This window comes from Lotus japonicus, chromosome 1 (assembly GCF_012489685.1).
Source record: "Lotus japonicus ecotype B-129 chromosome 1, LjGifu_v1.2".
NCBI lineage: Eukaryota > Viridiplantae > Streptophyta > Magnoliopsida > Fabales > Fabaceae > Lotus > Lotus japonicus.
In genome coordinates this window covers 14,975,421-15,046,081 of record NC_080041.1, presented here as the reverse complement: position 1 = coordinate 15,046,081, position 70,661 = coordinate 14,975,421, and the positions used below count along the sequence as shown (strand labels likewise).

Genomic DNA, 70,661 nt, shown 5'->3' with positions numbered 1-70,661 from the left:
GATTGTAACGACGCACTTAACGACTTATTTAATGAGTTTTACCAGTTGTTGACTCATGGTCAATGGCCGGTACGTTTTTAACGCACTCTCAAAGTGCGTCAACAACGCACTCTCAGTGTGCGTTAGTGTCACACTCGAAAAATGAGGTTCAAACTGCGACCATCACGCAATTTAAAGGTGCATTCGAAAAGGGTAATTTCGGGTTTCAGAAAATTCTTTCGGTCTGAATAGCTGTGGAGGATCTTAATAGCAATTCCCTACATTTAAATCAAATGTATTACATAAACTATATATGTGTGAAACATGAACTGGGAAATGTGCTCTCGACCAATTCAAGTATTCAACCTTCAATATATATATATATAGTGTAGTATTACCCGATTCACTCACTCAAAATGTAAGAAAGCCAACCTTTATACTTTGAAAAAAAGAAAGCCAAACGCTTTTGAATCGAAGGGAATCATTACAATACTTTTTTTTTTTTTTTGAACGGACAATACTCATACTTTCTTTAGACAGAAGCTATTAGATAATGACTCAGTTGATAAATTTACAAACCTTTATCATGAAAGGAAATACTAATAATTACTTTTTTATATATTCTTTTATGTTTGACTAGGTAAAAATAAATGATTCCTACTAAAATGAGTCATAAAATTGAGTTAAAATTTTTATATAGGACCTATATTAGTTTTATTTAATAAAGAATATATTTAAAATATGTTATTTAATTTGCGACCAAATAAAAAGTTCTCCGATTAAATCTAGATTGAGACATGGTCGAGTTGATTCGACAAACTGGCCTGATAACAAATGTATGAATTTATTGGACAAATGAGTCTAATCAGATGAATTTCCTTCCAATCCAACCATGTTCAGTTCAAGTATCAAATTCGAGAATAAATCCATCCGAACCAACCCGATAACCGGATTTATAATATTTAAAAATAATTAAATATTTTTTCACAATAAATACTAAATGTAAAGTTGAAAAACATACTAACCCTTTACTTTTCTCCCTTTTACTTTTAGTCATTTCCTATTTGACTATTTGTCATTTGATATTATTATATGGTGCTATTTCATGCGATTTGATATAATTTTTCGCGCCATTTTCATGTTATTTGGAACTATAACAGATATATCAAATTTTTGTGGGTTTTTTTCTTCTAATTTAGTACTATTTTAATAGCGATCTAATGAAACTGCCCGGTCCAACCCAACTTTGGGTCCGAAGGTGAAAGCTCGTGAAATCTTCAACCCAATCCGAGCAGTTTTTAGGTTAAAAATTTTCCAAATTCAATCCATGTACACCCTTATTCAGAGTCATACAATCAAGTAAAACTCATAAGTTTTAGCTAATAATGAAAAGATACAGGTTAGTAGGTTTTGTCTCTCTTTTGAGACATGTACTTTCCACTGGAGATGTCTTTTTTTAGCCGGAAACATGTTCTTTGACACCCTCTTTAACACATTTTAGATCATTAGTCTATTTTAAAAATAAAATAAAAATCAATGCATTTTTTAAAAGTGATCAATCTATGAGGCAAACATTGATTTTGGCTTGTCTCACATTTTCTATCTCTTCATATGCAACTCCAGAAGCATCCCACACTTCTTTTGTTGTTGTTAGACCATCAACTTTATCAAGTTGAGCTTTACTCAATGCGCACAGAAGAAATAGCTTTGCTTGGCATTGAGTTGATAGTCTTTGCGCTGTGCTTCCGCCGGGTGCTCCTTTTTTATTGGTTCTCCAGCATCATTCTTGTGAACGATGTCACCAATTTCAACGATGTCCCAAATTTTGTAGTTTGAGGACTCGATGAATAGTTGCATGTGATTCTTCCATTATGGATAGTCGGTTCCATCAAATAAAGGAGGTTTGTTGGCGATGGTTTGATCTTCTGCAATGAATCTTTACTCTACACCTGTTAAGATGTTAGTTCTATAGACAAAGCTCTAATGCCAATTGTGATGCAAGAAAATAACACAAGAAAAGGAGGTTTGAATTTTGTTCTTATAAACCACTTGTAAAAACTTAGGTTTTTGAAAAGAATATTAGTTCTCGAAAACTTTTTGTAAAACTTTTCGTAAACCGTTTAGTGCAGTGGAAATTTAAACAGAGTTAAGCAGACGATCAGCACACACAGATTTATACTGGTTCACCATAAACGATTGGGCTACGTCCAGTACTTGGCCACCACCAAGATTTTCACTAGCAAGTTTCAAGGACTTCTCCAATACAAGTATTCTCAACTTTTGACACGTTAAAAAACTAGTTTGGACAATGATTCACCAAATCAATTATTTTTAGAAAATTATTTACAAGATATAACAAATAAATATTAAAATGAAAACATTCAACAAATATTTACTATGTCTACTTAATTTAAAACTCAATCAAATCAATAATGAACAAGATAATAATAAACATGATAAATATCAAATAAAAATTGAAATAAGTGATGGCTAATTAACAAACACACAATAAACATTCAAAAAAAAAGAACAAACACACAATAATAAAATGCACACATATTGGGCTTTTCAGCCCAACACACACTAACACAAATTAACCTAATTCTAATTTGAAACAACTTTTATTGATCAAAAAAAAAATCTCACCACACACACACACACAACACGTCACACACGTACACAAACACAGGGAAGAAGGGGAAGGGGACAACATAGAACAAGAAGAAAAAAAGAAGAAACGAAGGAGTGAGACAAGAGAGAAAGAGATCGAGGCAGAGAGAGGAAGAGGGATGAAAGGTGAGGTAATCAATTGAAAAGTTCAACGTTCATATGCAATTTTTTTTTACATCGGAAGATACGTTGATATGCAATTGAACAAGTTGAAGGTGATAAGATGACAAAAAATAATAATAAAAAAAAACAATCGTACAAGACAGAAGCAATTCAACACGTCCAAGATGCTTGTGTCTATAATTCGTCTTTGAATTCAACACGTCAATAATCCAATATGTTAAGGAATTTTATGAGACATATTACAAAATATGTAAAAGAACATGTTGTAGGATAATACGCCCTTATAACAAGAGGGGAAATTCCCTACTATAACAGGTTTGTATGAAAAAAATAATAAAAAAGCATTTTACAAAAACACCCTTTAATATTCTCAATTCTCTCTACCCTCCGAAGCCCGGCCTCCAGCCTCCTCCATGCAGGAATCCTTCTGCCGCCGTAGCTCCCCTTGCCCACCTCCATCTTCAAATCATCATCACCTTTTTCTCCCTTGTCTGAAACCAAATGTTTTGCCACCCTCAAAAGTGAAAACAATAGGTCTGAAATATCAAATGTTCCAACAGGTCTGAAATACCAAAGATAAAGTTTTAATTTTTGGCAAACACAAAGAGGTTGATCGATGGAGCTAGATCACCTTGCCACCCTAAAAAATGTTCCATCTCTCCCTCTTCCCTCACAGGTTTTCCGGAGATGGCGGCAGTTGACCACAGAGGTAGTGACGCATGAGGTGTTGGCCTGAGAAGGTTTAGGGACAAAAACAATAAAAGGACTTTATTGTAAAAGAAAAATTAAAGTTATAATAAATTATAATTAAATATAAAATTATAACAAATACAACATCTTTAACGGAATATTCCATTTTTGTGGCTTTGGAGGCATCATGCACCAGTTCAAGACTTAAGAGGTATTGCATACAAGTCAACACCAATAGCCAACAACCAAACCAAGTTGTCATAAATATGGAATTCTATGTGGACTGAAAATAATTGGCACTAGGATTTAAAGTGGTCTGAAGAAATCATGGGTAATCTCTTATCTCAAAGAAATAAGTTACTGAGGATGATCACCATTGTTCCATTGGTGAGAGGGAAATCAGACTCATGGCGCTGGAAATATGAAGGCAATGGGATCTATTCAGTAAGCTCTGCTTATGAAAAACTTATGGACTTTGATTTATCAGACATGGATACAAATTTCACTACTCTGTGGTCGACCTTGGCCCCTTCAAATGCATTAGCGATGTGCTGGTGGGTTTTCATTGATCGTATACAGTCTAAGGTAAATCTTATTGCTCGCAATATTCCTTTGGCTAGCTCACTGTGCTCTTTGTGTTTGATACAGGAGGAAAATACAAATCATCTTTTCATATTTTGTCCATTTGCTTGGCATGTTTGGGCCCTCACCTTAAGGTGGTTGGGCTGGCTATTTGTTCCCCCTGCACTTGCTAGAGATCATTTCCAGCAGTTTATTGGTGTTTGCTCAGGCTCAATGAAGAAAGGCCTCGCAGTAATTTGGGTGGCAGTTATTTGGCAGATTTGGATTTCTAGGAATGGGTTGATTTTTCGTTAGGAGCATTCGACGCCAGAACAGGTTTTTGATCAAGCTAGAAACAAAGCTTGGCTTTGGTTAAAAGCTAAGCATAGAAGGTTCCATCATACAATTTCTGATTGGTTGGGTGAGCCAATTGCATGTTGTGCAGTCCTATAATTTCATGATTTTTTACTGTCATTGAAATGTTGCTGTGAGTTGCTTACGGTTGGGTCATGTGCAATTTATGTGAAAAGCATTGCTGGTCTTATTGTTTATGATTATTCCATGTTGGTGGGACTTGCATAATTCTCATTGTTGCTTCGAGGAAGGATGTTGGATTGCTACTCATTTATTTGTGAAGGAATTTCATGGAATGCTGGCTGTGTTGTGCATACTTAAAAGGGATCATGGCATGTTGCTAGGCCTTGACTATTGCAAATCTGATGGGATTGGTGCGTGCAGTGGAATTGCACTAATTTTAGATTTTGTATTTCTTGTGTATTGTACTCCTTGGAGATTACCTCTTGGTTATAGATTTCTAGTACTCTTTTTCCTTCACTAGGTTTTCCCAATGGGGTTTTTCCTGGTAAGGTTTTAATGAGGCCTGATCTCTATAACCTGTCTCCTAGGAGGGGGTGGGTGGTGGGTTCATCTATTAGTGGGGATCATTACTTTACTTTGTTGATGTAATTTGCTACATTGTACTATTCTTTCCCTTCTTTCCTCTTGTATTGGGTTGAAGTACCCCTTGTACTTCTCTTCAATATATTTCACTTGCTTATAAAAAAAAAATGGAATTCTATGTATTAACTGCTTAGAAACTTCATAATACTTTTTTGGCAGACTTTTACATGATGGTATGGTTTTTGAGGGGGGTAGGAATGTTGTTTGTGTATTAGCTAATGAGAGAAAGCCATGGGGTAAGTGGATGCCACATCATCTCAACTTAACAAAAATCAGAGTTTGGTCCCCCTACTATATTAAATATTAAGTATACCATATTCCATTAAATCAAATTATTCATTAAATCAATTAATCATTTTGAGATAATTTGGGAAATTCCTTTTTGTTCAAAAAATATATCTCAACCCCAAATCCTCGAGCCCTGGATTTGGCACCCCTGGGCTTAGAAATGCCACCCCAGATTTTTTAAAAAATGCCAGAACTACCCTTTCGGACACAAGGTATTCGTAACGCTTCGGAATCCAAAGTTTCGAATAATACCTTGTTGAATCTGACACTTAAATGACAGACATAATTCGGAACCTTACTATCCGAAGTAATTCGGATTCTTTGAGTCCGAAAACCTGTCGCACACTGCCACCTTTTGAGCACCATTACTCCTCCACCACCAACTCCATCACCATTACTCCTCCACCACCAACCCCATCACCATACCCACCCCCATTACAATCAGATTCAAAAAACTCCACCACCACCACTCTTCCTCTTCTTCCTCCACGTTTGTTTTCCTCCCCCTCACCACCATCTCCTTCCAAGTTCCACTTGCTCCACCCTCAACCACCATCTCCTTCCAAGTTCCACCTTGCTACCAAGTTCCTTCTGGTAAGTTTCATTTCTCTCCCCCTTCATATCATGCTTTACTTATCATTGTAGTTGCATTTCATTGTTGTTTGTTGGAAGTTCGTTTTGCACCACCATTGTTTGCTTGTATTCTGATGCTGTCGAGCTTGTTACGGATTGTCTGTATCCGAACGAGTTCGGATGGTCTCTATCCGAATCTGTTCGGAATCACAATGTCCGAAATAGTTAACCAGTTGCAGTTTGTTACAAGCAGGATGAATGAATGAACCGTAAATATATGAAGAAGATTTACTTGTTGATGCCGCATGCGGTTCTGGGAATGTTGAGCCTAGCAATATCATTCTGTGGGTTCCCCCTCGTATAAGCGTGGACGCCACACATTTATTTACAACTGATCAGGTATTCATTGGATAATTATTGTTGGAACATACTACTATGTATTTGGAAAATGATGTGATGATCATTGAATAATTAGTGATGGTTGGTAGGATGTTTTATTTCTAAAGCAATATGTTATCATTGAACAGATATTTGATACTCGTGATGAGCTTGAACAATGGGCTAAGAATGTTGGAAAGGCGAATGGTTATGTGCTGGTGATCGCAAGGTCTGACTATGCTATAAGTGGAGGAAAGGTATTTGTTACTATTAAGTGTGCGAAGCATGGTATTTACAGGCCATACAAGGACCCGAATACATTCAAGTACAAAAAGACCGCATCACAAAAGACTGATTGTAAGTTTAATCTCAAAGGACAACCTGCGAAGGGTGATAGAATGTGGCGGCTGAAAGTGATGGATGGTAAACACAACCATGAACCAGCTAAATCACTAGTTGGCCACCCCTACGTTGGTCGACTAACAGAGGAAGAGAAGGGGCTTGTGGGCACCATGACTAGTACTTGGACTCCACCGAGACAAATACTAGCGGCATTGAAGGAAAACAATCCAGGTAACTTGACTACAATCACTCAAGTTTACAGTTGCAACAAAAGGTTTAAAAAAGAGGAGAGGGGACCATTGACAGAAATGCAACATTTGATGAAGAAGTTGGTAGAAGCCAAGTATGTTCACTTTGAAAGGCAACAAGCTGATTCAAGTGAGATTAGGGATCTCTTCTGGGCTCATCCTGATGCGGTCAGACTCTTCAACACATTCCCTCATGTGGTCATCATGGATTGCACGTACAAGACAAACAGATATCAGATCCCCTTGCTTGAAATGGTTGGTCTCACTTCTACGGGGTTGACTTTCTCCATAGCATTTTGCTACATAGTTAGGGAGCACACAATTGACTATGTTTGGGCCTTGGAGTGCATGAAGTCTCTTATTGCCGATGATGCCAGATTACCTCAAGTGATTGTGACTGACAGAGATTTGGCTTTACTGAGTGCTGTTAAGCAATGTCTTCCCAATTGTACCAATTTATTATGCCGGTTCCACATAAACAAGAATGTGGAGGCAAAGTGCAAAGTGTTGATTGGCACGGATGATTTTGCCCTTTCAGTGATGGAGAACTGGAAATACCTGATATATGCTGAAACAGTGGAACAATTTGATGAGGAATGGAAGGAAATGTGTGCCATGTGTAAGGACTACCCAGATTTCATATCCTACATTTCTACTACATGGTTAAAGCACAAGGAGAAATTTGTGAGTGCGTGGACCAATTCTGTGTTGCATTTTGGAACAACAACGAGTAACAGGTACAATGCACACTTTATTGCTTGTGATATTTTTTTCATTTCATTGTCTTGCTTTATTACCAGAAATTGATAGAGTATGATCTTTTGTATGCAGGGCTGAAAGTGCACACTCAACCTTGAAGAGGATGCTGAAAGACGACAGAGGTGACTTGTGCGCCTCGTGGGATGCAGTGGATAGGTTGACCACTGTACGACACAATGAAATCAAGGCATCATTTGAGCGCAATATCAACCTTGTAGAACATCGTTTCAAGTCGCCCATGTATACAAATATCAGAGGATTTGTGTCCAGAAAGGCCATGCAACTCATGGAAGATGAACAGAACAGAGTGATGCGTGATGGTTGTGGATGCGCGTTCCAAGTTACCCATGGGCTTCCTTGTGCGTGTGCACTTCATAGTTATGATAGAATTCCGTATGAGGCAGTCCATACTTTCTGGAAGATGCTTGGTTGGGACCATGTACCCATTGGGAGTCAAGCCTCAAACCAAGGAGACCTCCAGTCAGAGATTGATGGCTTGACCGCTTATTTCAACAATTTGGATGTCGCGGACCAAAGTATGCTAAGGAGGAAGGTAAAGGAGCTCTATTGTCCTTCTAGTAGTTCACTGTGTCCTCCTCAAGTGAAGATAAAGCCCAAGCGCTCGTCCAAGGCTATGGAGAGTAAACCACCTAGTCAACAAAAACCATCCTTACAGCGTGATCCTTGTTATTGGGAACATGTTAACAATAGCCTCAAGCCAACACCTAACAAAGTCTCTTGTCCTCGAAACCGAACTCCTACACCACAAGCTCTGAAGTCAAAGAAGAAGTCTAAGAAGAGCAACTTGTCCACCACCAGCATATACTTGGATGATTTGCCATCTTTCTTCCATCAATATATAGAAAAAGTCATAGATGTTATTCCAGATGGTAATTGTGGTTATAGATCAGTTGCTGCATTGTTCAGACCCGACATAGGTCAAGACGGTTGGCCTTTGATTAGGGAAGAGTTGCTTGTAGAACTCTCAGAGAATACCGCTTACTATAGCAACATATTTGGTTACGAGAGGGTTCAGTCCCTACAAAATCGTCTCATCCTTCCGATTGGTACAATTGCAACTGAAGACAAGTGGATGTCTCTACCGGAGATGGGGTACCTCATTGCTACGAGGTTTCAAGTTGTCTTCATCTCCATTGCACTAGACGGTTGTTACACTTATCTGCCATTGAGAGGAGGCGCCCCACCGGAAGTACATCCCGTTATAGCAGTTGGTCATGTCACCAACCACTTTGTTCAGGTATATCTTTTGTTAAGTACCTTACACTCGCTTGTCACGTTAAATTAGTATACTTTGTACTCAGCCACTTTGTTCTTATCTAACTTTATTGCTATACTCTCAAATGTAGCTCAAGTTAAAGCCGGGACATCCTATGCCAACACTCGCTCCCCAATGGCCGTTTTTGGCCAAAGAACCCACCAACCAATGGATCATCCCATATGCGACGCGTTTGGCTACATTTACGGCAGAATTCAATGCTTGGATTGATGCTGGTCCTCAAGAGAATGTCTTTATAGACCTTGGAGAAGATTGAGACTAGGATTGATGTTTGTTAATTTGTATCTATGACATATGTACCACTAATTAGAAGTTCAAAGTATTATGATTCAGTATTAAACTGTTTGAATATGTGCATTTTATCTGTTTCTGCCCTGCAATGTAGCTGGTTATGAGAATTTGTGGTTTTTGCCTGCATTATTTCTGGTACTGTCATTTTAACTGGTTAACATGATTTCGGAACTTTGGTTTCCAAAGTACTTCGGAATGATAATAACCGTACTATTACAGTCAGGTAACTTGCCACCCCATTTCTTTTTCACCATTCGGAAGGCTCTAGTCCGAAACCTAGAGTTCGGAACTACGGAGTCCGAAATGTTTCGGAAGTCTCCTTTCCATTTCCATGCGTGTACTTAAATTTGGCACCCCAAGTTTAAACAATCTTCGACATTACGGTTTCCGAGACACTTCGGAATTACAGGATTCGAGTAACTTCGGAATATGAGGATCCGAACTTGAATTTTTTTTCCCTCTCTCATTTTAGTTTTAAATCTCTCCATCACTATCCACAACCAACCACAACCAACCTCATTACTCTCAACCAACCTGTTGGTAAATCCGCAAGTGTACGGAATCCACCCGGTTTTAATTATCGAACCACAGGGATTGTGAGTGAGAATTGTTATTTAAGCCTAAAGTTTGCAAGTTCTTAAAACAGGAAAATTCAGAAGTTGGTTTTGGTTGATTGTGAGTAAAGTTTTGCAAAAGAGCAATGTTGAAAATGATGTAAAATAACAATTGATGGAAAATTGCCTTGGGTGTTTGATCATCTAATCCATTTTAGTCCACCTATCCTATGCATGTGAATCCTTGATTCCACTCTTGTTGTTATAGCCTATGTACTTACTAGTTGACTCCTCATAAAAGTATGTCTCTCAAATTGAAAGTTAAGCTCAATTCCTTGCGTACTTAATCATTCATAAGAGGTATGATAACATGGTTATTCAGGCCAACAAAACCCTACCCTCACTCTATTCCTAGAAGCAAGTATAGAAGGATCTATTCCAATTCATGTCCCTAAATCATAACAAATTTCCATTCTATTATAATCTAGTCTATAGCAAAGGTGCACCAAAGCTAAACATGCAATAAGGAATTGAAATACAAGATTGAATCAAGACTCATGCATAGAGATAGGATTTAACAACTAAAATTTCATAGAATCTCTTAACCCAAAGCAAAAAGTAAACTAGCCACTCATGGCTAGTGAATTCATGAAGAAAATGTAAATAAAACCTGAGAAAAAGTACAAGTTGGAAGCCTCCCTTGGCCCCAAAGTTCTCCTCAGCTCTCCAAACTTGATCAAAAATGAGTGAAAATGGCAGAATGTATCAAAGAAATTGGCCTAAGCCTTATTTATAGGCAAAACACACGAAACTGGGCGCTCAGGCGCCAATTCAGAGCACCTGAGCGCCAATTGCATGTTGAAAAACATGCTCTCTGACCCTATTGGCGCCTAGGCGCCCACTCCAAGCCCCTAGGCGCTCCAGCTCGCCTGAAAATAACTTTTTGGCTTCTGAAACTCCTCTTTTCAATTCTCTTTATGTTCTTCATCAATTCCATGCTTCTTGGCCTTCCTTCTCCTTCAGTTTCTGCACTCCAAACCTAACCAACAAGACAAGGAAGATTCTAGAAGCTCCAAGAGCTCATTAGCACAAGAAGTCCTTCATAAAACACAACAAAACCATGCAAGTCCTAAACTTTACTCAAAATGCAAGAAAACTACCTATAAAACTACTAAATTACCAAAACGAAATAAAAACTAAAGAAAAGAATAAAAATGCATGAGAATGCATGAAACACTACATGAGACTCAACAAAAAGACTCAAAACAACCAAAGAAATGACCCTAAAAACACTACTAAAACAGGGTCATCGCACCACTATACTCAACGACAGCTCGTCCTCGAGCGTAAATAACACTCGCTTGCACTCAAGCGCAAGAAATGCTCCCACATAAGTGCTCTCAACAAGGAATACTTCACAAAAACAGGGGGACAAAGTAATCACAGCTAGTTCCAAGAGAAAGACCCAACAACCTACTTCATGCATCTTTTGAAAAGAGAAGAGTGTAGAGTCCATTCATGAGAAGCATATAGAACTAAAAATCCTAGGATGAGATGTTTATTTAGTGCACTGAGCACACAAGCAAGTTCATAGGTTCTGAATGTCATTCACTCAATAGCAACAAAGATCAAGCATGCAAATATTCAAAGAGACTTCCATAAGGGTTGAAACATTGGCTAGGTAAAACATGATGGTGGTTGGTCCCTAAAGGAAAACTAGGCTTTCAAGCACATTGAGTGTGGTCCTCTTCTAATAACCCCGGAGCTTACAACACCCTTTTTTTTTTTTGCACAAGTCTCTTGCACCCACCTTTTTAAACCTTTTTTTTTCTTTTTCCAACTCCAACTTTTGGTTAGGAGTTCTTTTTCTTTCTATTTTTCTTCTTTTCAATATTTTTCACTTGGGGCAAGAGACACTTTCAACTTTACTTAGCTCCAAAACAATGCAAGGACCAACACTCCCCAAAATCCAACCAAACATCCGTCCCAATCATTTGGCTACAACAAATTCTTCAATAAGGCTCAAATGGGACAACTAAGGACAATGTTCAAAACAACAACTCTGAAGCTCAAAAACCTACAAGTCTCAAGAATTGTGCAAGTATCACAAAGCATGCAAAGAGTGAAATCAATACAGAACCAAGAAGTACAAGTGAGTCAGGATCCTCCAGAGAAAATTTATGGTGAAGGGTCAAAGATAGACCCTTAATGGACTCACCTCGACTCCTTTCTCAAGAGACACTCGGAAGACCGAAGTCTCCTCCTCTCTTCCCCAACATGCAATCACTCATCCCCAAAAACAGCAACAAGTATTCACAAAAGCATTTTCAAAAACAGCACTAGTAGGGAAGCAAAACCATAGCTAAAAGCATGTGAGTATAGGGAAGTAAAGACCCAAAAACACAACCAGCTAAAACAATGCATGATCAAAAGAAAACAAAATCTATAAATTGAAAATATGCTAAAAATGCATGACCTAAACTAAGAGTAGAGTTACCTCAGCAAAACCACTCCATGGGGTCATGGTCACCCCTTCCATCGCCATAATCCGGATGAACACCGGCATCATGCATCAAACTCAAGTCTATCATCCCCTGCTCCAAGGTATTAAAATCCAAGGGCCCATTGTACCTGGGGTCTGATGTGCTACCTCCCCTCTAATGGAGGTCAAGATCCCTGTGTAGGCGATTTTGCCTCAAAAACATCCGTCCGAAAGCGGCCTCCATCCAAGCAGAAGAAGGGTCAGCACGTGGTGGAGTAACCACCTCATTCACCACCTCAACATTTTCTTCTTCCTCCTCTTCTTCTTCCTCTTCTTCCTCTTCTTCTTCCGCTTCCGCTGGCTCCTCAGGATCCTCTTCCTCTTCCTCCTCTTGAGGCATCCTTGTCGTCCATTCTTTATAAAGTTGAGCGATCCTCTCCTTACTGAGCAGAGGTGCCACAGGCAACCTCTTCTCAATAACATGGACTGGCCTCCTAGCTCTGTCCCTCACCGCATGAATCAAAGAGCAAATCAAGTGAGGAAAGATGGGTCGATGCTTGTCTTTACTCCTGTTGTAAAGGGAATAAATCCGACCAGCAATGATGGTGGCCACATCCATAGGATGACCTCTCAAGATGCAGTAGATGGCAACCAATGTAACCTTGTAAGATCAAGATTTGGTCATGTGGTACAACTCTATGTTTTGATGATAACAAGTATTTATTTGTGGATGAACAACTATGATACTCTAATGTTTGTCTTGAGTGTTTTGACAAACAGGTTCTGATTCTGACACCAGAAGATATATTCGTCAGAAGATCTGAAGATCAGAGGATATGAAGATCAGAGGATCTGAGGATCAGAGGATCTGAAGATCAGAGGATCTGAAGATCAGAGGATCTGAGGATCAGAGGATCAGAGGATCAGAAGATCAGAGGATCTGAAGATCAGAGGATCTGAAGATCAGAGTATCTGAGGATCAGAGGATCTGAGGATCAGAGGATCAGAAGATCAGAGGATCAGAAGATCTGAGGATCAGAAGATCTGAAGACCAGAAGCTCTGAGGGACCAGAGGCTCTGAAGGTTCAGAAGCTCTGAAGGTCCAGAAGCAGAAGTTACGAAGGTCAGAGGATCCAAGCATCCCTCTGACTCTGATCACCAAGCTTCACAAGTTCCAACACGAAGCATAACTCTGATCAGAAGTCATTGGTTAAAGGCAAATGTCTCTATCAAGAAGTACAAGAGCAGTGTACTATTCTGACAAGCCTACCTACCAAGGTTCAGCCACAGCAGGTTCTGGAAGTTCCAGAAATGCCCTCCAACGGTCATATTCTCTCAACAGAAATATCCTTTGCACCTTGGACTATAAAGGCTGAAGAAAAGAAGAAAGCTAAAAGTGAGAGAAAACAAAGAGCTGCAATACAAGAAAAGATTCAAGCCTCTACTTTCTTCATCTGTTCTTATTTAGTTTACACTCAGCTTATTTAGAAGCAAACCTTTGTAAACACCAACCTCAAACAGTTGTTTGATTTTCCTTAAGGGACCGGGTAGGTCAGTATCCTTAAGAAGACTAAGAGAGTGAATCTTAGTGGTGATTCCTTTAGGAGATCAAGGTTGATCGGATCCTAGAGAAGACTAAGAGAGTGAATCTTAGTGTGAGCTAAGTCAGTGTATTGTTAGTCACTTGTAGGTTTCAAGTGCAGTTGTAACAATTATCTGATTAGTGGATTGCCTTCATTCTAAGAAGGAAGAAATCACCTTAACGGGTGGACTGGATTAGCTTGAGGGATTTATCAAGTGAACCAGGATAAAATACTTGTGTGCTTTTCTCTTCTCTCTATCTTTATCCGCTGCACCATCTATCTCAGAGAAACCGAAAAGATTTACTTTAAATCTTAAAGGGAAAGTTTTTGTATTCAAAACTCTATTCAACCCCCCCTTCTAGTCGTTTTTCACACCTTCAATTGGTATCAGAGCGCAAGTTCTGATTACCACACTTAACAGTGTTCAGTAGATCCGGGCCAGTGTGAAAACTCATGGATTCCACCACTACTACAAGCAAATATCAATACAGTGCAAGACCACCTATCTTTGATGGTCAGAGATTTGATTTCTGGAAAGACAGAATCAAAAGCTTCTTTCTTGGCTTTGATCCTGATCTTTGGGATTTTGTTGTTGATGGCTACACCCCTCCTGTTGATGTACATGGTGTAAAGATCCCAAGGGAGAAGATGAGTGAAGATCAAAAGAAGGAGTTCAGAGATCATCACCGATCAAGAGCTATTCTGCAAAGTGCCATTTCATATGAAGAATATGAGAAAATTACTGATCGTGATTCCGCCAAGGGCATCTTTGAATCCTTGAAGATGTCTCATGAAGGAAACAAGAAAGTGAGAGAATCAAAGGCACTGTCTTTGATCCAGAAATATGAATCCTTCCAAATGGAACCTGACGAATCCATTGAGGATATGTTTTCCAGATTCCAGTTGATTATTGCTGGAATAAGACCCCTCAGCAATAGCTACACCACTGCGGATCATGTCATGAGGATCCTTAGAGGTCTTCCTGAAAGTTGGATGCCTTTGATAACTTCCTTGGAGCTAACTAGAGATGTTGAGCAGGTGAGTTTGGAAGAACTCATAAGCATACTGAAGTGTCATGAACTGAAGCGCTCAGAAATGCAGGATCTGAAGAAGAAGTCTATAGCTTTGAAATCCAAATCTGAGAAGTCAAAAGCTCTCCAAGCTGAAGCAGAAGACTCTGAAGATTCTGATGAAGATGAGCTGACTCTGATATCCAGAAAGCTCAACTGCATCTGGAAGCACAGGCAGAGCAAATTCAAAGGCTCATCAAAGGACAAAAAGTCAAAGAAGCATTTCAAGACCAAGAAGAGTCTGATGGTGACTTTTGATGAATCAGAGTCAGAGGATGTTGACTCTGATGGTGAAGTTCAAGGACTCATGGCTATTGTCAAAGACAAAGGAGCAGAGTCAAAGGATGCTGTTGACTCTGACTCAGCATCAGAAGGAGATCCTACCTCAGACGATGAAAATGAGGTATTCGCTTCCTTCTCAACCTCTGAACTGAAACATGCTTTGTCTGATATCATGGATAAGTATAACTCTTTATTGTCTAAGCATAAAAAGTTGAAAAAGGACTTATCTGTTGTTTCTAAGACTCCTTCTGAACATGAGAAAATTATTTCCGATTTGAAAAATGATAATCATGCTTTGGTAAATTCTAACTCTGTGCTTAAGAACCAGATTGCTAAGTTAGAAGAAATAGTTGCTTGTGATGCCTCTGATTGTAGAAATGAGTCTAAGTATGAAAAGTCTTTTCAAAGATTCCTAGCTAAAAGCGTAGACAGAAGCTTAATGGCTTCAATGATCTATGGCGTAAGCAGAAATGGAATATATGACATTGGTCATTCTAAACCTTCTGAAGTTGCTCCATCATCTCTTAAGAAAGGAACTTTCTCAATGTCAAAATATCATGCTCAAATTCCTTTACATTATCCTGTTGAAAGACCCAAAGTTGTCAGAACTTCTGGGCTAACTAACAAGAAAGGACCCAGAAAGTGGGTACCTAGGGATAAGATTATATATGTTGCAGATATCTTCAATAGGTCCATCGAAACTCCAACCATGGAACCTGGACAGTGGATGCAGGCAACACATGACGGGAGAAAGGCATATGTCCCAAGATCCAAAACTTGAACCTGAAGGTGAAGTTAATCTTGGAGGCATCAGTAGAGTAAGATTTGGTCAAGTCAAAGCTAGCTGAAAAAGCTTGTAGAGATGAGCATGACTGTTTCAGATAGAAACAAAGACTCAGAACTTGTCAAACCAGAAGCAACAACATCAGAAGATGCTAATACAACTTCTGACTTGCGTCATCAGAAGAAGAGTAGGTTCATAGCTTCTCATTCTGAAGCATCTGAAGATGGAATTTTTTCCAGAATGGAGATGTCACCAGAACCTCTGGACTTTGACACTTCTGCTCTCATAAGAAGATATACTAATCAGCAGCCAAGTATCCCTTGGTATTCCTTCTGAGGGGGAGTATTTCGTCTTATGCTCTTACTATTTTTTTTCCACCTTCATTCTTTTTGCTTATGACAAAAAGGGGGAGAACTTATAGTATCTTGACAACTCCTATATTATTTAGCTCAGAATCTAGATATTACTAACGTTGATATTAAGTATTAGATTCAGGGGGAGCTTAGCTCAGAATCAAGCACGAGTCTTGGATTCAGAAGGAGCAAGATAAACTATACACATCAGGATAAGTTTTAACTCTGATACCTTATACTCTGAGTGTATTCAGTTTATTTGTTTAGAGTTGTTCATCAAAATACATGGTTTTGTCATCATCAAAAAGGGGGAGATTGTAAGATCAAGATTTGGTCATGTGGTACAACTCTATTTTTTGATGATAACAAGTATTTATTTGTGGATGAACAACTATGATACTCTAATGTTTGTCTTGAGTGTTTTGACAAACAGGTTCTGATTCTGACACCAGAAGATATATTCGTCAGAGGATCTGAGGATCAGAGGATCTGAAGATCAGAGAATCTGAAGATCAGAGGATCTGAGGATCAGAGGATCTGAGGATCAGAGGATCAGAAGATCAGAGGATCTGAAGATCAGAGGATCTGAAGATCAGAGGATCTGAGGATCAGAGGATCTGAGGATCAGAGGATCAGAAGATCAGAGGATCAGAAGATCTGAGGATCAGAAGATCTGAAGACCAGAAGCTCTGAGGGACCAGAGGCTCTGAAGGTTCAGAAGCTCTGAAGGTCCAGAAGCAGAAGTTACGAAGGTCAGAGGATCCAAGCATCCCTCTGACTCTGATCACCAAGCTTCACAAGTTCCAACACGAAGCATAACTCTGATCAGAAGTCATTGGTTAAAGGCAAATGTCTCTATCAAGAAGTACAAGAGCAGTGTACTATTCTGACAAGCCTACCTACCAAGGTTCAGCCACAGCAGGTTCTGGAAGTTCCAGAAATGCCCTCCAACGGTCATATTCTCTCAACAGAAATATCCTTTGCACCTTGGACTATAAAGGCTGAAGAAAAGAAGAAAGCTAAAAGTGAGAGAAAACAAAGAGCAGCAATACAAGAAAAGATTCAAGCCTCTACTTTCTTCATCTGTTCTTATTTAGTTTACACTCAGCTTATTTAGAAGCAAACCTTTGTAAACACCAACCTCAAACAGTTGTTTGATTTTCCTTAAGGGACCGGGTAGGTCAGTATCCTTAAGAAGACTAAGAGAGTGAATCTTAGTGGTGATTCCTTTAGGAGATCAAGGTTGATCGGATCCTAGAGAAGACTAAGAGAGTGAATCTTAGTGTGAGCTAAGTCAGTGTATTGTTAGTCACTTGTAGGTTTCAAGTGCAGTTGTAACAATTATCTGATTAGTGGATTGCCTTCATTCTAAGAAGGAAGAAATCACCTTAACGGGTGGACTGGATTAGCTTGAGGGATTTATCAAGTGAACCAGGATAAAATACTTGTGTGCTTTTCTCTTCTCTCTATCTTTATCCGCTGCACCATCTATCTCAGAGAAACCGAAAAGATTTACTTTAAATCTTAAAGGGAAAGTTTTTGTATTCAAAACTCTATTCAACCCCCCCCCCCCCTTCTAGTCGTTTTTCACACCTTCAAACCTCTCTAACTTCAGATTTGTTAGAGCTTGGAATGAGGGAATCCTGCAAAAATTCAGCCCAAACTCTAGCCAGCGGTGTCATGTCCTTTCTTTTCACAAAAATAATCTCATCATCAACTGCTTCCCAATCCCGCCCAGGCCTAACAATCACTGCCTTCATGTCTTCCAAGATCTCCGGTGACTTCTCCTTTAAGAGCTCATGATAAGTGGCCTTCTCGGGGAAAAGCTCCTTCTCTTGGTCCTCCGTGAGGAGACCAAGATGTCTGCGAATGACTGCTGGATTGTAGTCAATTACATCTCCCCTGAACCAAGATGAATTCACCGGTGGCCTGGACCTGTCCTCTTGATTGTCACAGTAGGTGTTCGCGTAGAACTCCCTAACCATGACTTCACAAGCAAACGGAATGGGGTTGACCCAATTCTTCCACCTCCTAATCTCCATGGCTTCTTGCATGCCCAAGAGGTCTCTTCTTCCCTCCCGATACAAAACTCCCCGCTCCTTCACACACTCCTTGTGTGCTAGGTGAGCTCGGTAAAACTCCTCCTTAACTGCTGATCGAAAGCGGGAGCGATCAAAACTCCGGGAGGTGGAGGAAGAAGCTGCAGCTCTTGTGTTGGTTCTTGCTCTTTTCACAGGCATCTGCAAAGTTGTTAGCCCATACACAAGCCACAAATGTTAGAAATGTTAGTTCAAAAATAAAAAGAAAAGAAGAAAAAACTTTGTACAAAAGCAAAAATAGAGAACAACCTAAGAGCACCCAACAAGTTTCTTAGTGATTTTCAGCAGCCAAGTATCCCTTGGTATTCCTTCTGAGGGGGAGTATTTCGTCTTATGCTCTTACTATTTTTTTTCCACCTTCATTCTTTTTGCTTATGACAAAAAGGGGGAGAACTTATAGTATCTTGACAACTCCTATATTATTTAGCTCAGAATCTAGATATTACTAACGTTGATATTAAGTATTAGATTCAGGGGGAGCTTAGCTCAGAATCAAGCACGAGTCTTGGATTCAGAAGGAGCAAGATAAACTATACACATCAGGATAAGTTTTAACTCTGATACCTTATACTCTGAGTGTATTCAGTTTATTTGTTTAGAGTTGTTCATCAAAATACATGGTTTTGTCATCATCAAAAAGGGGGAGATTGTAAGATCAAGATTTGGTCATGTGGTACAACTCTATTTTTTGATGATAACAAGTATTTATTTGTGGATGAACAACTATGATACTCTAATGTTTGTCTTGAGTGTTTTGACAAACAGGTTCTGATTCTGACACCAGAAGATATATTCGTCAGAGGATCTGAGGATCAGAGGATCTGAAGATCAGAGGATCTGAAGATCAGAGGATCTGAGGATCAGAGGATCTGAGGATCAGAGGATCAGAAGATCAGAGGATCTGAAGATCAGAGGATCTGAAGATCAGAGGATCTGAGGATCAGAGGATCTGAGGATCAGAGGATCAGAAGATCAGAGGATCAGAAGATCTGAGGATCAGAAGATCTGAAGACCAGAAGCTCTGAGGGACCAGAGGCTCTGAAGGTTCAGAAGCTCTGAAGGTCCAGAAGCAGAAGTTACGAAGGTCAGAGGATCCAAGCATCCCTCTGACTCTGATCACCAAGCTTCACAAGTTCCAACACGAAGCATAACTCTGATCAGAAGTCATTGGTTAAAGGCAAATGTCTCTATCAAGAAGTACAAGAGCAGTGTACTATTCTGACAAGCCTACCTACCAAGGTTCAGCCACAGCAGGTTCTGGAAGTTCCAGAAATGCCCTCCAACGGTCATATTCTCTCAACAGAAATATCCTTTGCACCTTGGACTATAAAGGCTGAAGAAAAGAAGAAAGCTAAAAGTGAGAGAAAACAAAGAGCAGCAATACAAGAAAAGATTCAAGCCTCTACTTTCTTCATCTGTTCTTATTTAGTTTACACTCAGCTTATTTAGAAGCAAACCTTTGTAAACACCAACCTCAAACAGTTGTTTGATTTTCCTTAAGGGACCGGGTAGGTCAGTATCCTTAAGAAGACTAAGAGAGTGAATCTTAGTGGTGATTCCTTTAGGAGATCAAGGTTGATCGGATCCTAGAGAAGACTAAGAGAGTGAATCTTAGTGTGAGCTAAGTCAGTGTATTGTTAGTCACTTGTAGGTTTCAAGTGCAGTTGTAACAATTATCTGATTAGTGGATTGCCTTCATTCTAAGAAGGAAGAAATCACCTTAACGGGTGGACTGGATTAGCTTGAGGGATTTATCAAGTGAACCAGGATAAAATACTTGTGTGCTTTTCTCTTCTCTCTATCTTTATCCGCTGCACCATCTATCTCAGAGAAACCGAAAAGATTTACTTTAAATCTTAAAGGGAAAGTTTTTGTATTCAAAACTCTATTCAACCCCCCCCCCCTTCTAGTCGTTTTTCACACCTTCAAACCTCTCTAACTTCAGATTTGTTAGAGCTTGGAATGAGGGAATCCTGCAAAAATTCAGCCCAAACTCTAGCCAGCGGTGTCATGTCCTTTCTTTTCACAAAAATAATCTCATCATCAACTGCTTCCCAATCCCGCCCAGGCCTAACAATCACTGCCTTCATGTCTTCCAAGATCTCCGGTGACTTCTCCTTTAAGAGCTCATGATAAGTGGCCTTCTCGGGGAAAAGCTCCTTCTCTTGGTCCTCCGTGAGGAGACCAAGATGTCTGCGAATGACTGCTGGATTGTAGTCAATTACATCTCCCCTGAACCAAGATGAATTCACCGGTGGCCTGGACCTGTCCTCTTGATTGTCACAGTAGGTGTTCGCGTAGAACTCCCTAACCATGACTTCACAAGCAAACGGAATGGGGTTGACCCAATTCTTCCACCTCCTAATCTCCATGGCTTCTTGCATGCCCAAGAGGTCTCTTCTTCCCTCCCGATACAAAACTCCCCGCTCCTTCACACACTCCTTGTGTGCTAGGTGAGCTCGGTAAAACTCCTCCTTAACTGCTGATCGAAAGCGGGAGCGATCAAAACTCCGGGAGGTGGAGGAAGAAGCTGCAGCTCTTGTGTTGGTTCTTGCTCTTTTCACAGGCATCTGCAAAGTTGTTAGCCCATACACAAGCCACAAATGTTAGAAATGTTAGTTCAAAAATAAAAAGAAAAGAAGAAAAAACTTTGTACAAAAGCAAAAATAGAGAACAACCTAAGAGCACCCAACAAGTTTCTTAGTGATTTTGGCAAAGAAAGAAAAACTACCACAAGCACTTGCCAAAAATCGACTAAGAGAACCCATTGAGGCATTCTATCAAACACCTTGTAAGCAAAAGCTAAACTAAACTAATCCACAAAATCCTAACTACCCATTCCTCACAAATTTACAACCCCTTTCTAATTAAACACAAAATCAACCACCAATGAGTATAAACAACCCAAACCCAACTTGCATTAACACAAATCACTCACCCAAACCCCCTTGTAATCATGCATTGCAAAACCCATGAACAAAAATGAAGGAGAGTGAAAGTTGGAACTTACCTTGACTTGAGAGTGAGTGGGTGCAAGTGAAAGGAACTTGAAACAATGCTGAACTTGGAAGCAAATGGGAGAGCCAAAGTGTGTGCAAGTGAGAAATGAGAAGTGGAAATGGGGTTTGGAGAGAGTGGGGTGCGTTTTTTATGAAGGATAGGGAGTAAAGAGTGGGAAAATGAAAAGTTGGGGTTTTAAAACCCAAAATGTAAGCAAAAACACGTACAGGAGCGCTCGAGCGCTCGAGGGGAACGCTCAGGCGCTCACACCAGTGCCAGAGGCAGTGCCTCTGCCACTAATTGGCGCCTAGGCGCCCATGAATTGGCGCCTAGGCGCTCAACCCAGTTTTTTTCCAAATATTTTTACTTTTTTTCCTTTTTTTTTTTTGAAATTAAACACCTAAAATACTACAAAATTAAAAGATAGACAATAATAAAATAAAAAGAATGGGTCGTCTCCCATTTAGCCCTAAGTTATAGTCCTAGGTGGACTCTCCTTCCGATGGTGTTAGGAAGGAAATTCCTTTCCATTGATTAACTTACCACAAGTGCAAGGAAGAAACCTTGCACAAAACCTCTGGAGTAAATCGTCCCATGAGGCTATGTCCTCTTGCTCATCAAACCAAGCTCTAGCCTCCCTTGTCAAAGAATGATGGAAGAGTTTAATCTTCACTTCATCACTTGAAACGCCCTCAATCTTAGCAAGGGTGCTAGCTTGGGTAAACTTCACCATATGAGCATGTAAGTTCTCGTACTTGGACCCCCCATACTTGTTACCATTAACAAGCTTGATGAGAGCCGGATGGAACTCATCAATTTGGGTATTAACTTTGGGGATCCCTTCCGAAACCTTTGGCCTGCTTCTAATCACATCACAAACAAAATCATTGTCATGGTTAGTCTCAATCATAGGATTAAAAACAGAAAACCGTACCTTTTCCTTACCAACACGGAGAATGAGGTGACCCTTGTCAACATCAATCTTAGCTCTACCAGTAGCTAAGAAAGGTCGACCAAGAATGAGAGGAATCTTCTCATCCTCCTCCATATCAAGCACAACAAAATCCACGGGGAACACATACTTGTCCACCCGCACCATTACATCCTCCACAATCCCATATGGAATCTTAAGGGATCGATCCGCCATTTGCAAGGAGAGCATGGTTGGGGTAACCTCTCCTAGGTTAAGCCTCTCAAACATGGTGAGCGGCATCAAATTGATGCTCGCTCCAAGATCACACAAGGCTTCCACATCCGCCATGCCTTCAATTTCCACCGGAATAGTGAAACTTCCGGGGTCCCTTCTTTTCTTCGGCATCTTCCGCTGCAAAATGGCACTACATTCCTCCGTCATCAACACCGTCTCATTTACTCCCTTCAACCTTCTTCGCTTATGCAGAATATCCTTCATAAACTTAGCATATATAGGCATTTGTTCCAAAGCATCGGCGAAAGGAATACTAATGTGGAGCTTTTTGAAAACTTCAACAAATTTTGAAAACTTTTTATCTAAGCTCTTCTTAGCCAATGCTCTAGGGAACGGAACCTTGCTAGTTTCAGGAGTAAGCTCAACTTCCTCTCTAACCTTAATAGGTACAACTACTTCTCCTCCCACTATCTCCTCTCTCTTTTCTCCCTCTGTTTTTTTCTTCAATTCATTCATCACTCTCCCACTTCTAGTGGCTACAACAGAGGCATTCTCTTGCTTAGGATTAGGGATAGTGTCGGAAGGAAATTTACCTTGAGGTCTCTCGGCTATTTGCTTGGCCAGCTGGCCAAATTGATTCTCAAGATTTTTGATAGCCGCCTCTTGATTCTTGTAATTGTTCTCCGTCCGGTTGATGAAAGTTTCCACCAACTCTTCTAAGCTCTTCTTGGAACCACCACCTTCACCTTCTCCTCTCTCTTGAGGTTGTCTTGAGCTTTGGCCTTGGAATCCTTGGCTGGGAAATTGTCTTTGAAAACCATTTCCTTGCCCATTATTACCTTGCCTCCAAGAAAAATTAGGGTGATTCCTCCATCCTGGATTATAAGTATTTGAAAATGGGTCATTCCGAGCTTGACCCATAGCTTTCACTTCCTCCTCCGGTCTTGTCTCCGTGCATTCTTCGCTGTCATGTGGCCCTCCACAAGTCACGCACTCCACCTTGGCAACTCGACCACCAATCTTGGTAGTCTTCATTTGATTCTGAATCTCATTCATTTGCTTGGAGAGTTGCTTGTTGGAGGCCATAAGTTGATCATAAGCTTCAACCTCAAGGACTCCTCTTCGGGCTTGGCGATCATTACTAGAGTTCATGGCTCTTATAGCCATCTTTTCAATCAACTCATACCCCACTTGTGGAAGTAAGGCATCGAACTCTTCACTTGAAGCCGCATCCAAACCAAACCTCGAAGAATATTGGAGACCATCATAGAACTTTGCTACTTGCTCAGCTTGAGTAAGGTTATGTTGAGGACACCTCCTCAAGAGCTTCTTGAACCTCTCCCAAGCTTCATAGAGATTCTCATCGGTGGATTGAGTAAAAGTCATGATGTCATTCTTGAGTTTCCTCAAGAGGGCTCTTGGAACAAACCTTGTGGTGAACTTCTCAGCCAAGTCTTCCCAAGATGTAATGCTACCATGGGGCTGTGAATTCAACCACTCTTCAGCAGTATCCCTCAATGAAAAAGGGAACAAACTCAAGCGGATGGTGTCCGCTGAAACATTCTGAACTCTGTAGGTGTTGCAATTGCGGATAAACCGCTCCATGTGTGCATGAGGATCTTCAAGAGCACCTCCACCATACTGATTTTGGCTCACCAAGTTGATAAACGCCGGCCTCAGCTCAAAATTTCCCGTGCCATCGGGGGAAACTATGCTGCCCGGATAATCGTAGCTCATGGCAGCCGAGGTGAGGTCTCTAAGAGAACGATTGGCATTCTCTAATTCTTGCTCTTGAAGTCTTTGAGCAAGAGCCTCATTCACCCTTTCTTCAATGTGGGCTTGCATCTCCTCTTCCGTCATTTGAGAAGCCATGGCTTCAAGCCTTTGTTGGGCTCTACGACGGCGAAGAGTACGTTCAGGCTCCGGATCAAACATCAATGGATCCGTGCCAAACCTACTGTGCATAAACTGAAATCACAAAAACAGAGAAAAGGTTAGTAACACCTATTCAATGCAATGCTTAGTAAAACAAACAAACAAACTCTTTAGCTTAAATTGAAAACCACAAACAATCCCCGGCAACGGCGCCAAAAACTTGTTGGTAAATCCGCAAGTGTACGGAATCCACCCGGTTTTAATTATCGAACCACAGGGATTGTGAGTGAGAATTGTTATTTAAGCCTAAAGTTTGCAAGTTCTTAAAACAGGAAAATTCAGAAGTTGGTTTTGGTTGATTGTGAGTAAAGTTTTGCAAAAGAGCAATGTTGAAAATGATGGAAAATAACAATTGATGGAAAATTGCCTTGGGTGTTTGATCATCTAATCCATTTTAGTCCACCTATCCTATGCATGTGAATCCTTGATTCCACTCTTGTTGTTATAGCCTATGTACTTACTAGTTGACTCCTCATAAAAGTATGTCTCTCAAATTGAAAGTTAAGCCCAATTCCTTGCGTACTTAATCATTCATAAGAGGTATGAAAGCATGGTTATTCAGGCCAACAAAACCCTACCCTCACTCTATTCCTAGAAGCAAGTATAGAAGGATCTATTCCAATTCATGTCCCTAAATCATAACAAATTTCCATTCTATTATAATCTAGTCTATAGCAAAGGTGCACCAAAGCTAAACATGCAATAAGGAATTGAAATACAAGATTGAATCAAGACTCATGCATAGAGATAGGATTTAACAACTAAAATTTCATAGAATCTCTTAACCCAAAGCAAAAAGTAAACTAGCCACTCATGGCTAGTGAATTCATGAAGAAAATGTAAATAAAACCTGAGAAAAAGTACAAGTTGGAAGCCTCCCTTGGCCCCAAAGTTCTCCTCAGCTCTCCAAACTTGATCAAAAATGAGTGAAAATGGCAGAATGTATCAAAGAAATTGGCCTAAGCCTTATTTATAGGCAAAACACACGAAACTGGGCGCTCAGGCGCCAGTTGCAAAACACACCAATTCAGAGCGCCTGAGCGCCAATTGCATGTTGAAAAACATGCTCTCTGACCCTATTGGCGCCTAGGCGCCCACTCCAAGCGCCTAGGCGCTCCAGCTCGCCTGAAAATGACTTTTTGGCTTCTGAAACTCCTCTTTTCAATTCTCTTTATGTTCTTCATCAATTCCATGCTTCTTGGCCTTCCTTCTCCTTCAGTTTCTGCACTCCAAACCTAACCAACAAGACAAGGAAGATTCTAGAAGCTCCAAGAGCTCATTAGCACAAGAAGTCCTTCATAAAACACAACAAAACCATGCAAGTCCTAAACTTTACTCAAAATGCAAGAAAACTACCTATAAAACTACTAAATTACCAAAACGAAATAAAAACTAAAGAAAAGAATAAAAATGCATGAGAATGCATGAAACACTACATGAGACTCAACAAAAAGACTCAAAACAACCAAATAAATGACCCTAAAAACACTACTAAAACAGGGTCATCACAACCTCATTACTATCCACCACCAACCACAACCAACCCCATTACTCCTTCATCTATAAATTTGCTTGATTTACGCTTTCTGGTATTCATCCTCTCCTTTCATTCTTTCAACGAAACCTTCAAAATCAAAATGGAACAAGATTTGCCCACCTTCATCCGCCCTTGCGAACTCCGAGGCAACTCTTCTGCAAGTTCTCGTCCTCTCATTCCCGGCCCTGCTGGTGTAGTCCAGGCCGCCATGATTCAACGCAGCTCCACCACCGACGGACACCTCATTCCAACCCAACAATTTGTTAGGCGCGTCGTCGAAGACGGTCACGACACTGATCCGGATTTTCACTCCAATGCTTGGCTGTCAGCCCTGCAATTAGGCGGATCTGTAACTCCTCTGGGTTCCATCACTCACCATCTAGAAAGGGTCAATCTCATCGTCGCAGTTATCAAATCATGCACACCAAACGGATTCGGCGATGTGTCAGTTACACTGAAGGTATTTCCATCTTCCGCTTTCTTTTTCATCAATGCCATGGTATTTAAATGTCCTCTGTCATGCCATATGAGTTTGAGTTTCAGGATCCTACGGGCACTGTCGGTGCTAGTGTACATCACAAGGTTTTCACTGAGAGCGAATTTGCGAATGACATAAATGTTGGATCTGTTATGCTTATCCAGAAGGTTTATTATTTCTAACCGACTTGACTATTGTTTCTACTTCTTTAGACAAGTTGAACATAACATTTCTTCCTTTTTTTGCTTGCAGGTAGCTGTGTTTTCTCCTAGAAAATCTAATTGTTATCTGAACATAACATTGCCCAACATAGTTAAGGTATGAATTTTTTTTTTACACATATATAATTAAAATAAAAGTGACTGTGGATTTTTACACATCTCAATTTTCATTTATGTGAATATTCACAGGTATTCTCCAGTGACTGTGGACCTCCATCAGGAACATTCACCGACATTACAGAAGATTATTAGGCTAATTTTGAATTATGTGTAACTTTAAAAAATCCTTGAGCTGGATTATGTAGGTTATGTTGCTTCCCTTGAATTATGTACGTTATTTTGCTTCAATTGGATTATGTGCGTTATTTTACTTCCCATTGGATTTTGTTTGTTATTTTACTTGATTAAAAAAAAGAAAAAAATGTAATCAAATCAAGTAAAGCGTGATAATGTGAAATCCAAACTAATAATGCGATAAAAGTACAGACCGATAGTAAAGCGTGTACAAACTAATAGTGAGATAAAACTACATATACTAATAATGTCACTGTTCCCTGCCCCTACGACCCACCCAACCCCTACGACCTCTGCCTCCGCCACCTCCTCTATCTCCACCTCCACCTCCGCGTCCTCCTCTGCCTCGACCTCTGCCTCGATCTCTGCCTCCTCGTACACCAACGAAAGCGACCCCCTGGGTCCTGCTCAAGTCTCTGATGACAGTGAGGCACTTCTCTAATAAAGTGCGGGAGCGTGTATCTCTACGGGGACCATCGTCCACCTCAAGTCCCTGCTCTAGCAAATCAACGGCCCGACGCAAAGAAGCCTGAAAATAAATCAATATACATGTTAGTAAATCGCATACACAAAACCACAAATGCATAAAGAAAATTAAGTTTGCACTTACCACAGCACTGAGATCAGCCCTACACTCATCCGGGATGATGAACCGGTGAGATACACTGGTGTACCAGTCCAGGTAGTCATCTACTGCCACTCCATCCACTATACTAGGGACCCCCTCTGGAATCAAGTGTGGCTCGTAATCCAGGTATGCTGCATCAACGACCTCCGCAGCAGAACTCATGCCCATCACGACAGATGGGTGTCGCGGGATAGGCTGCACGTACCCAAACTGCCGCAGCACACGCTCAGGAAGATGAGGTCGCACGGCCGCCCGGATGGGAGTCCGGATGTAGCCTAAGTATAAAGCTCGGACGTCCAGCTCTCTATGACTCCTGTGCTCCTCATACGGTGTCCATGTGACGTCCTCTACCGTCATCTCATCGAAGAGAACTAACTCGCCTCTCCATCAGTCTTGCATGCCCAGCCCGTGACTCCATCCACTTGCACGCTCTGGGCTGGTCCTCCGTGTACTCGGGGACCTCAATCCGCTGAATAATGGTGGGTGGGAAGTGCTCAAACACCCAAGCTACCAGGAGGGAAGAGCAACCGCTCATCTGCTTGGTCTTCCTCCGTGAGACATGACCAAGTGCATCATACATTGTAGCTAGTGCAATGGCGCCCCACGCATACTCTGACACCCGATCAAGGTGCTGCAGCATGCCGATCCAATGGACAGAAGTGTAGTGTCCTCCACTCTTGTTCGCAAACAAGGTCGAGCCGAGGAGGTGAAGTAGCCACATCCGTGCTGCATGGTCATGCCGATGCTCTAAAGTACAACAAAGAAACCATTAATCATTTAATTCACATATAATAGTTGCAAATAAATTAAATATACAGTATAACTAACCAACAAGAGCCCTAGTGTATAGAGTCTGCAAGAACCCGAACCGCAAGAAAATGGTCTTCACCGCCTTAAACTCCATGATGTAGTATGTGGCTACCCCTCCTAAGAGCAGAACACAGGTCTCCGCTGCCTGTTCTCTGCTGGCCTGTCCAGGAGTATAAAACCTATCACCCATCGGGAGATGAAGGATAGATGACACGTCATCCAGGGTGATAGTCATCTCCCCGAACGGCATGTGGAAGCTGCTGGTATCCTCATGTCATCTCTCGACGAGGGCAGATAGAAGGGGTGTGTCTATCTCCGGATAGGTGCACCTGAAGAGCGGATAGAGTCCGGTCCCCTCCACACGCTGACGAACAGCGCTCATATCGTCTCCCTCGCCCTCACATGTCAGCTTTGCCAACTTCATCCCAACGCTGGCAAACTTCAACACACCTCGATCGGGGTAACGCGGGTCGGTGCCTATAATATGATGCCACAGACACGACGCAACGTGATGTGGGTAACGGACCAAAAGTGACAGATCATCAGGCCCCCTGGAAACGGTGCCTCTGTCTGGACTGACACCTCATCTCGTCGTGCTCCAGCATCACCCTCAAGCTCCACACCAACCTCAGGCTCCACATCAACCTGAAGCTCCACATCAGCCTCATGCTCCACATCAACCTCATGCTCACTCTCTGCCGAACTCTGAGGAGTCATCTGACGAGAAGGCGGAGAAGGCGGAGAAGGCTCGGGAGTCGTCTGACGTGAAGGCGGAGAAGGCGGAGAAGCCTCGGGAGTCGTCTGACGAGAAGGCTCAGGAGGCATCTCACAAGGGTCTCGACGCTCCTCATATGATATCCCACCAACATCCTGGTCCTCACCAAATCTGCCTCTGACTCTACGAAAAGAAGCATCCAACCGTCTGTGGCGATCCTCAACATCCTCCGGGGCTATGTGGCGATCCTCAACATCCTCCGTGGCATCATGGGAGCTCCCAGCAACATGTGATTTCCTGCGCCCTTGGCTCTTCCTCTTAGCCATCTATTAAAAAATAATACTCATCAAATAATTGTAAAAATACCAATTGATGAGCTTTATAACTGAATATTCATGCAATCAGCAAGAGATATGTACCAAGACAGATTATAAACTTAATATTCATGCAATCAGCTGAAAGCTAGAAGAAACTAAGATTATCAACCTAATATTCATGCAATCAACTGAAAGCTAGCAGAAACTAAGATTATCAACTTAATATTCATGCAATCAGCTGAAAGCTAGAAGAAACTTAATATTCAAGAGGCTACAAATATCAACCAAGACAGGTTATTTACCTCTGATAAACTGAACAGTGATTTCTGTTTGTTCTTTGATTGCAACTCTAATCTTTTCAACAGTTTCCTGATCAATAAACCAATATATGTAAATAAAAAGAATGTCTAACATACTTGATCAATAAGCATGTCTAGCATATTTATGTACTGAAAAGAATAAACCAGTATATGTAAATGCTACTCACATAATTCAACAGAATTTTCTATATGCATATGACATGATAAATTACAAAGTGGAGTAACTCGGCAAGAGTTACTCCTAAAGTACCATTAACAACAACTGAAGCCTTTTTCTTCCTATAAGGTGAGGTCAATTACTATGCCTTAATACACAAAAAAGGGAAACCGATGAATTCATATATCAAAACTCAAAAGAAGCTGGCTTAAGAAAACAATGCCAGCAACACCCTCAAATATTAGTTTCTCTGTGTAAATAACCAAAATGGGAATCTCAATAGTTTGTCATTGTTCAGCAAATTTAGATCATGTGTATAACTGTATATACAACTATAACTATAATATGACACAGACCAGCATGTTCTTTAGGAACATCCCCTTGAAATTGCTCTTTCTAGTTTCTTCATTGAGGATCCCTTCAAATTAGTGCAACCATGCCATGGGTGCACTAAAGAAATGTAAGCTAATGTTAGAAGAACATTAACAATAGAGCATGCAGGAAATGCAGCAGTGGCATCTTATCTAACTGCCTCGGGCGCAGAATTGCAGTATGGTGTATGCAAGCAAACCAACCTAGTGAATGTTAGACATAAAGTAGCAAAACCAATACCTATAATGAGGCCACACGTGCTTTTTCGTTTATCCAAACTAAGTGCTCTCTTTACTACAGTACCAAAGCTAGGGATTAATCCGCCACAGGCAAGAACCATTATGTGATCAAGACCACTATAATCAATTCCAATGAGAATAGCTCCTATTGCTGAAACGACGCCATAATCATGCAGATAACTGGAATTCATGCATAATTATGTAGATAACTGGAATTCAAAGTTCTCTTAACTTGATAGTTTGACCTATAGTTTTCCTCGATATCCCCACCCCTATACCTCTAACTATTAGACTGTCCTCCATCTAGTCTATCTTTTAAATCTTCCTATGTGTATTACATAACTAATCCCAAGCTCAAAGAAAAGAGGAGGGTCGTGTTACAGAATCAACAACCCAAGTAAACCCTTGTTAAATCTTCATGCCATGGATCATCTATGTGATGTCTATGTGCGTGTGTGTGTGTGTCTGTTATATGAAGACTTTCCTATTATATTTAGGAAGCATAAAAGTATAAAAGCCACTAGTGTCCAAAATCAACATATTTAAGCACCAAAATCAACATATTTAAGCACCAGACTTTCCTATTATATGAAGCATAAAAGTAAAACATACAAAAGCCACTAGTGTCCATTGTTTTACTATATGAAGATAAGAAATCCTTACAAGTAGCACAGGGAATCACTTCTTGCACAATCAAGGCAGAAAGCATGCTCACTTGGCTCTGCATGAACATGAGCAAGTTAATTTAAAGTAAACCAACATCAACAAGAGCTTCAATCAGACATCTTCAAGAGCTTCAATCAGACATCTTCAAACTCTATCCAACAATTTAACCCAACAAATCGCTAAAGCCCTAAATCCACAAATTAATTTCAAGAATCCCTAAAACCGCACAATCCACAAATCACTAAAACCCTAATACAGGAAATACCAAACCGCACCCAACAATTTCAAGAGCAACCATTCGAATCCGTAACCCTAACAATAACAACAAGATGACGAAGATTACCTCTATTGCAGTTGACGAAGAAGATGATGAAGAGAGAGCTCTGATGAAGGCGAGCTCGATGAAGGCTGTGAAGGTTTGGAGGGCTTCGGAAATGGAAGTTCAAGAAGGATTTCGGAATGAAATGGGAAATGAGCCCGTGTTTTGATTTAATACTAACAGTCTTCGGAACTTTACCATCCGAAGCATATCGGAATCGATATATCCGAAATACTTCGGAAATTGGTAGTCCGAAATAAAACACGGAGGGGCATAATAGTATTTCCCCACTTTTAAGTGGGGTGGCATTTCTAAGCCCTGGGGTGCCAAATCCAGAGCTCCAAATCCTCCTCTCCGCCGCCGTGTTCATCATCCTCTCCCCCTCGCCGCCGCACCGTGTTCATCATCCTCTGCCCATCGTCGTCGCACTGTCGCCTGTGCCCGTGTTCATCAACATCTTCCCCTCTCTACCCGCGCCGTCGCCTCACGCCCGTGACAGTGTTCATCATCTTCTGCGTTCGTCAGCTTCGTCCGTCATCTCCTTCGTGCTCACTCGTCTCCTCTTCGCTGCTTATTCTCATCTCTTTCGTTCTCTGCACTTTATTCGTCCTTGGTTCTTCATCTTCAAAGGTTAGTTTTCAGAAGGTTGAGGCAATTGTGATATCTTTCAATTAGATGCAAATATGTTTATTTTGAAACTTTATGATTTGTGTATAAGAGTCCAAGTCCTTTGCAGGGTTTGATCATTTGGCTTTGGTTTCAATTTTGCAGTGAACTTGAGATTGTAATAGTTCAAGTTTGCAGTGAACTTGTGGAATTTCCAGAAATTTTACCTGCAATCAGTTAATGGTATGTACTTAATCCTATGTTTAGAATGACTATTTTGCTGTCAAACGTGTGCTAATAAAATTTGGGTTAGTTAGGTAGTGTGTCTCACTGGGTATAACCAAAACTATTTAATTTTCACTTCTGATTTTCCTGGAAGCACGAACTCAGTATTTTGTTTTTGTCAATTTGTGCATATAAGAATTCTCATAAGCATCTTATATCAACCAACTTCATGGCAACTTATATCAAAGTGGCTGCATATGTTCTTAGTTCCACACAACTCTGTTGCACTATTTCTCCTGTTATTTTTTTGAAAATTGCTGACCTCATGAACTACAACTACTTTTGCAAAATGTAACAGAAACTGAAATGAGAATAGAGATGTGGATGTGTATCTTAGCCCTTTTAAGTTTTAACCTTTGTAGAGGAGGAGAATATGTGGAGTTTTTATTTGATATTCATTACAAGTACTACTTAGGTTTTAGTAATTAAAAGCTCTTGAGGAAAATTACTAATTGCTTAATGCTTGAATTGATTCAATTAGGAACATGTCATCTTATCATCAATCATGACTCTCTCTCTCTCTCTCTCTATGTCATGGCGCAGGAAAACATGTCATTGGATTTGGTTACTGAACTTGATTTCTTATGTCATTGGACCAGCATTTACCTCCATTGGACTGCATGATATGTGTACAATGCTAGATGATTCTTGTGTCATTTGTAGAATTCCAAATTTACACTTTAAGTTAAATTTGTGTTCAGCCATGCCCATGTATTCTAATGTTATTTGTGTTTATCCATTGCAACATCTCGATCTGACGAATGGCCTCACGGTAACAACACGAGTCTTTTCAGTGCGCTTTGTCCTCACTCGCGCATTTCTCGGGAAAACTTCCCAGGAGGTCACCCATCACGATATTGCTCCAAGGCAAGCACACTTAACCATGGAGTTCTTATCAGTTGGGCTCCCGAAAAGAAGTTGCAACTTGTTGTTATGGGTAGTACAATCAAATCTTGTATGCCCTCCTCAACTGTATAGTCCATCCCTATACAGTCTCGGAATACCTCTTGTTCGGGTGTGAAATCGGTTCATTCATGCGCCCCTCCGCCTAGAAGCCTGTCAGGAGCCGCTCCTTGTCCGTGCCTCACTGCACCGCCGATCACTCCCCGCCCTCGTCGGCCCCGGGCGTCACAGGCCCACCAGCTTCCGCTTGGTTCGTCCCCAAACCACACCGTACTGGGAGAGGTCGGCTCATTGAATCCATAAAAACAAAAGTGGCATCACTAAGTCCAAAAGCATGACTAATAACTCATTACGATCACAACATGTTCTGAAGACTACCTTCAAAATGTCATCTTTCCTATTCCTAATTTGTTGCTACACAAGTGGCAACTCATATTTTCAAAAATATTGAGCTCATTGTTATCAATCAGATCACTCCTCTATGCAAGTTCTCTGATTTTTGTTGTTCATTATGTACCTAATTGCATGGTTCTATCTTCCTTTTTCACAAGCAAAACTAGCATCAAGAACCAAATTTATGGAAAACTCTATTCCACTATTGATTAGTACATTAGAACAATCTTCAAAAGTACATTAATGAAGTCAAACACTACAAATTTTTTTTTTTCAGTTGCTTGAGTATCCTTTTACCGAAAGTCAAATATCCAAGACAACCTTTCCTTAATAACCTTCTAACTTCGACGCTAAAATTAGATTACATGGTTCCCAACTTCACTCACCCTGAATGAGAAAGATGATTGTCTAGGTAATTCAGATCTCATATACTTTGCTATGTTAGTCCAAAATATCATAATACCAAAAGATCACACCAAAATCAACAATTTCTACAAACAACTCTCAATCTCCAATGGATACCTCGAATTAACAGCGCACATAATCAACTATCAACAACTCCTTCAAAGCTTTTGAATGGAATAATGATAAGAATCACAATATGCAATATTCAAACTTTAAAAAAAAAAATTATCAATATGTGCCTCTTCATGTATATATGACAACACATGTCTTTCTCAATATTTCCCAAGAACATCGCGACAAAAAGTCTTAAGCCAAGAGTCAATTTCAGTATCATGTTAAAACTAATCTAATGTAACTAAAGTTTTCTATAAGATACAAAGCAACTTTATACGAATCTGATCCAATAAAATTGTAACAATGATCTTACGTCTCACATCCAGCCTGCCATTTTAATAAACTCAACATCTTTCGCAAATTGAAGTTTCAAAATCAATTCCAATTAAGCATTAATAACCTGGTATAAAACTTCTCTTGATTCTATTCCCAAAGATTATGAATGTCCAAAGTAACCTTTGCATCACCACCAATTTCCTAAAGCCAAATGCCACACAAGTGTTGTAAGGGTTAGAGAAAATGCTAAAGATGCTCCTACTTATGTTTATCCACGACTAGAGGAAGTTGCACCACAACCACAAGACAATCCTCCATAATATGACTTATCTCAATGCACTAATTGCACACCCTAATTTCTCCAAAGAAAGCTACATGATGAATCTTTTGACAAGCAAAACAAGGCGTAGAAAATTTATTATATAAATCTCCACAAAGCTTGAAGATTGTTCACTATAACCACCCTATGAAATCATTGTACCCAGTCTACTCTAGAAATCAAGCACTTGTGTCAAACCATCTATGACATTCTCTGAAAGAAAACAATCAATGAATCCCTATGAAAAATCAGCCATGCTAACGAAGGTGATCTCGTCACTCTCGTACGCGTAGAGTCATCAAACTGATCATCTGCTACAACTCCCAGCTGAAAAATGTTAGTTCTATTGCATGTGTGAGCATCCAAGTGCTCTCTATAGACTCTCAAAGCATCACTAATCCTATGTGGATTCTCACTTCCACTAGTACCAAAAGTAGGATAGTTAAGCTTCAAGTAACTAGTTAATGTGACCTTAGTATCTCTAGTGGTAACTACTTGTTGTTGCTATCTTCTGTCTAACCTCAAGCTATTGCTCGTAATTTCCTTATGTAGGTTGTTGCGGCCAAAAATCGCTCAGACACCTCATTGCAAATCATCTTATAATTCCTTATACCAACCGTATGTTCTGTCGTCCATGAATTTCATTACCTCAGTATAAACACCTTATGTTAGCTACATCAATGAACAACAAGCCCCAATCGACGATGGTCCTTGGCCTACACTACAACGTCGACCACTACCACCTTAAGAGGTTCTAAATAAGCTAACTCATCCTCTAATAGAAAATCAAATTTAGGTGGCATGCTCACTGAACAAAAGAATATTCATCAAATATAAGACATGACTCTGATTTTTGTGAATGAGGAACAAACTCAAATCACACTTGGAAACAACATTAAGACTCTCATGAGGCGTTAATAGCATCTTTGAAGTAAGTTGTGCCGCGGTTCACAATTTACTAGAAAGATTCTATCACCACCTCATGTCTGCAGCTAATAGGACCTACAGCCAAAGCTCTGATACCACTTGTAACATCTCGATCTGACGACTGGCCTCACGGTAACAACACGAGTCTTTTCAGTGCGCTTTGTCCTCACTCGCGCATTTCTCGGGAAAACTTTCCAGGAGGTCACCCATCACGATATTGCTCCAAGGCAAGCACACTTAACCATGGAGTTCTTATCAGTTGGGCTCCCGAAAAGAAGTTGCAACTTGTTGTTATGGGTAGTACAATCAAATCTTTTATGTCCTCCTCAACTGTATAGTCCATCCCTATACAGTCTCGGAATACCTCTTGTTCGGGTGTGAAATCGATTCATTCATGTGCCCCTCCGCCTAGAAGCCTGTCAGGAGCCGCTCCTTGTCCGTGCCTCACTGCACCGGCGATCACTCCCCGCCCTCGTCGGCCCCGGGCGTCACATCCATACCATGTATTCTAATGTTATTGATGTTTGTTGTGTAATGTAGATGACTGATTTGTCTGATGATGAGATCCACTTTAAGAATGTGTATGAAGGAATGCCTAAGGATACTGAAGCGGGTGACGATGACGATGTCATGTTTGTTCAGCACATGATTGTTTGTTCAGCCATGACATCTATTGCTTCTTAAGTGAATAAACAATTGATTTGATTAAATTTTCAATGATTTCATTCCTGTCATATGGAAACAATTTTTTTGCCATTTTACTTATGGGTTTTATTCAAGCAGGTTTACTTGGTAAAAACATCTGCCTATTTCAATTTCTGGCTTGTCTTTCTTTATTGTGTCTAAAATCATAATATATAATATATAAATGTGTGTATTATACTCAAAAGAATATGTGTCCCAGTGGTAGCATGCTTATTTATGAACTATAGGTCCAAGGTTCAAGTCTAGCAACATTTCAATAGCTGTTTATCATTTTTATTCATTTTATTGTGTATAAAATCATAATAAATATATAAATGTGCGATTTAAACACAAAAGAATCTATGTCTTAGTGGTAATGCTTATTTTTAACCTATAGGTCCAAGGTTCAAGCCCAACTAGCAATGTTTTTTTTTTAGTTTTTATGTTGCTTTGATGCCAATTCCATCAACATATAGGTAGAAGAAAAAATGAAAGAGAAACAGTCTCGTTTTTTTTTTTTTTATGCCAATGCCATTCCTAATAAAAAAAGTTTAAGTTTATTAATCAATTTATAAGGATTAAGAACTTTGGCAATGGTTGACCTGAAACACTTTGTAATGATCGCTTTATAAAGATTAAGGACTTTGTCGATGGTTGACCTAAACCATTTGTAATGATCGCTTTGAATCGTTTAAGGGTCACCCTATAGTGATTAGCAACAATCGCTTTATAAGGATTAAGGACTTTGTCGATGGTTGACCTAAACCATTTGTAATGATCGCTTTGAATCGTTTAAGGGTCACCCTGTGGTGATTAGCAATGATTGCTTTATAAGGATTAAGGACTTTGTCGATGGTTGACCTAAACCATTTGTAGTGATCGCTTTGAATCGTTTAAGGGTCACCCTATAGTGATTAGCAACGATCGTTTTATAAGGATTAAGGACTTTGTCAATGGTTGGCCTAAACCATTTGTAATGATCGCTTTGAATCGTTTAAGGGTCACCCTATAGTGATTAGCAACAATCGCTTTATATTATTCAATTACATATTCAAGAATTTTCCTGAAGTGATTAGTAATGATCACTTTATATCGATAAGGGATTTAGTCGATATTTTCTTAGAGTGATTGGTAATGATCACTTTATATCGTTTAAGAACTATGTCTAGTGTTAACTCATGGGACTTGGTAGTGGTCTCTTTATATAGTTTAAGGGCATAGTCTAGGGTTGACCCGTAGAACTTGGTAGTGATCGCTTTATATAGAGTAAGGTCTAGGGTTGACCCATTGACCTTGCATTATAACAAATATAATGTTACTCACCTTGACTTTAATTATATAATAACGAGAATATTCTATTAAAAGTAAATGTGGCGTAGAGGTATGAAATGTAACTACTACGTATGATGTCCTGACTTCGATTCCTAATTGGTGCTATTTTTTTGAGGAATAGAACTCAAGTCAAAGCATATGCAGGCAAAGAGTTACCACTAAACCAACATGGTTTAATTGTATTATTTGGCTGACTTCGTCGAGGGTTTCCTTATAACACTTGGAGTGATCGTTTTTAGGTTGATTAATGACTTAGACTAGGGTTGACCTCTATAAGACTTCGTCGAGGGTTTCCTCATAGCACTTGGAGTGAAAGCGATTAGTTTGATTAAGGACTTAGTCTAGGGTTGATCTCTATAAGACTTTGTCGAGTATTTCCTTATAACACTTGGAGTGATCGCGATTAGATTGATTAAGGACAATACTCCACTATATATTGAGACTATGCAATTTAAATTTTATTTCAGAAATTAAAGAAAATAATTTTAATACTTTTTAATGAATTTTAAAAATATAGTTTATAAAAAAATATTAAGGATATATTTTTAAATTGTATTCTATAGCTGTTTTAAAATTTGTAAGCACATTTTTTATTGAAAAAATATAGAAGATCTAAAAGATCCGAAATAATTATTTTGCTTATATAAATCATAGGTCTAAATTAAAAACAAAGTTCTTTTAAAATATTTTTATAATAACTATTAAAAATGTATAAATGCAAAACAAACTGTAATTTTAGGCGCTCAAAGTTAGCGCTAAATTAACTAGCATACCATGATTCAAAGTTTGATATGAATGGGATTGTGAACACTTTCTGTATACATTTCTAACAATTAACATTCATATCCATATTATACTTAACCATGATCACCGAACATGAGATTATCAGAGAACATGGTCCAATTGAATTTCAGTCTTATTATGACATTTAGAAAACTTGTTACTTTTACTTTTCTTTCCACTGATTGTTACTAGAATCATGATACGGTTCAAGAAATACGGACGGCAATAGAAGAAACTGGTGAAGATCAGTTTGATCAGGGGTCCTGCAAATGTAGAATAAAATGGAGAAACAACTAATGAAGATGAGAAACAAATTGAGGGGTTAACTTCTGTAAAGGAAATCTTATCAAATTAAAGGAAATAAAAATCCAGCTCCAAACAGCCAAAGAGATGAGTGCTTGAGAGAGAGATACTTTTAAGTTTAAACCATGAGGAAGCACTGTTCAAGGCTCAAGATTCATGTCTGTATGGGTTCAGATTAGCTTTTATATGCTCACCCACCAAAACACTATCATTTTCGCTACACCTGTTTCTATTTATGCTATTTTAGCTCCTAACATTTTCTGCTATTGCCTTGAACCTCAGGCATGGCATTTTTCATGTTTGGGTGGTCTAGGATTTTGTTCTTCCTGTCATTTTTATTTTCCTTTCATGTTTGTACTCAAGTTGAATGCTCGTGGGTCATTTTCATTCTATTTGCCCAATTTTCCTATCTATATGTGATTTTTTTATTTAAATCGCATGTATTGTAATTATATAATAGTTATCTTTTACTATTAGATTTTATTTTCTTGTAATTGCTTTCTTTGGATTTTATAGGCACTTGATAGAGGAGCCAGAGAAAGCAATTTGTTGAGGTTGACCAAAGCGACCGTTACATGTATTCAAGTGACGAAGGTGTTTTACACTAAACGAACGATGAGAAGCTATGAGCTGAACTTTAGAAACATCTTTCTGAAAATTGTATTTCTTTTAGAAGCAAGAGAACGAAAAACCTACTCCAAGAGAATGAAAGATACTGGAGAGCTTAAGCTGTCAACTGCATTCAAGAAGCTAAGAGGAGACTTGGAAGGAATGGAGAGTCTAAAGAATTCATATCATGATTAGTTTCATATCATGGAGACTCACTTTTATGTTTACCCTTGTAGCCTTTCCTTAACGGTACAAATATTCTATGTAACAGTTTTCAAATATGATCTTATACAAGATAGAATTGCGACTTTTTAGCTCTTTCTTGGTGAAGATTGAGTTAAAATATGTTCGTACACAATTTTTTTCTATCTTTATTAAGAGCTTCTTTTCTTTACCTTTCTTATTAATGCAGCAACAATGTTAAACTAAATTTATGGTCTTAAAAGTCAAGAACAAGTATTACATTACTAAAGTTGATGGTTCCTTGGCAAAGTTACAGTTGGAGATGTATATTTTGCTTTCATGCTATTTTGAAGCCTCATGTTATATAGAGGTAACCTGGTTGTAACAGTTGGAGATGCATGCATAACAGTACTTTTGTATCAATTGTCAAGTATGAAAAGTTCATGAAGGATTGGATTTCAAAGTCTCAGTTCATAAACAGTTTTTAGGCCAGCAAACCAAATATTTATGACTAACAATCTTCAACAACTGTAATTGTAGCAGGGCATGTTCAATTCTTCTCCAAGCAGGGCATGTTTCATCAAGCCATCTCCTTTCACCTTGATGCTGAACATAGAAATAAGAGGTACTGAGATTGAATTTATACCAGTTCAAGTGTTCAACATCCAAAATAAGGATTTAAGTCCAATCAAATTGATGGAAACAAAGGTATTAATGGGAAAAGGGTATCTCAGTATTAAAATTTGTAAACAAAGGTACAACTGCACAATTGACAAACAAGAGATTCAACCATTACCTTAAGGGCAAGATGTGGAAAAGGGCCTGACGTGATCGCTTCAGTGTGAAAATCGCACTGATGCTAGAGTTTAGGGAAGAAACGATGACGGATGAAGAAAAGGGATAGAAGGGAGGCTGGAAGAAACGATGACGATGCCCATTGTCCTACGGCTGTGGCGGACGTGAACGACGCCGTCGACAACAAAGGAGGCTGGCGGCACAAGAAGAAGATGAACATGGAACATCAAATGATATATTTACCAAATGAATTTTTGATTATGTTATGTTAAATTATAGGCTTAATTCCAATTTGGGCCCCTGATGTTTCATAAATGTGCGATCTGCACCCCTCGTGTATAAACGTGCGGTCAAGGTCCCTAACGTTTCTAAAATGTGCGATTAACGTCCTTCCGTTAGGTTCCGTCTGTTGACCAAACGGAATGCTGACGTGGCATTTATTTAATTTCTAATAAAAAAATAAAATATTAAAACTTAATAATAATAAAAATGAAAAATCTCTCATCACAATCTCACTCACTTAGTTTTCTCTCTCTCCCTCATTCACGCTTCTTCTTCTTTCTTCTTTTTTCATCTTTCTCCTTCCTCCTTCCATGGCTTCCTCAACCTGACCTCACCCCACAACCCCAAATCTCTCAGACTCGTTCTCTCTCTCTCGATCTCGCTCTGGATCTCGCTCTCTCCTCTGGATCTCGCCCTCTCTCTCTCTCTCTCTCTCTCTCTCTCTCTCTCTCTCTCTCTCTCTCTCTCTCTCTCCTCTGGTTGGTTAGGTGGCGGTTGCAGGTGGGTGGGGTGGGTTTGTTGAGGTTGCAGGTTGGTTGAGTGTTGATTGGGGTGAGGTATGGGTTAAGGGTGGCGGTTGCAGGTGCGTGGGGGTGGGTTTGTTGAGGTTGCAAATTGATTGGGGTGAGGTTAGGGGGTGATTGCAGGTGGGTGGGAGAGGGAGGAGGCTGCAGGTTGGTTGGGTGTTGATTGGAGATTTTATCTTCTGGGAGGGACAGAAGGTACGGTCTTGGCATAATTTGGCTTTCCACTATTTGGCTAATTTGGCACACTAGAAATAGTGTGATTTTTGAAGAAAAGGTGCTAAAGTGGTCGGGATCTCTTGATTCAATCCAATATAGATCTTGGCTATGGCTAAGGGGGAAAGTAAAAGGTTTCCATTTTTCTCAATATGAATGGATGTCCAATCCTCTGCACTGTTTGGGATCACTATAGCCTTGGAGATTAAGGGTGTTTATTCGCTGCCCATATCCTTCACAAATGGTGCTCGTTGCTGCAATATTTGCACAGGATATTCCCACCCTTATTTGCTATTGTTGATCCTTATTGTTGTCTATTATCTTGGATGGTGGTGCGTGTTTTTCTTGCTGTGGATGTAGTCTTTCTAGGCTTTTTGATTCTTTGATATGTATTAGCTGCTTGATCTATTTGGTGTCTTTTTGTTTCTTGTATTTGGGCTTGAAGTAGTACTTCTTTTCAATGCATTAACAAATCTGAGTTTGAGTTTTTTGTTTTGATTAGGGAAGTTGAAGAAAATGAGTTAGATGTTGAAGATGAAGAGAAGCTTCTGGATAAATTTTTGCTTTGAAATAATTTTTATTTTTATGTTTTGAAATAACGTTGAAATAATTTTATTTGAAAAATAAATTTTTAATTAATTAAATAATGTCACGTCAGCATTTTCCGTTTGGTCAACTGAGGAACCAAACGGATTTGGACGGAAAGGCGTTAATCGCACGTTTTAGAAACGTTAGGGACCTTGACCGCACGTTTTATACACGGGGGGTGCGGATCGCACATTTATGAAACATCAGGGGCCCAAAGTGAAATTAAGCCTAAATTATATTTGAATTTTCAAAATTATAAAATAAAAGATAATTTAAATAATTATGGGAATAAAATGTGAAATTGTAAAAGTATAGGGACTACAATTCGAAACTTAAACTTACAAATGCAAACACATGACGTGGCCATGATATGGCAATAAGAGTACACTACACTAGGGGTTATTGTATTGATCACTATAAGGGGGCATGACTCTTGTTTAAAACACAAATAGCATTTTTAAGCTTGCCTACTTTTTTTTGTTGACTCACTAAATCATGTATATAAAGGGTGCGGTACAAGAATTGATCTGAGAGAGATTGAAACACCATAGCAAAAGAAATGGGCTGTTGTGGCTCAAAAGAAGAGTCTGATGGCACACAAGCAGCCAACCATACTGCTGCTGCTGCATCATCAAGGGATGAAATGCTTCCGCAGGACACAACCTTTGCACAAGACACAAACACAAACACAAGTCATGCTGAGTGTGGAGGTCATCAGAGCGGTGCAGCATGTGGAGGTGGAGGTGGTGGTGGCGGCTGTTGAAAATAATACATGCTATAAGTTTGAGAATAATGTCCATCTCAGGTGTAGTTTTATTAGTATTCAGCAATAGCTAGTTTGATAGTGTTTGTTAAGTTTTATTTGTAATGTTGCTAATTAGTTGATGTTTTATTACCATGATTGTAAAAAAAATTACTACTATAATGAAGGATGATTATTGGTATGCTTGCTTTTTATTCTTCTAAATTTATGAAGGAAATTATATAAGAGTGAGGCGTGGGTGAGGTGAGAGCTTGGAATTGAGAGAGGCAGAGAGTGAGGCTTGGGTGAGAGGCAGAGACAAAGACATTAACAACCACCAGTTTGCAATCACGATTTCAACCATCAACGTTTCCGGTTGCTGCCGCTACCGTGCCTTTGTCAAGTTGCATCTCTGCCAGTCGTGATTAACAATTGCTCAAAGGAGAGAAAAACAGAGAAGTTTCAAAGATGATAAGATAAAAAGTGGGTGGCAGGGACAAAGTTTAGAAGAAAAAATAAAATAAAAGAAAGGAACATCAGTGCATTCAACTGTTCAAAAACGCGTGGCTCACATCTCATGATATCTATATGTTTTTTTTTTTCTCTTGAAACTGATATAATTAAATGGCAATCGTGCATTGACTTGAAACTGTGATAATTAAATGGTAATCATGCGTTTTGTTTCCTTTATAATTATTCCATCGGTTGAAATACCCATTTATTCAAATATATAACTTTTTAATGTGATAAAACTCTATTGGCATCACTATACTATACACAAACTTTAAATTTTTAAAGTAAATTTAAGTTTAAATCAAATTATATATACAACCGACTATGTATACTTTGCGTACAGCGTACTCGTACCATGTACCGAAGCGTATGACGAACCAATTAATTATGATTGTACCTATATGTTTGGGTGTCCCCGAATGATAACTCAAGTGGTAAGAACTAGAGACATAAGGGTGGGGTGAGATGAAAGGTGAAGGGTCCCGGGTTCGAACCTGGAGGAGGGGGATTAATTTAGTAACATTTCTAACGATTAACATTCGCCTATAAAAAGAAACCTATATGTTTGGGTTGAGTGTTTAATTGAGAATTGCAACAGGCTATTCACATCACAACACCGCAACACCTGCAACTGCGACCACAACCGCAATGTAAAGTCTTGAATCCGACGTCAAGTGTGGGTAGTTAAGCTTAAGCTTAACCTTGCCCAGGCTCTACAAAAGTCCTGGCTCCGCCACTGCATACATGCATAACATAACTAGTGAAATGTTATTTTCATTGTTTATCAAACAAAACAAAAATTACCGGGTGCCTCATGGTGATTTACGGCAGCCTGTTCCGACTCCAGCAGCTGTTTCCGGCAGAGTTTCAAAGCTGCACAATCGTGTGTTGCGATTATGAGAGGCACGTTGTGGTCATATCCTAAAAAAAAACCTCTCGTTGAATGGGTAGTAAGAGTACTGAATGGTATTTAAGGGAAGCACACTCAGCAGCTATGGGGTACCTGGGTACCTTGGTAGCTGGAAATGCCTTTTATTTTTGTTTCATCCATTCTTTGAACCCAATTGACGCATTCAAACTGATAAAATTTAATTTTTAAGTAAATTACATAAGTTATTTATAACAAAAATCTTCATATTATTTTAAGGTAATTGTAGTTAATAACCCTTATAAAACCATCCTGTATACCAATAATTTAGTGCTCTGATTTATATTTAACACACTCCAACGGTCCAACCTAGTTTGCATTTGATGGGTAGATGGAAATATTAGGTAGAAATGTGAAGTGGGTTGTGGGCTGCACTCCCACTAGTCTTTCTGGAATTTGCTTCGCCCATGTTTGACACTTCTTATTCCGAACATTCTCATTTAACCAAACCTTTCATCCAAAGATTTGATTCAATCTTATTGTAAAAGGATAAATATATCTTCACATCTCACTTTTGAGGTGTGGAGAGGTGGAAGAAGAGAAAAATAGAAAGAAATGAGAGAAAGTAAAGATGTGATATGTGATTTGATTAATAAAGAAGAGAAAAATAAAGAGAATAGAGGTGGAAAAGAAGTGAAGAGGGACGAAGTCTTCGGTGGGTTAGTTGAGAGGTGTACCACCGTGATACACTTACTGTTTTCAAGGTAAAAGTCGGAAATATCCTCATCTTCCTCATTATTTCCTTGTCTATCCCTTCATCAGAAAGAAAAAAAAAACCTAAATACACAAGTACACAACTGCCTAAAATTCGCCCCCTCTCCATCGAGAATCTATTTTTCCACCATTTTTTCTCTTTCAAGTGCATTATGCATCATCACTCCACGTTTAGGAGGGAAAAGAAGCAACAGATCTGGTTCTCTCCTTCTCCGTCTTCTCTTAAAAACATAAATTTATGGGTTCTTTCAATTCTTAATTTTGTGATTTCTTATTAAATATTGTTTATGAATTGCTGGTGGCTTTGGGTTGACATAGGAATAATTGCATGTGCACATGATTCAGTTGCTTAGCACGGTGTTGGGTATGGAGGTGAGGGGAAAAAGGGAAACGGTGGAGGGGGATGGGAGGGAGAGAAGGAAGAGCCGAGGAGCAAGGTTCGCCATCGGAGAAGTGGTGGGGCAGTGCCGGCGAAGGTGCCGCCGGAAATGGATGATAATTATGGACCCAAAAAAAGAAATTTATCAGTAAAGTCTAAGCTTTTTCCTCAATTTTTATTTTGATTTGATATTCAGTTTGAGTGTTATTAGGGTTGAAGTGAAATATTTGGTGAGAAAGATCAAACACAGAAAAGAAAGAGAGGAACGCAAGGTAGGGAGGGAGAGAGAGAAAAAACCCAGAAGAAAAAGGATGGGTTGTTGCTTGTTGATGATGGTAAGGATATTTTAGTAAATTCAGACTTCTACTAAAATTAATCTCAACCATTCAATTTTATATTATTTTATCCAATGGTTATTTTTCAACTGCACCACCATGAGACAGTTTTTAACTGTACCACCGAAGCCAATACCGTGAAGAGGGGTGTATAAATCAAAACTCAATTGTAAATTAAAAAGATTTGACTAGCAATATGGCACATACCTACCCATCATCATGATATATATATATATATATATATATATATATATATGTAACAAAGAGACAAAGTAATGATGATTACCAAAACAACCAAATTTTCAATTACTCAATGCAAACCATTTTATAGGGTACAGTACTTAAGTTTCATCACAGCTGTCATTCATTCCCCTGTCCAAGTGCATCTATATCATTCAAACTTCCATATTTTCTTCACACATAAATTCATAATCGGATCAATGTCTGCAACTGGAGGTTTACTTTCCCTTAACCACTGTGACTGGGCAAGAAGCATTTGTCACCACATGCTTGCTTACACTGCCCATTAACACCCTGAAAGAAGAAAAAAAATTACCTGTTTCAATTACCTCTTTGAATCACATTAAATGGATAAATCATGTCAAATTCCACAAATTGATGTTGATAAAGTCAGAAAGATAAATGGCAACAATTTTTTTTTTCTTTTTACCAGCACTAAGGGATAGAATTTTTTTATCCCCAATTCGTGTCTCATCTTCTAGTCTCACTAGTTAAATCTTTCCATATCAGGTAAAAACCACCAATCTAAATGTATAACCACCTCATGTAAATATATCATGTGTTTTTTCAATTTGACGGTCAAAATTTAATTAATGGAACAGAAAATGAGACGAGGATCAGGACAAGTATTTTGCTATAAGATAGTGGGTGCTTGGTACCTTTTAATGGGACCTAGTCCCCTGCTTCCAACAACCAAAGAGTCCAGATGAAGATCTTCCACAGCACTGCACAACTTTTCTCTTGGATCTCCCCAGTAAACCTTTGCCATTGCTTTTGCCTGATTCAAAACACCAACAAAAACACACAAATTTACCATGTTTGTGTTTGTTACACCATGTTGTTCATATGGTAGTAACTGCAGAAGAAAGTAACACAATTAGAAACATCATAAATACCCCTTTAGTCCTGGAGGCAGTGTCAAGGATATCTATGACTTCAGGATCCCTAGCAATCCCATATTGCTTTGTGAAGTTTATCTCCCTCAGTTCTTCCATAGGTACCAAAGCTGCAAACCCCATAACCAAACAAAACATAGAATATGTCATGCATAAACACAACTTCATCACATCCAAAATCAAAATAGACATATATAACATGGTTACTACTAAATACTGTCTTTAAGGCACTGATTAAGGAATCAAAAGATGAAAAATACAATGTTTAATGTATAAGTTGTTGGTGATTTTAGTATCATCAATAGGTTTTAGTAGTAATGTGATTTATTGTAGGCCGATGCGATTATGCGTTAAGCTCGGAAACGAGTTAGGGTAGTGCGGAGTGCACGCTTGTTGGACCAACGCATAATTGACCGCGATTAGATTGCGGGGTTCCAAGGGGCGGAGCCCCTGGCTGGGGTCATTCTGTTTCATTAACCGTTTTCGGTTTCTGAAGCAAATTCCTTTATAAGGAGTTATCTAGCCTCAGTTTCAAAATACAGAAAACAAAAAACGATATCTCTCTACATTCTGATATGTTCTCATTTTGCCTGAAGCAGATTGTTCTTCAAGAATTATCCCAACAAGGATTTCGTGAACCCAGGCAAGAATAGGGTCGAAATACTTTGTTCGGAAAGTGTACGAACACGATTATTTGAAGTTATCCAGGATTATCATACTCAAATTTCTAACATAAGTAACTTACAAAACTAGAAATTCTAAAAAAGAAAGTTCAATTTTTTTGTATAATTAGTGTCTTTGGAGACTTAGTTAGCATTTGTCATGATATATTTTAAAATTCGACTTACGCCTAACTTTGAATCAAAATCTAAGATGTGGGTGAGGGTTGTTTGACTTTATATGACGACTTATATAGTTATATCTTTAGTTAATATGAGACATCTCAATAGTACAAACACAAAAGAAAGGAAAGAAAGAGGAAACTAACGTGAACCATTTTCCGCAAATAGCTCCTTTCGGGTGTGATCAGCATTAGGAGGCTCAACATTGATGATGATGATTTGATCACCTCTGTTGATGAGATTATCAACGGCCCATCGAAGGGCTAATTTGCTGGTAGGAGAGAAATCCATGGCTATTCCAACTATGCGAGTCTTTGTTGCCATCTTTGTCAGGTGGTGGTTTTGGCAAGAACTGAAAGCTTGAGTTCCCTTTTACAGTTGGTGTTTGGTTCAGGGGAATTGTTAATTTGGCGGCTAAGTTACTGGTTTTGGAATGAACAGGATAAGAACGTTCCTGAAAGAGCTAGTTCAAAGAGAGGGAAAGGAATCAGATGAAGTTTGCTTAGTTTGAAACTTGAATGTCAAGACATGGTGATGCAAAGGTGATTTGGACTTTGGAATATGGCATAAATGTTAAAGGCACAAAAGTCAGTGAACGTTGCTTTCCAAACAGTTTACCACATAGAAAAATACCAAGTGTATGCCATGTTGTGCCATGTCCTGTGATCCTGTCTTATCCAGCCTATTCATCTTTCTTTCATTGTTTAGCGCCCTCTAATTGCTTGCTTTGATTTATTAGCTGACAAGATAGACATTGCTAGAAAAAAAGCTAGGAAAATTCTTCTTCTCGAGATCATTGTTTTTTTATATTTAATAACAGCAGATGTAAAAAAAAATAAAGAGAATAAAGAATCTTATGCTAAGGTTTACTTTGTTAAAGGTTCTTTTGTTATTATTACTTTTTGAAGTCTTTGTTATTATTATTAGAAAGAAGAAAGCTAGAAAACTCTCCACCTTGCCTACCTATTATTAGACTTTTAACTGTTGAAAATCTAATTCAGATTTGATTGTAACTCAGACCAAATGAAAATTTGGATTTTTAGCAGTGAAAAAGTCATTATGTATGTTCTGGACGACTAAATAGTTGTTAGGGTCAATAACTCAATATCATCCTGGTCTATCTAAGGAATTTATAATCAAGTGAACGATATATTAGTTGCTCAGGACGATCAAAGCAAAATTTATCTTGTTCAATAAGTAGTCGAGCTAAAGCAAATCTAGCCTATTTAAACATCTAAATGTTGTCCAAGTGTAGTCCTTATCTCAAGTTATCCACGATCACTTCACTAAGACGGGTGCCTCAATCACATACCATACCACACTCTATCAATATAGGTTAAATCTTTTAATTACATAAGCATTATTCATTTTATGATGATGTTCTTTTTGGACTTTGAGTTTTCTCTCTCTCTCTGATCACAAACTGAGCTGAGTGTTGGAGTGTCTTATGCAGTTACCTCCCCATTCGTGCTTCATCATGGACAATCAACTCACCACCGCGTGCAAAGCATAGAACCATCACAAGAAGACTAGTGGGATCCACATCTCGATTTCTTGAAGAGCATTTGGTGTTTGTGGGAAAAACAATAAATTCTCATCGAAATGATTGGAATTCAATGTAGACAACACTCTGGAAAAGATTCACCTTTAAAGTAGCATTCACTTGGAATACCACAATCGGAGCATGCTGATAGTCCAACTCCTCAAAAACAAATTGGAAACCATATTCCAATGTTAGACGAATTTGTCAAGAGAATTGAGGAACAACAATGACTCGAAAAAGTCAGTTCACGCATCACGTATTCATAGCCATAGTCATCATGCGGAGAAGTCTCCCGATAGGAACACTCTCCATGTACGAAATAGAAAATGAGATGAACCTAAATGCAACCGTGCAAGAATTTGAACTCATTTCAAGGGGGAATCATGTCAAACTATGGCATACTAGCTAAAATTCAAAATCCATTTTTTATGAATATGATCTCAATTGACATTCTCAAAAGCTTCAGAAAGCCAACAGGAATAGAGCCTTGCATTGGAGAGATTGATCCAACAGAGCATTGAGATGTTTTTCTAACTTCCATGTCTTTCATGGAAGCTTCTAATGCTTTGGTATGTCGTATATGACTTTGAGGAAAGCAGTTTTGTGATGGTTTCAATCACTTCCTCCTAATTCAATTAGAGACAGGGTGAACTGTCAACACAATTCATCTATCATTTCATCACCATCAAAGTATTACCAAAAACATAACACACTCTAGGAAAGTTAAAGAAGAGAAAGAATGAGTCGTTTTATGATTTTCTTACGAATTTCAAGAAGGAAGCTATCTTAGTCCCAAATACTTGGTCACAAAAACCAAGCTCCACTTGCCATGTGAAGCAATCTGGGTGGCAACTCCATTCCATACCTCCTTTTCTAAATCATATCACTGCCACTTGATATGGCAGAATTCTGGATAAGGGCGATAAAGTACATAAACATGAAAGATATCTTCTTTCGGTTGATGGGATAAAAGAATGAGAATAGTGAAATGAAGGACAAAGACAGAAAAGAAACATAATTTGACCGAGAAAACCACTACAAGGTGAGATTTGAGAATTATGCCCTCAAAAATATGTAGAGAGATAATGAAAATTGCATTTGCCCGAGTACTTCGACCTCCTCGGATCAAGAAACCTCAAAAACATCTTGTTAATTCAAGATATTGTGATTTCCATTAAAGCCATTGCCATTACACAGATGAATACATTTAGCTCAAAGACATAATTGAACTTATGATTCAATAAGGTAAATTTATGAATAAGTGAAGAAATGCTATGGCTCTAGAGGGAGATTGGCACAACAAAGTATACAAGATGGGATCTCGAAGTACTTTAAATTGAGATTCTGGAGGATATGATAAGGAAAATCGCTCTCCAAAGAAATCCATACGAGCAAGTTAATATAAAACTTATTATTGGGATTTCATCACCATTCAAATTTGAAAACATACTGGAGACTAAAACCAGTGATTTGAATTTTATGGGATGAAAACCCATGAAACATTTTAACAAGGACTTAAAGTAGCAACCTCATATGTTACATGGAGAAAAAAATTAAGCCTGAACTCCACGTCAGCATCCTAATAATCATCCTAGACAACACCATGTTAACTAGCATGTGACGTGGTGCTTACGTGACACTGTCCACTAGATGACCGTCGGTCACCTAAACATTTAACGGTTTTCCACTACTAGCATGAACTAAATTCAAAATTTAAAATTTCAAAAAGAAGATAAACTGATGGAAAAATATTACAGGAATCAAAAGCTAAAAATAAGTATGTTAAAAATTATTATAATTGGGGATGTAAAAAACGTATGTAGGTCATGAAATATAATGTGATTGTATTTGTAAGTATTACTCAACTTATATTAAACTCCTCTTAAACTAGAAATGGGTGATTCTTCAGTCTTGTAAAGCAGCAAGAAATGAAAATAAAATACAATTTGAATTTTAAAACTATTTTTACAATTCGACCTGTTATTTGTCCTTTTTTTATTTTTAGATAAGTAGGTCTTCAAATTGTCCTCGAATGATAGCTCAAGTGGTAAGAGTTAAGGGACATGTGAATTGAGTGGGAAAGGTCCAAGAATTAATTCTTGAATGATACAATTTATTTTTCTGATGTAAAAAAAAATATGTCTTCAAATTTGGGAAAAATTTATTAAGGTCATCTAAAAAGTGGTGTAAGGTTGCACATGAGCCTTTTGACCGGGTACATCAGGTTTTTTGCATTTTCTTTTATTTTTGAAAAATAAAATAGTTATTATATTATACAATGTTTAAGTTAATAATTAGAGAATAATTAGGGTTAGTTTAAAATTAACCCAGGTGATTGATGCGTGTTTTTTTTTTTTCTTATGTTCTAATTCAATTCATGAATAATTAACCAACCAAACAAAATTGTTTCTTTCCAAACCTCCCTTTATCTTATGTTTCTATCCATTCATCATAAATTTTTAGGCTGTGGAACATCATGTTAGATGATGAAGATCTGAAACCCAGCGTCAACATCGCCGTCGCGCCGCTCTACTCCGCAGCTGTCAACAACCCCCACCACCGAAAGCCACCCACACCCAACCTCACCTCACCTCACCTCATCCCCACCGCAACCGACCCCCACCTCAGATCTGAAACCCAGCCTCACCGTCGGGCCGCTTTGCTCGCCGCAGTCACCAACCCCACCACTGGAACCCAACCCCCACACAACCTTTATCTCTGATTTCCGTCCAAAAATCGATGGTTTGTTCTTCACTGTCTTATCCATCTTCGTCTTCTTCTTGTTAGGACCATGAATGATGAAAACCCAGTGATTGAGGATTGGAAGAAACAGAGATGTGGTACATAGGCTAAGATCTGCCATGGTGACTGCTAAAATAAAAGCTCCAAACTCCAAAGACTCCAAGTTAGTACATTCTATGATGTAACTATATATTTAAATCAACTGTATTACTTTGAACAAAAAAAAAAATTCAAATGCATTACATAAATTATATATGTGAAACATGAACTGTGAACTGTGCTCTCGACCAATTCAAGTATTCAATATTCAATATATAGTGTAGTATTACCAGATTCACTCACTCAAAATGTAAGAAAACCAACATTTATACTTTTACAAAAAGAAAGCCAAACGCTTTTGACTCGAAGGGAATCATTACAATACTTATATTTTCTTTAGGCAGAAGCTGTTAGATACTCAGTTGATAAATTTACAAACCTTTATCATGAAAGAAAATACTAATAATTACTTTTTAATATATTCTTTTATGTTTGACTAGGTGTTTACACTGATTTTTGGTAAACAAATAGAATCCAAAAGCAATTTAAGGACCGGATTCGGAGTCCTTTCTGGGTTCTTTAGTGAAGACGTTTTAAATGTCAAGGCTGGGTTTTTGTGAAGAACGATATGAACAAAAAGGAAAAAAGAGTAGAGGATCGAAAGGAAAAAGAGGAACAAAAAGTGAAAGGAAATCAAAATGGCAAAGGAAATGAAATTGCATTGAAAATTAAAGGTGAGAATCACATCACACTCTTAGTCTCTTTGTAGCCATATGTCACATGAGACTTGGAGGCATCCATGGAGAGTTTTGAGTAATTGTGTGAGTCTGAGTAATTTTACAATCAGATTCGCTACTTATAGAACTTGGAATGAAACTGCAACTAGATCCTACGGTAGAGATTAAATCTTAGAAAATAACTCCCTACACTAGAGCCATACACTTGGCATAATTACAAATAAAATAACTTGCAGCCACTTCCATTTTCCAAGCCACGTCCACGTTGCATCTTCAGTAAGTAACTGCCACATTTCCCTCTATTCCACTTCAATAGCCACTAACCCACTACTAATAGACATGTGTTTATTTAAAATAAACTGCTTAAGCCCACTAGTAATTTCCACTAACGGCTTATTCTAGTAAGTTCCACTTTGCTTCCAACACTTGCATTTCGTCTCTGATGTCGAAATTGATATTCTTCTCTTATCACCTTGAGCCAATATGTGTCGAAGCAAGCCACCTAGTTGTTAGTGGAGTTCTCCTCTGAATGTAACTAGTCTTTAATGAATCAAGAAGCTGATTGAATTCACCATGCATGCTGCCACGTTGTTTTCCCTTTGAACTTGGCATTAACATGATGCCATATTTTTCCACTTTAACAAATACTACTTGGTCGAAATACTAATCTAGTATATGACCATATAACTTCAACCATCATTTAGCAATTTAAATATGTGCCACATGATTCTCGACCCAATGCCAATATCATATTTCGACCACTTTGATATAATGAGTTTGTCAAATGAGTTTCGACCCAGTGACAATACCATTTTTCGACCAATATAGGAAAATAATAATAATTTGGTTGTAAAGGGTAAAAATTACACTAAAACATACCATGCATCCATGTACACCATATCTCAATGATTAATTTCCAAACCTGTAAATTTTGGTGTTAACACTAGGTAAAAACAAATGATTCCTACTAAAATGAGTCATAAAGTTGAGTTAAAACTTTTAAATAGGACCTATATTAGTTTTATTTAATAGAGAATATATTCAAAAAATATGTTATTTGTGAGTTGTGACCAAATAAAAAGTTTTCTGATTGAATCTAGATTGAGACATGGTCGAGTAGATCCGACGAACTGGCCTGATAATAAATATATGGATTTATTGGACAAATGAGTCTAATCAGATGACTTTCTGTTAACACCAAAATTTCCAAATGGTTAAATTAATCACTGAGATATGAAATATGTAAATGTTGTCAGTGTAGTTTATACTTTGCTGCCAAATTATTATTATTTACATATATTGGTCGAAATATGGTGGTGGCATGGGTTGAAATATTGTGTGACATATATTTACATTGCTAAGATTGAAGTTATATATGGTGTTGCTAGAGTAGTATTTCGACCCGGTAAAAAGATTATTTAGTCGACCCAAGTTTTAATAGTATATAAATCAAAGGAAAAGTATATTCTAGAATTTGGCTTGGTTAGTGTAAGAGGTCGAGAAACATGGACTGTGGGTCGAGATATATAGTAAGCCAAAGGGAAAAGCATGACTTTGATCTAATATGTATTGTCCATTCAATATATGAGAAGCACCACATAGATCCAAGTTTAATATGCAATGTGCATAAAGGCATTTCCATGCATCATGCAAGATTCATTTTATATTAAGAAATAGTAGAACTTGGCATCGTGTTGATGGCAGGATTATGGTCGAAGACATTTCCAAACTTGCCAAGTACTAAGCATTTTATTACTAATATTTCGACTATATTTTCAACATCAATTGAAACTATTTCTTCGACCCAAAATGAAAGAAAAGAAGCCGAGCAGCAAGAGATGAAGATTCACAGCTAGCAAAGAAGTGGTTACAAGAGAAGCAGTTATTGGAAGGTGGTGCAAGTTACTACAACAGTAGATATGCCAAGTGTATGGCTTTAATATAGGAAGTTCTTTTCTGTTTTAGTATTATCCGTAGGATTAAAATAGTAGTTTTATTCCAAGTTCTATAAATAGAACTTCTATTTGTAAAATAATCAGATTTCACCCATTTAGGCTCTTCGACTCTGAAAGCCAACAAGTCAATCACACAGACAAATGGCAATTAGGAGATCTTGAGCATGATTGTGGTGTAATCTCATTTACTTTGCATTTCAATTCATATTGTTTCATCTTTTCTTATTTTTTCTCTTTTATTTTTCCTTCATTTGTCTCAATTTCTTTACTTCAACCTGTTCTTTATGAAAAAATCTGGAATTGACACTCAAACGTTTTCACCAAAGAACCCAAGAGGACTCGAATCCAGTCCCTAGATTGATCATTGGATTCTCTATTTGTTTTACCAAAATTTGGTGTAAACAAATTGGCACACCTGGTGGGACAAGTTTTGTGAAAACTAAATTTTTCAAAGTGTCGCATGCACAGTTGATTTGATTTTGATTTCGTGAAATTAAATCAACTTGTTTAATTATTGGACGATTGTGAATTTAGAATCTGGAATTCAATTCAAGGCCTCGTGACTAGATTTCTAGTCTTGGTTCAATTCTTCCATCTGACACGGTTTGTTGGATAAAAAGGCTATATATATTTTCAATTTTAATTGGAGGAAGAAAGCATTTCGATCTCAAATTCAGAAGGAGATTTTTTATTTTTAGTTTTTATGAAAATGTCTCATAACGAATTGAAGACTTCAGTGATTTCCAACTTTGTTGTAAGCCTTGTGCATTGGAAAAGTTTAGTTTTTATGGATAATAATGCTTCAAGTTTTGGGATTTCAAGTTTGAGAATTCCATACATGATACATCCAGTATCACTTCTACGAAAAGGTATTGGTTGAAGCATGAACACCTTGATTTGAATTTCGGCCTATGTGGCCGAAAATAAAAGAAAACGGTCTTCGTGACCGAAATCAATAATATAGGCACTATAATTCGATCAATCATGTTGAATATTAATATTTCGACCTTAATATTTAAGTTTTCCTTTGTGGTCGAAGAATATATTAACGGTGTTCAAGCATATTGTTATAGTCAAGAGACACTCTGCAATGTACATTTTGGTCTTTCTCATCCAAAATCCATTTTGACTCAGTTAGTATATATAATGTTCAATGTACTGGACAATGGCCTTTTATTATTAAGATTTTAAGGCTTTGAAAAGCAACGAGTAATTGACATTGAACTATTGTCAATTACATTGAAAGTATATTTTAGAAATTGACATTTTGGTCGAACTTTGACATTGTCTTGGGGTCGAAATTATAGAAGCTTTGGAATTATGGTGCTTCAAATGTGATACATATATAGTTAATATAAAATGGTTGTGTTAGTATACTATCATGGTCGAAGGCTGTTGAGGTGTTAAATATGATGATGCAAAGCATTCGAAAACAAGGATATCACTTGAAGAAAATTCAGTACTCTTCGATGCCAGTAGGGAGAGAAATTGGTTGTGATTAAAAGCCAATAAATGTGATTATAGAAGGCTCAAAAGCCTCACCAAGTTTAAATTTAGTAAAAGTGGTCGAATTAACTAGAGTATATTCCGACCAAGCTTTTGTACTTCGATCAAGTATATTTCGACCAAGATTTGTAAAAATATTAGATCATTGCTTCGACCCCATACAGGAAGACAATAGTCGAGTAAAGAAGGTCAATAATTATATGGCTCAAATTGTTTCAAAGTCCTTACCTTGTTTGAATTTGGTCGAAAAAATGTAAAGAAAAAGATGGCTAAGTTTTCAAAGAAAGCCATACAATGTTTAATCAATTTTGGTGACATGACTCAAAATGTTATTCCTCTCACTTTTTTCGAGAAACAACATTTTGGGGGGCCTCTGTTAACACCAAAATTTCCAAATGGTTAAATTAATCACTGAGATATGAAATATGTAAATGTTGTCAGTGTAGTTTATACTTTGCTGCCAAATTATTATTATTTACATATATTGGTCGAAATATGGTGGTGGCATGGGTTGAAATATTGTTTGACATATATTTACATTGCTAAGATTGAAGTTATATATGGTGTTGCTAGAGTAGTATTTCGACCCGGTAAAACGATTATTTAGTCGACCCAAGTTTTAATAGTATATAAATCAAAGGAAAAGTATTTTCTAGAATTTGGCTTGGTTAGTGTAACAGGTCGAGAAACATGGACTGTGGGTCGAGATATATAGTAAGCCAAAGGGAAAAGCATGACTTTGATCTAATATGTATTGTCCATTCAATATATGAGAAGCACCACATAGATCCAAGTTTAATATGCAATGTGCATAAAGGCATTTCCATGCATCATGCAAGATTCATTTTATATTAAGAAATAGTAGAACTTGGCATCGTGTTGATGGCAGGATTATGGTCGAAGACATTTCCAAACTTGCCAAGTACTAAGCATTTTATTACTAATATTTCGACTATATTTTCAACATCAATTGAAACTATTTCTTCGACCCAAAATGAAAGAAAAGAAGCCGAGCAGCAAGAGATGAAGATTCACAGCTAGCAAAGAAGTGGTTACAAGAGAAGCAATTATTGGAAGGTGGTGCAAGTTACTACAACAGTAGATATGCCAAGTGTATGGCTTTAATATAGGAAGTTCTTTTCTGTTTTAGTATTATCCGTAGGATTAAAATAGTAGTTTTATTCCAAGTTCTATAAATAGAACTTCTATTTGTAAAATAATCAGATTTCACCCATTTAGGCTCTTCGACTCTGAAAGCCAACAAGTCAATCACACAGACAAATGGCAATTAGGAGATCTTGAGCATGATTGTGGTGTAATCTCATTTACTTTGCATTTCAATTCATATTGTTTCATCTTTTCTTATTTTTTCTCTTTTATTTTTCCTTCATTTGTCTCAATTTCTTTACTTCAACCTGTTCTTTATGAAAAAATCTGGAATTGACACTCAAACGTTTTCACCAAAGAACCCAAGAGGACTCGAATCCAGTCCCCAGATTGATCATTGGATTCTCTATTTGTTTTACCAAAATTTGGTGTAAACACTTTCCTTCCAATCCAACCATGTTCGATTCGGATACCAGATTTGAGAATAAATCCATCAGAACCAACCCGATAACCGGATATATAATAATTTAAAAATAATTAAATGTTTGTTCACAATAAATACTAAATGTAAAGTTGAAAAACATACTAACCCTTTACTTTTCTCTCTTTTACTTTTTGTTATTTCCTATTTGACTATTTGTCATTTGATATTATTATATGGTACTATTTCATGCTATTTGGTACAATTTTCGTGTCATTTTCATGCTACTTGGTACCATAAAAGATATATCAACTTTTTGTGTTTTTTTTTCTTCTAATTTTGTACTATTTTTATGGTGATTTGATGAACCTGCCCGTTCCAACCCGACTTTGGGTCCAAAGGTGAAAGCTCATGAAATCTTCAACCCAATCCGAGCAGTTTTTAGGTTAAATATTCACCAAATCCAATCCATGTGCACCCTTATTAAGAGTCATACAATCAAGGAAAACTCATAAGTTTTAGCTAATAATGAAAAGAGAAAGATTAGTAGGCTTTTTTCTCTCCTTTGAGACATGTATTTTCCATGGGATGTGTCTTTTTTTAGTCGGAAACATGTTCTTTTAAATACACTCTTGAACACATTTTAGATAATTAGTATATTTTAAAAATAAAATAAAAATCAATGCATTTTTTAAAAAGTGATCAATCTATGAGGCAAGCATTGATTTTTTAAAAAATAGACAAAGGGTGTGGAAGAGTGTATATGAAAGAGTGTAATTATAGCACTCTTCTCATAAAAATTGTATTGGAAAAAACACATATAGGACTGAAAAAATGCTCTTCAACTAAGGTCATTAAAATAAAGTCAATGGTTGGGGTGGGTAGTTCACATGGTTGAGCTAAGGGTAATAGTAGGTGAAGGGTCAGGGTTCGAACCTTAAGGAGGGATAATTTGTACTAATTTACTAACAACTAACATTTACCTATAAAAAAATTAAAATAAAGTCAAATCATACAGATCCAATTCTTTGCCTATATAAAAAAAAACAGATCTAATTAAAAAAATGTTTTGAGAAATATGTAATTAGAATTGTTCCATATAAAAGTAACAGTTGGTAAAAAAAATTATTTGTCCTGTCATGGAAAGGAACCTTACCACTAAACAAATCTAGAAGAGTGACACAGAAGTGGAGATTCCCATGTACATAAATACCAACATGTTGAAAGCACAAGAGTCAAGGCATGATGTCATTGTGCCATTTGTGATTTGTTTGTGTTATTAGACAAGTACTTGTCCTCATTCGCCATTCAAGAAGATGATTCATTTTCAAATCCTAAGAAAACATCCATCATTCTTCACCTTGTAAAATATTCATACAAATTCATATCTTTTGTACTCTTTTTTTCTTCCTTTTGTTTGAAGGAAGTAACGTGGAAATTCCTTCTCTTCTTCTTCCCATGCACTTGTCTGGGTTACGAGCATAGGAAGAAGCCATTGCATTGCAGAATCACTCTCTCTGTCTCTCTGTCTCTCTGTATGTGTGTCTGTATTTATCATGAAAAAGTCAATGACATGTTTGGGTGGTGCCATTGTGATCCTATGTTGCTGCATAAGACATGTCACATCTGATGCATTAGATCATCGTTACAAAGAAGGAGATTCAGTCCCTTTTTATGCCAACAAGGTGGGACCCTTTCACAATCCCAGGTCAGATTTTCAATCTCTCTCACTCTCACTATCATTTCTGCTTCAAAACATTTCAATCCCAATGTTCCTGAAATGATATTAGAGGGGGGAAAAACATTTTTTTTGGGTTGTGTTGTGATGGGGTTATTACCATTCTAGAATGAGATTTCCTCTGGGATTTGGATGCATTGGCTCTTTCATCCCAAAGTGTTGTTCTGAGTTTTATGTAATAAACATCCAATAACCGTGTCAATTTATGGTGTGGATTTAGAACATGTGCTAGAATGATGGCGCCAATCAAAACAATGTGTTGAATTCTGGTTTTCTTTGATCACTGAGAACTAGTCATTTGAATGAACCAATTGAATGAATTCTTCAAGCTGTGACATCAGTTATGACTTATTAATTATTATAGTGAGACCTCCAGTTTCACTGTAAAATCTCAAAATCAGATTTATTAGTTTGCTTTGCTTCAATGTCAAATTGTAGACAGTGTTCAATGTAAGCTTTTAAAGAATTCAAGCCACCAGGATGGCAGAGTTTAGCTCAAATTGTTTTAATATGACTTACCTTGATAATCAAGTAATGCTGTAATGTAACACATCTCTTCCATTTGATCACACACCATTTCATTCTATTTCTTTTACTAAAGTTTGATTTACTATTTTTTATGCGAAAGAATATTGCATTTCTGTTTCGCTGAAAGGCTACTGAATTCTTGAATTTTGCATTAGAAAATAATCTACATCCTTATGTATAAGAATGGATATTAAAATAGTGTAACACTTATTAATTTCTAAAGCATTAAGTTATCATGACTTTCTTCCTTATAATAGGCTGACTTTGATAATTCTTTGTGCTTTCCCTGATTCCTTTGAATGCCACAGTGAGACATACAGATACTATGACCTTCCCTTTTGCTCACCAGGTTAGCCAACGAGGATCATTCTTTTTCTTTTTCCCTTCATTTCCTACTATATTGTCTTTGTTTCTCACTACTCCTTATAATTCCAAAGCTTGTTGGATGCAGCTAATGTGGAAGAAAAGAAAGAAGATCTTGGTGAAATTTTGAATGGGGATCGTTTAGTTGTTGCTCCTTTTAAATTGGATTTCCAAATTGATAAAGAACCTGAGAGCTTCTGCAGAAAGAGGCTAACAAGAAAAGAGGTTGCTCAATTCAGATTTGCAGTCTTGAAGGACTATTTTTACCAGATGTACTATGATGACTTGCCAATTTGGGGTTTCCTTGGAAGATTTGACAGTGATGACAAAGATGATCCAACTGTGGCTACTTCAGTATATCTTTTCAAGCATGTCCACTTTGAGATCCTGCACAATAAAGATCGAATCATCGATGTTTTCATTCGAAATGATCCGAATGAAGTTGTGGACTTGACAGAAAATAGAGAAGTGAATGTGGACTTCACATATTCTGCTAAATGGACTCAAACAGATATTCCATTTGAGAAGAGGCTTGAGAAATACTCACAGACGTCCTCATTGTCAGACCACTTGGAAATCCATTGGTTTTCTATCATTAACTCATGTGTGACTGTTATCCTCTTGACTGGATTCCTTGCCATAATTCTCATGCGTGTGCTCAAGAATGATTTTGTCAAGTAAGAGAATCATTCTCATTCACTGATCTCAGCTGTGTGTATTTTCATTGATTTAGGGTTCTTAGGGTAATCAGCTTATGGAAATAAACGCTTATCACATAAGCATTTTTTCCTAAATATACTCAAAATAGATTATAGGTAGGTGTAAGTGCTTATTCATTTGTTAATCTGAGCAGCTTATGAAAATAAACTCCTTATACGTAGGTCATGAGCTATTTGCATATACTCTGCTAGACATTTGCATAAGTGTTTGTGAGAGTGGATGGAAGCTTATGCTATAAAATAAATTTAAATTAGCTCTTCCAACTGAGGCTTTGAATTTTTTAGCTTGTGGAACTTATTGCCTCAACTATTCCAAATATGACAGATTTGCTCCCGATGAGGAGGCACATGATGAACAGGATGAGAGTGGATGGAAGTATATTCATGGTGATGTGTTCAGGTACCCAAGATACAAGTCTTTGTTTGCAGCAGCACTTGGAACAGGCTCCCAGCTATTTACACTGTAAGTTAGTTAACCTCTCAATTACGTGTTCGGATTCTTTGCACTCAGGAAATCTTGCATTTGGTCAAGTTAGGGGGGTCCACAGTCGTCCGACCAAGATTGTATGGTTCAGATTTAAAGAAATTACTTTAAGTGTGTAGTAACTTCTTTAGTTCTGAGCCGACCAATCTTTATCGGACGACTGTAGACCCTAACTTCACCATCTAGGATTCTTGGACAGCAGGGAATTCGGGTACCTCAAGCACTTATCTTTCAAAGTTTTTTTTTTTTCTTGGCCTTGTATTGTTCAGCTCTTGTAACCATGTATCTTTGCTCCTGTTTCAGTGCAATATTCATCTTTATGCTAGCTCTAGTTGGTGTTTTCTATCCATACAACAGGGGAGCTCTGTTTACTGCACTTGTTGTCATATATGCACTAACATCTGGCATTGCTGGCTACTCTGCATCTTCTTTCTATTACATGATTGAAGGGAAAAACTGGGTACATCACCACACCTTTGACAGCATATATCATTGCGGCTCCACATACTTGTTTTGACTACTTAACTCAGTGTTCACATTCTTGCTAAATTTCTTCATGATAGCAGCATATTGTCTAGTTTACTGGTTTTGAAATCCCATAACTCTCCACATGGATCAAACAGATTCTTGATGATAATCCTAAACCATGTTCTTTTTTTTTACTTTCTAGTCAATGTTTTGATTAGGTAAACTGATAATCAAGGAATCTGTTTGATAAAAGCATGTCTGGAACAGCTTCGCGTTCCTCATAATCAATTCTAACACCCTGAAACTACTCACAAAAACTTCTCCCCTTAATTGATTTTGGCTTCAGAAATTAGAATCAATTGTAAAGAATTTCTAAACACATACTTAGTTGCCTTTCCCTTACAGTTACCACAGTTGAAATTTGAAAGAACACTGCAGAAAGCACAAGCCTAAATGAAACACACTGATCAAGTTTTGGTTTCTTGCTTGCCAGGTGAAAATTTTGGTGCTAACTGGGAGCCTGTTCTCTGGACCTTTGTTCTTGACATTCTGCTTTCTCAATACTGTTGCACTTGCCTATAACTCCACTGCAGCACTACCATTTGGAACAATTGTCGTTATTTTCCTCATATGGACTCTTGTAACCTCACCTTTACTAGTATTGGGTGGGATTGCTGGTAAGAATAGCCGATCAGAGTTTCAGACTTCCTGTCACACCAACAAGTACCCCAGAGAGATCCCACAACTACCTTGGTACCGTAGAACTCTTGCTCAAATGGCCATGGCAGGGTTTTTGCCATTCAGTGCCATTTACATTGAACTCTTCTACATATTTGCTAGTGTGTGGGGTCACCAGATTTACACCATATACAGCATTTTGTTCATTGTTTTCATCATCCTCTTGATTGTCACTGCCTTCATCACTGTAGCATTGACATACTTTCAGCTTGCTGCTGAGGATCATGAATGGTGGTGGAGGTATATGTATAATGCAACATCAAGAGTTCATCACTATTTTGTCTTGTAATTCAAGTTCCCCAATTCTTTAACTTATTCATTTTTGGCATAATTTCAGGTCTTTCCTTTGTGGTGGATCAACCGGCTTGTTCATATATGGGTACTGCATATATTACTACCATGCAAGATCAGATATGTCTGGATTCATGCAAACCTCTTTCTTTTTTGGCTACATGGCATGCATTTGCTATGGTTTCTTTCTCATGCTTGGAACAGTCGGTTTCCGGGCTTCTTTTATCTTTGTTCGTCACATATATTGTTCTATCAAGTGTGAATAGCCAAAAGCTCACTGGCATCTACCAGATGCTTTCTTTTCCTTGTTGTAGTGATACAGAAAAATGTCCTCAGTTCATATTGCAAATGGTTTACCAAGAGAGGATGATAGGAGAAGCTGAAAAAGTTGGCATGCTTTACACAATTGTTGAATCCCTGATTTCTTTCACAACATCAGATAGTTAGATAGTATGGTAAAACATACATGACAGTAGAGTAATCCACAAAATTCATTCCTTGGAAATATAGAAGAGAAACCTTTTTTGCACTTCTTTTTTCAGATAGTTTAGGCTTTCAGCATTGTATTATTTGCAACCTAATTGGTGAAATGATTCATTGGTACCTTTCTACTATCTATTATGTGCAATTTATTTGTCTTCTGGGGAGATTTACTGTGAAAGGTTAAAACTCTATCCATAAAAATTTGATATACTGCTCTAGAAGGAAATCGAAAAGATTAAAAATTAAGCCAAAAGGGGGGAAGAAAGCAAGCGCCATGCGATGTCTATTAAATTGAAGTAGACTCTTAAATAATTTTATGCTTATTTATCCAAATAAAGAAAAACCACTAACGATTTTCAAATGATGTACTCTAATTTTGATCCAAATTAGAATCCAAACTTTCCATCAATGGCATTTGTCCTACTGTACGCACAGTATAATAACATCAGAACATCGCAATCAAATTTTATCAACCTCCCGAAGGTGCTGCAAGAACTTTAACTCAATAAAAGTATTTAGTTTCAACTAATCAATGGAAGCATGGAAGTTTAGGAACATAGAACCATCTTTAGTCTAAAATTTGCGATTACAAAGCATGAAAATTCAATGCACCACGAATAAATTTTGGTATACATTATCTATATATGCTGATATAGATAGCAATGTCAGTCAAGAGATACAAGGCAGCAGCAGGGGAAGATCCAATATGCTTTTTTTGGTGAAAATTATCCAATATCTGATACAAGCATTCCTTTATATCTCTCAATACTTCCAACTAGAACCACCAAGTCTAATAACCTCTTCGCCTCCACTATCCCTTCTGGGAACTCTTTCCATGTTGGCATCTCCTTTATTATCACTTACATCTCCATACATATCTTTTAGTTTGGCTAGATTACTTGATGCAGATGTCTTCTTACTTGCTTCTCCCTGTGGACTGGAACGTGATTCAAATCGTACAGTCCCAGCTTGGCTCCGACTCCTGCTCCTGCTCCTACTTCTACTCCGGCTTCTGCTCCTACTACGATAGTGTTTACTACCATTAACGCTGCTGTGGTCATAATCCCGGCTACTTTCTCTATCTGAGTACCTAGACCTCCTATCATAATCATAACTCCGCACACTATCTCTTTCTCGCTCTTTATCCCTTCTAATTCTGTCCCTCTCATAATCCCTATCGTGGTCACGATCCCTGTATCTTTCACGGTCTCGCTCTCTGTCCCGGTCCCTGTTCCTATCTTGATCACGATATCTGTCCCTATCACGATCCCTATCCCTTTCATGGTCCCGATCCATATCCCTAGACTGTGACCGGGCTCGCTCCCTATCCCTATCAGGATATTCACGGCTCTGGCTGCGGCGACTACTTGGAGATCTCCTTACATCATCACTGCCATTTCTTTCATGAGGAGCTGGAGGTAATGTACGGCGGATAGGTGAAGAATCCCTTGTCGAGGCACGATGGGGAGCCCGCTGACCAAAAGAGACTGACAGGGCAGCTTTCACAGAAGGTGGTCTACGTGCAGTGTCATCAGAACCATGACGGGTGGTTTCCCCTGTTGTGCCAGCATGTGTAGTAGGATGCTTCAACTTTTCCAAATAAGACACAATCTGCCGCATTACAGGAACTGGGATGCGAGGAAAGAGTGTATCGAAGTAGTACTGCAACAACAGAACAGAATCATCAATGTGCTTCCTTACAGTGAAGTTGTATTATCAGGAATATAAAGACTCAAATAAAATTTGGGCATTGCATCATTGAATTGCCAGAGAAAATGCTTGTGTACCATGCACGATACAAAATTAAAAAAAATTAAAAAATCAACATATAGAACACAAATATGACAACTGCTATGAAGAGGTCGCAACTTAACCCAAAGAAACAGTAAGTAGCATTGATTATATACAGACTACTCAGAAAGAATAGTAAGAACAAGATTGTGCACATGTCCGGTTACTAGGATAAGGTTAGGAACAGCAGAAAAGTGAGAATCCTAATTGATCAGAAAGACAAAATTGCAAGAGTAATTATGAAGCCAATCCATATATACAATAATCAAAAATTGATTAAAAAATCCTATTGAAAGAATTTACTAGGGAATCAAATAGAGCAGCGTAGTAGAAGCGTTTGAAGTCATGTCCAGAGTCCTTCCTTTCATTAAATTTAAAAGGATGATCAGATATTCAGAATTTCATATTTTAAAGTTCTTGAACTTGCTACTTCTATATTTAAACCAAGAATATGAATATGTGTGAATCATTCAATTTCAAAACATCATTTAGGAACATAAAGCCCCCCCCTCCCCCAGCGCTTTCCAGTAAGAGAAACAGGTACCCCATATCCCAGAAAAATATTCATTTATGGAAAAAGAAAGGGTTGCCATTGCCCAAAATATCATAAATCTTTGGTACTGCTTCACAGTTCTCAGCATACTGTATCAATTCAGAAAGTCAGCAATCAGTATTCTAAAACCCTCTTACAATTAGACACCAACAAGCCAGCCATTACAAAGAACTTCAAACTACCTCTCGCGTCTAGACCTCGGAACAAGGAACATGTCAACTAATCGAGTATAAAAGTATATGCAAAAATGTCAGCAAGTTCTTTTATAGTAATCAAGTATAAGAGTACATGCAAAAATGTTATGCAAATGGCATGGTAATATTAACATGAATAAAAGACATTTGACAATGAACCTCCCATGTTACCGGATGGACAGCTGCGCATTACATAATAGTAGTTAGTATGTGTCTACATGATAATAGTGCCATGCCAGCAGATGTTACAAATTATTTCTTTTATGTTATAACTATCGAATACACATATTGCAATTAGAAATAAATTATTCACCACTCTTGCCTAAATCATTCTCCGAAATCTCAAAGAAATTAAGCTACATAAAGGATAACCTTAAAAGAATAAAAGACAAATAGAACAAACAGGAATAAATACTCCTCCCGAGACTTAAAAACATGTCAACTGCAGACACAAGTACTGAAGGTGTAAAAGTGAGAACTGGATTTATCTAGCATTATGCAAAAGAAAGTTATCATCGCAAAAAATCAACTGGTACATAAAATTTGCAGGTGAGACAAGAATATAAAATTGTTGATATGAAGGACAAATATTAGCTAAACCTCCAAAGGACAATGAAGAAAAGATGATACGACAGATGGGAAAAAACTCATTTTGGTCCCCGAAAGATACACTTGTTATTAATTTGTCCCTGATACTCTCCTTCGTTCTTGATTTTCAATAACAGACACTTTTTTTTCATTCCAAATTCAATCTTTATTCTTGGTTTCTCAATCTCCCTATGTCTAGCAATTTGATCCCTCAAGTTCAGATATACTAATGTCAGTAATGTGCAGACTCGATGGAAGATATGAAGTACTGGGGATTCGTATTTTGAGGGATCAACCTAATCTTAACAGAATTAATTGATAACTTCTGACTTTCAGCGACCAAAGTAAGTTCTACTCTAAAACAACTAGATGAAGAAAAACCTCACTTCTAACTGGAAACTAGAGTGTAGTGATCTTAGAAAAAGATAATAAAAAAAACCGTGAAAGAAAAAAGGAAGATACTTTTGAACTAGTACTTATCAGAAATTACTGGTAGGTGTAAAATGTTCATGTCCAAAGATACTGAAAGCACCTCATACTGTTACTCCAAATTATGGAATGAGGACGAACGTGTCTGCATTGGCCATCTTGGGATGCATCTGGGTTCTGGTTGCAGAGCTCTGAACACAGAACTCTCAGTTTAACTAGTCAGCACTTGAGTCAAATGTTTTTTTCCCATTGCCCTTGTATGACATTACATCTAAAAATCTCTATATCAAGGGGTCAGGGTTTATTTGCTCTTATCATGTAAATGCAATTAATTGTCTACAAGCAAAATCAAAGCATGAGTCGAAAGAGGTTAAACTAGGAACCATGCTCTCAAGTAAACTTTAGACAGATATATTATAATAAGAACGAACCTGTCCAAGGAGCAAATCACGGATATATACACCCATTGTAGTCATTCGTCCATTAGATCCAGGAGAAAATTCCTGTAATAAAGGACCATAATTTTAATATAAATAATAACTTGCATAGCACTTTCAGATGGTATCACAAGAATAGATGATAATTCAAGAAAACTGAAACCCAACAAGTAAACTATTATTCTTGGAAAAAGGACCATTTACGCACAAAATATAAATTAATAACAAAATCTTTATAGATTTGTTTAAAACTACATCTGGCACACAAAAAGTATTGACAAGGCAAGCTATTTGCATAGTTCCATAAATAGTGGTTAGCCAAGTAGAAAATAGAATATTACGAAAAATTAAAGGTGTGTGAGTGTGACATCAAAGTTCCAACACCTTGATCAAAATCCTTGTAGATAAAATCAAATTTGAGTCATGGGGGAAGTGCATGTAAATGCAAAAACGACAACATTCGATTTATTTTAAGTCAAATAATGAAAAAAAAAACAAATATAATTATCAGAGCACAGTAAGAAGAAAGAGACAATAGATCAAAAACCTAATAAATGTCAATGGACGATAGACTTCTGGGTCTTTGGATCAAAAACCATATCCTCATACCTCATCATCCTTTATATATGGTTCAAACCAGCTCCACAGAGTCTTTGGATCAGCAACATATCTCAGATAGAGAAATCCCACCTATAAACAATAAAAGGAATCAATGCAAAGCATAAGATAAACAGATAGGAAATAAAAACAACCAAGAAACTTGACATGGACCCAAAAAATTAAAAAATAATGTAGAAAAGCAGCTGAAGAAAACCTCTTATTATGATGCCAGGTAGAATACAACCAAATCATCCATTGTCTCATTAAACAAAACTCGAGATCAGGAGAAGGAAGTACAAGATGCAAGTTAGTGCCTTCCTAACATCGTGAAAATTAGAAGTAAAAAGGCAGAGATGTAATTGGTGCATTGAAAAAATCGTTTAAGCATATGATCCTATGATATATCTACTATCTCCTAATCTTAACTACCTTACATTGGAAATTCAACAAACCCACTAACACACTCAACTCAGACTCAATTATGATAATTTAAGATATATTACAACAAGCAAGTGAATCATATACAATCAAAACAAATTGTATCATGAGTCATGAGAATTAATCTTCTCTTGACACACAAGATGGCCAATTATGAAGGTAAGTATGAATTCATCAGATCCTACAAATATATAATTATGAAAAAGATATTCATGCATAAAGCAAAAAACAAAACTACATCCACAAACAAAAATGAACCACAATGAACACACGATTTTTTCATTTCTCACCACTTAAACCAGAAAAGTCCCCTATACATTTTCAGGAGCTTCTACATACATACCGCTCTTATGTAAGGAGAATCAGGGTGTTTCAACAGCCCGTGCATTTGTTTGACAGTGAGCTTCATCGTAAAGAACTTGTAGAGAAGACAGAAAGAAGTCGAAGGACCACGACAATTCCCCGTCATCCACGGTTCCACATGATCAACTTGATTGTAGATCTCATCAATAACTTCATGGTATGTTTTTAAGCGATAGAGCTCCTTGAAGTAATCAGACGACAGAATATTCATGCAAAGAACTTTCTCAAGCAAGGACTCAATCGGCCTGCCAGACGTCTGTATCTCCATGATGGGTCACAAAATAAGTCACTACTCCCCAAGTTAGAATTTCAAAATATCAACTTTCAGCACCAATATGAAGTCACAATCCCATTCCTACACCAGAAAAGAAAACAAGAGTGTCAAAATTCAAACTAGAAATAAAATTACAGTAAAGTGAATGTAACAAGAAAAAAAAAAGCCTATAGTTTGATTTCAATTTTCAACCACAAGTACACCTATTAGAGAAAGACACAAAGTTACTTATTTTCAAAGCAAAAAAGCTCATTTGCTGCAAAAATTATAACAAATAATGAAAAAACAAAAACACACAAAATTTAACATATTTGATTGAAATAAATCCGCTGAAAGAGACAAACTTTATCTACTACTACCAATAATTCCGCTAATAATTCACTAAGATAAAATAAAAAACCTAAATGAATGAAATCAGCAAGTTAATTGAAACCATATTCAAGACATGAATTGAAATCAAAAAGAAGAAAGGTGCACAATCACAGGCGCGTGAAGAACCCTAGAACCGAACAAAATTGAAATCCCCTTTATGCAGAATTGTTGAAATTTGGTAGAAATTGAGATTTGGAATTTTGAAAAGAAACAAGGTGATGCAGAGGGAAAAGGTGAAGAAACAAGGGAAGCGCGCAAAAGCGAGTTACAGAGAACGCACCAATTGAGAAGACAGAAAGGGGGTTACGAACCCTAGTTCTTGATGCTGAACGCAACCTGTAGCAAGAGAGGAAATTTCAATGTGTCTTTGGCTTCAGGTTATGTATTGTGTGGACCGGACCAGTGCCACCCGACCGGCTCACATACATGTATTATTCCTAGTGTGATTTATTTAATTTAAATATGTTTTTAGTCTTGTAAATATTATAGCAAATATTTTTTAGTTTGGAATTTCTATAAATATACATCTTTTTTAACAAATAAATATATGTTGTTATAGTCAGGAATGATGCGCCGTGTTTCTTCATCTCATATTGGAAAACCTGGTTGACAGGTCACATTTTGGGAAGATTCATGAATGAGTCTGGCTTAGATTGGCCGAGGTTCTTTACGTCGGCTCTCTTAGCGATTTGGCGTGTAAGGAATGATATGGTCTTCACAGGCATCTCCCACAACTCGTCTTGTATTTGGAGCTTTATTTGTTCGTTGGGAATGGAGGATATTGTGACTGAAACGATGTTGGGTCCGTGGCTAGGTCAGCAATCGGATTGGCTCACGAGGAGACCGGTTTGTGACAGGTCTTAGCGGTGGTCGAAGCCGCCGGTAGGGTGGCTCAAGATGAACGTTGGTGGGGCGCTTTCTAGTACCTTTCTGGCCAGTTGCGGTGGGGGTGGTCCGAGATGAATCAAACTCTTGGAAGATGGGTTTTAGTCGAAACCTTGGAGACATGGCCATCTCCAATGCGTTTGTGATCGAGCTGCTAGTTGTCAAGTCTAGTATGGACCTGATTATCAGCATGGACCTACCTCAAGTGATCATTGAAAGTGATTCCATAGAGGTTGTG

At 38.0% G+C, this 70,661-nt stretch overlaps 6 protein-coding genes, 1 long non-coding RNA gene and 1 other non-coding gene across 13 annotated transcripts; 4 read left to right on the top strand and 4 right to left on the bottom strand.

The window, feature by feature from the left end:
- Positions 1-5,158: 5,158 nt before the first annotated feature.
- LOC130727853 (uncharacterized) lies at positions 5,159-9,124 on the top strand. The gene is made up of 6 exons (XM_057579124.1): positions 5,159-5,219; positions 6,128-6,243; positions 6,372-7,260; positions 7,351-7,549; positions 7,644-8,829; positions 8,939-9,124. Exons 1-6 carry the CDS (start codon positions 5,159-5,161, stop codon positions 9,122-9,124), a joined length of 2,637 nt encoding a protein of 878 aa, XP_057435107.1.
- Positions 9,125-23,810: 14,686 nt separating this feature from the next.
- LOC130734800 (small nucleolar RNA R71) lies at positions 23,811-23,917 on the top strand. The gene has a single exon (XR_009018142.1). It is a non-coding gene; the product is annotated as a small nucleolar RNA R71 (small nucleolar RNA).
- Positions 23,918-26,085: 2,168 nt separating this feature from the next.
- On the top strand, positions 26,086-26,936 carry LOC130727847 (uncharacterized). Its single transcript, XM_057579111.1, has 4 exons — positions 26,086-26,445; positions 26,529-26,630; positions 26,716-26,781; positions 26,874-26,936. The coding sequence occupies exons 1-4, from the start codon at positions 26,086-26,088 to the stop codon at positions 26,934-26,936; spliced, it is 591 nt and encodes a 196-aa protein (XP_057435094.1).
- Positions 26,937-27,228: 292 nt separating this feature from the next.
- LOC130727836 (uncharacterized) lies at positions 27,229-28,400 on the bottom strand. Its single transcript, XM_057579099.1, has 2 exons — positions 27,589-28,400; positions 27,229-27,507 (listed from the first exon to the last, which is right to left on the bottom strand). The coding sequence occupies exons 1-2, from the start codon at positions 27,961-27,963 to the stop codon at positions 27,229-27,231; spliced, it is 654 nt and encodes a 217-aa protein (XP_057435082.1). The 5' UTR covers positions 27,964-28,400.
- Positions 28,401-39,906: 11,506 nt separating this feature from the next.
- LOC130733796 (uncharacterized) lies at positions 39,907-40,729 on the bottom strand. Its single transcript, XR_009017639.1, has 2 exons — positions 40,440-40,729; positions 39,907-40,249 (listed from the first exon to the last, which is right to left on the bottom strand). It is a non-coding gene; the product is annotated as an uncharacterized LOC130733796 (long non-coding RNA).
- Positions 40,730-45,941: 5,212 nt separating this feature from the next.
- On the bottom strand, positions 45,942-48,243 carry LOC130733795 (universal stress protein PHOS32-like). Its single transcript, XM_057586060.1, has 4 exons — positions 47,784-48,243; positions 46,796-46,905; positions 46,559-46,677; positions 45,942-46,193 (listed from the first exon to the last, which is right to left on the bottom strand). The coding sequence occupies exons 1-4, from the start codon at positions 47,959-47,961 to the stop codon at positions 46,118-46,120; spliced, it is 483 nt and encodes a 160-aa protein (XP_057442043.1). The 5' UTR covers positions 47,962-48,243; the 3' UTR covers positions 45,942-46,117.
- Positions 48,244-58,689: 10,446 nt separating this feature from the next.
- Positions 58,690-63,630, top strand: LOC130733793 (transmembrane 9 superfamily member 2-like). The gene is made up of 7 exons (XM_057586054.1): positions 58,690-59,395; positions 60,262-60,302; positions 60,405-60,993; positions 61,361-61,498; positions 61,823-61,979; positions 62,481-62,965; positions 63,063-63,630. The coding sequence occupies exons 1-7, from the start codon at positions 59,244-59,246 to the stop codon at positions 63,280-63,282; spliced, it is 1,782 nt and encodes a 593-aa protein (XP_057442037.1). The 5' UTR covers positions 58,690-59,243; the 3' UTR covers positions 63,283-63,630.
- Positions 63,631-63,995: 365 nt separating this feature from the next.
- On the bottom strand, positions 63,996-69,956 carry LOC130733794 (pre-mRNA splicing factor SR-like 1). Of its 6 annotated transcripts, XM_057586058.1 has the most exons (6): positions 69,819-69,956; positions 68,873-69,247; positions 68,101-68,181; positions 67,486-67,557; positions 67,158-67,245; positions 65,022-65,161 (listed from the first exon to the last, which is right to left on the bottom strand). In XM_057586058.1, the coding sequence occupies exons 2-5, from the start codon at positions 69,158-69,160 to the stop codon at positions 67,177-67,179; spliced, it is 510 nt and encodes a 169-aa protein (XP_057442041.1). In that variant the 5' UTR covers positions 69,161-69,247; positions 69,819-69,956; the 3' UTR covers positions 65,022-65,161; positions 67,158-67,176. The 6 variants fall into 6 exon arrangements, 5 of the variants coding, with proteins under 5 accessions (XP_057442038.1, XP_057442040.1, XP_057442039.1 ...); XM_057586055.1 differs by lacking the exon at positions 67,158-67,245 and having other exon boundaries at positions 63,996-65,161; XR_009017638.1 differs by lacking the exon at positions 67,158-67,245 and having other exon boundaries at positions 65,119-65,161; positions 68,039-68,181.
- Positions 69,957-70,661: the final 705 nt, after the last annotated feature.

Excerpts from the sequence above, each read along its gene's own strand:
- LOC130727853 (XM_057579124.1), top strand. The coding sequence starts at position 5,159 with ATGGTTTTTGAGGGGGGTAGGAATGTTGTTTGTGTATTAGCTAATGAG. Across the intron at positions 5,220-6,127 it reads TAATGAGAGAAAGCCATGGG|AAGATTTACTTGTTGATGCC; the intron begins GTAAGTGGATGC and ends AAATATATGAAG. Across the intron at positions 8,830-8,938 it reads TCACCAACCACTTTGTTCAG|CTCAAGTTAAAGCCGGGACA; the intron begins GTATATCTTTTG and ends TCTCAAATGTAG.
- LOC130727847 (XM_057579111.1), top strand. The coding sequence starts at position 26,086 with ATGGAACAAGATTTGCCCACCTTCATCCGCCCTTGCGAACTCCGAGGC. Across the intron at positions 26,631-26,715 it reads CTGTTATGCTTATCCAGAAG|GTAGCTGTGTTTTCTCCTAG; the intron begins GTTTATTATTTC and ends TTTTGCTTGCAG. Across the intron at positions 26,782-26,873 it reads CATTGCCCAACATAGTTAAG|GTATTCTCCAGTGACTGTGG; the intron begins GTATGAATTTTT and ends GAATATTCACAG.
- LOC130727836 (XM_057579099.1), bottom strand. The coding sequence starts at position 27,963 with ATGACGGTAGAGGACGTCACATGGACACCGTATGAGGAGCACAGGAGT. Across the intron at positions 27,508-27,588 it reads GGGCTGATCTCAGTGCTGTG|GCTTCTTTGCGTCGGGCCGT; the intron begins GTAAGTGCAAAC and ends ATTTATTTTCAG.
- LOC130733795 (XM_057586060.1), bottom strand. The coding sequence starts at position 47,961 with ATGGCAACAAAGACTCGCATAGTTGGAATAGCCATGGATTTCTCTCCT. Across the intron at positions 46,906-47,783 it reads ATTTGCGGAAAATGGTTCAC|CTTTGGTACCTATGGAAGAA; the intron begins GTTAGTTTCCTC and ends TGGGGTTTGCAG. Across the intron at positions 46,678-46,795 it reads CTGCCTCCAGGACTAAAGGG|GCAAAAGCAATGGCAAAGGT; the intron begins GTATTTATGATG and ends GTTTTGAATCAG.
- LOC130733793 (XM_057586054.1), top strand. The coding sequence starts at position 59,244 with ATGAAAAAGTCAATGACATGTTTGGGTGGTGCCATTGTGATCCTATGT. Across the intron at positions 60,303-60,404 it reads CCTTCCCTTTTGCTCACCAG|CTAATGTGGAAGAAAAGAAA; the intron begins GTTAGCCAACGA and ends TGTTGGATGCAG. Across the intron at positions 61,499-61,822 it reads GGCTCCCAGCTATTTACACT|TGCAATATTCATCTTTATGC; the intron begins GTAAGTTAGTTA and ends CTCCTGTTTCAG.
- LOC130733794 (XM_057586055.1), bottom strand. The coding sequence starts at position 69,160 with ATGGAGATACAGACGTCTGGCAGGCCGATTGAGTCCTTGCTTGAGAAA. Across the intron at positions 68,182-68,872 it reads ATTCTCCTTACATAAGAGCG|GTGGGATTTCTCTATCTGAG; the intron begins GTATGTATGTAG and ends TATTGTTTATAG. Across the intron at positions 67,558-68,100 it reads CATATATAAAGGATGATGAG|GAATTTTCTCCTGGATCTAA; the intron begins GTATGAGGATAT and ends CCTTTATTACAG.